At 39.6% G+C, this 71236-nt stretch overlaps 5 protein-coding genes across 10 annotated transcripts; 4 read left to right on the top strand and 1 right to left on the bottom strand.

Annotated features, from left to right (window-relative positions):
• Positions 1–11415: 11415 nt before the first annotated feature.
• LOC122768493 (dynein axonemal intermediate chain 1-like) lies at positions 11416–22624 on the bottom strand. 2 transcript variants are annotated; one of them, XM_044024545.1, is made up of 17 exons: positions 22311–22624; positions 21612–21719; positions 21418–21498; positions 20461–20584; positions 20090–20145; positions 19606–19761; positions 19435–19494; positions 19271–19324; positions 18161–18245; positions 17946–18063; positions 17780–17823; positions 16805–17052; positions 16453–16542; positions 16239–16326; positions 16024–16103; positions 13276–13424; positions 11416–11617 (listed from the first exon to the last, which is right to left on the bottom strand). In XM_044024545.1, the coding sequence occupies exons 1-17, from the start codon at positions 22350–22352 to the stop codon at positions 11440–11442; spliced, it is 1761 nt and encodes a 586-aa protein (XP_043880480.1). In that variant the 5' UTR covers positions 22353–22624; the 3' UTR covers positions 11416–11439. The 2 variants fall into 2 exon arrangements, with proteins under 2 accessions (XP_043880480.1, XP_043880481.1); XM_044024546.1 differs by lacking the exons at positions 21612–21719; positions 22311–22624 and adding an exon at positions 21256–21307 and having other exon boundaries at positions 21418–21481.
• Positions 22625–22727: 103 nt separating this feature from the next.
• Positions 22728–37988, top strand: fam219aa (family with sequence similarity 219 member Aa). 2 transcript variants are annotated; one of them, XM_044024351.1, is made up of 6 exons: positions 22728–22969; positions 29673–29769; positions 30346–30439; positions 31951–32031; positions 34060–34114; positions 34496–37988. In XM_044024351.1, the coding sequence occupies exons 1-6, from the start codon at positions 22910–22912 to the stop codon at positions 34652–34654; spliced, it is 546 nt and encodes a 181-aa protein (XP_043880286.1). In that variant the 5' UTR covers positions 22728–22909; the 3' UTR covers positions 34655–37988. The 2 variants fall into 2 exon arrangements, with proteins under 2 accessions (XP_043880286.1, XP_043880285.1); XM_044024350.1 differs by having other exon boundaries at positions 34060–34135.
• Positions 37989–39025: 1037 nt separating this feature from the next.
• On the top strand, positions 39026–46434 carry zgc:109965 (Nicalin-1-like). The gene is made up of 16 exons (XM_044023181.1): positions 39026–39126; positions 40427–40596; positions 41768–41958; positions 42070–42214; positions 42767–42864; positions 42944–43021; positions 43128–43231; positions 44158–44246; positions 44367–44506; positions 44585–44763; positions 44882–44969; positions 45070–45108; positions 45511–45683; positions 45771–45824; positions 45904–45982; positions 46098–46434. Exons 2-16 carry the CDS (start codon positions 40455–40457, stop codon positions 46152–46154), a joined length of 1656 nt encoding a protein of 551 aa, XP_043879116.1. The 5' UTR covers positions 39026–39126; positions 40427–40454; the 3' UTR covers positions 46155–46434.
• A 1177-nt stretch (positions 46435–47611) lies between these two features.
• On the top strand, positions 47612–50983 carry LOC122768566. 4 transcript variants are annotated; one of them, XM_044024651.1, is made up of 5 exons: positions 47612–48053; positions 49173–49474; positions 49561–49608; positions 50350–50469; positions 50595–50983. In XM_044024651.1, exons 1-5 carry the CDS (start codon positions 47934–47936, stop codon positions 50683–50685), a joined length of 681 nt encoding a protein of 226 aa, XP_043880586.1. In that variant the 5' UTR covers positions 47612–47933; the 3' UTR covers positions 50686–50983. The 4 variants fall into 4 exon arrangements, with proteins under 4 accessions (XP_043880586.1, XP_043880585.1, XP_043880588.1 ...); XM_044024650.1 differs by having other exon boundaries at positions 50592–50983; XM_044024653.1 differs by lacking the exon at positions 50350–50469.
• Positions 50984–51620: 637 nt separating this feature from the next.
• On the top strand, positions 51621–60237 carry myorg (myogenesis regulating glycosidase (putative)). Its single transcript, XM_044024648.1, has 3 exons — positions 51621–51740; positions 55357–55715; positions 56172–60237. Exons 2-3 carry the CDS (start codon positions 55453–55455, stop codon positions 57961–57963), a joined length of 2055 nt encoding a protein of 684 aa, XP_043880583.1. The 5' UTR covers positions 51621–51740; positions 55357–55452; the 3' UTR covers positions 57964–60237.
• Positions 60238–71236: the final 10999 nt, after the last annotated feature.

Below are 71236 nucleotides of genomic sequence, written 5' to 3'. Positions count from 1 at the left end.
GTATAGTCATTTTACATAGGCAAACATGGGTGCCTTCCGCGTCCATGCACAGTAAGTGAACTAACCTGTACTTTCCTTCTAGCATCAGTCAAGAGGAGCACCGACATCCCTGCATGTCCATCTTAATTAGATTGCGTTTTAGTTAAGTTTAGGTAAAATTTCAAATGTTAAGTGCAGTTTTTCTTTCTTGCCTGGCCGCTGTGCCATTAGTGTGTGTGTGTCTGCGAGTGTGAGTGTGTGTGTGAGTGTGACTGCTAGTGTGTGTGTGTGTGTGACTGCGAGTGTGCGCGACTGCAAGTGTGTGTGTATGACTGCGTGTGTGCGCGACTGCGAGAGAGACTGCGACTGTGCGCGACTGCGAGAGAGACTGCGACTGTGTGTGTGTGTGTGTGTGCGACTGACTTGGACTGACGTTAATCTGACCTTTCGACCACAACTAACACTCTAGTTGACTTTACTGCACCAGAAAGGTGAACAAAATTTATGTTAGAAGACTGACAAGATGTGCACCAATTAGACAACAAGCAAATTCAAATTCTTTCAAAAACAGGTAAATTTTTTACCTTTCAGGTAAGTATTAAAGGCCTTTGCTACATGATCTTTGTTGGTAAATCGTGTCCACTCAATTTATAAAGTTAATTTGCATCTAAACATTTACAATGCCTGACACAGTGGCGTTACAGTAATGGAATTTTTTTGTTTTGCGTTATTGAGTGCAAAGGCCTTTATTTACACACTGACACATGCCAAGACTGCTGTCATGGCATGTGTCACTGTCTCTCGTCTGTCTGTACTGTGTCTGTCTTGTGTGTCTGGTCTCTGTCTGTCTGTCCTGTGTGTCTGGTATCCGTCTGTCTGTCCTGTGTGTCGGATTTAGTCACTTTTTTAGTCTCAACTTAAATGGATGATTTTAAAGTTGATTAGTCTTGAGGCGTCTGATTTCTGCAGGAAATTCTGGTACCTTATTTTGAAATGGCTTTAATTTAAAAAATAAATTTTTGTCTTGAATCTAAGTTATAGTTGCAACTTGGAAGCTGATGAATCATGTAGTATATGCATCAAAGTTTACTGCAGCTTGTTTAAAGTGCTGTAAAAACGTAGTCATTGATTATGATGAGCTAGACCAGGTCTTCCTTTATTCTCAACTGGTAAGATAACTGGTTCCTGACTTGATTATGAAGCTAAACTTTTGATTTATATGCAGGTGTAGTCACATTAGATTGTAGGTGTTATTCAGCCCATGGATAATGTAATGATATACTTTAAATCTGGCATTTGTTGGCACACTTTTAATATCCATTTAAGTCTTAAACTTTACGCACTGCCATCAGCCTTTGTAGTCGCTAACTGAAATCAAATTCAATATCAATGCTGACTTGTCTCACTCGCCAAGTTTATTTCCCTCTAAAGGAGTTGAACCTTTCTGTGTTCATAGTCTTTTTGTGCGTCATGTTGGGAGGCCTCCCAGCAGGGGATTTTTATCTTCCCCTGCTAAACTATGCGTTACTCGCCTTAGGGATGCAGGGCTATCCTGCATAGTTTATTTCATAAATTAGATTGTAGGTTGCAGGATTAGAGCGCGTTTCTTTTCTTTAGGAGGACACAAACCTGGCAGAGAGACAACTCGGATTATTTAAATGAAAGTTGCGCCAAATGTTCAAACTTTATCTTTCATTACGACTTGAAATAAAACTTTTATTCTGTGGGTTGAATTCAGACAGAAATCAGACAGAATTTGTCTTCATTTTAAAGATTGTTGTGCCTCTTGTACCCTCTTGTGGCAGGAGTGAGCAGCTGCAGCTTTTTGATTTATTTTTCGTTATTTGATTTGTTTCTTGGATTGACTTGGTGTCTGGAGCTTTGTGGTTAACAGTGATCATGTAAACGTGTAAACACGAGTGGTCTTTTGCCTCTAATTTGTGAAGCTGGCAGCTGGTTGAAACGATAGGACTTTATGGCTTGCCCAAGGTGGGATTTCTTTCTAGAGCATAGCTGTAGTCCGTTATTACCCATGACTTTCTTTCAAATTTCACAATTTAGGCAGCTTGTAGAGTCTTTAGGAAGATGCTTAATCCCAATGTCTTGGTTGGTTGCATGAGAAACTGCTATCTCTTAGATGTGTAGGTGAAGTTTCTCCTCTGATTTTTGTAGACTTGCCCTAAAGTTTCTCTCTGCTTTAACTCTTGTTGAGCTATGCATTAAATGATTCCTCCAACTTGTCTCCATATCAATTTTTTTCTCCCTGCAGCCTTCCACCATCCACTGCTGCTGTTGCATCTGCTAAAGGTAGCTGTATCCTGATTCACTGCGTCTTCATGTGTTGGGTAAGAAGTGTCATTAGACTACTAACAATGTAAACAACTTTTAAATGCTTGATCTAATTTACCCAAATGCTTCATCAGTTTAGGACAGAAAAAAATCATTGCATTTGACATTGTTGGGGTCAGTAACCTGACCTCTAAATGTTTGGGAAACCATGCAACAGATCGTAAGCTCTCTGCATGACCCAAGAGCATCGATGTTTGAGTTATTTAATCGCTCATTTTTTTTAAATCAGTCAAGATTTTATGAGCTGGGTCTTCTTCACACAACAGAGAACAAGGTAAATTGAGTCGACTCGTAACATGGTAAGGCATTTCGTCCTTCCCCTTCTTCTCTGTGTGTGAGGAAATCTGGCCACGGATCCTGACTGAGTGGCATACCATGGCTGTGCAGTTTCCAAAATCAGACAAGGATCCATCTGATTTTGTGACCCGGCCTGTCGTGATATGCATTTATCTTCCTCCGAAACAAAGGATTGGAGTGGACAGGTCTGTAGTGTAAATCACATCACATCACTTGTAGATGGTGAAGCATTTGTTTAAATTGGAGTCAAGCATTTTCAGGTGTCTGCTTTGTTAATACTCTGGTGCCACGTCTTGCTAAATACACGAGAAGCTCTGAATTGTGAAACTGCTGCCTCTTGCAGATGTTACAACAGCAATGGCTGTTGAAAGGCTGCAGGGAGAGAAAATGAGATCTGAGGACAGGAAAGTGGAATTGATTTCATGCTTAGCAAAATGACGGTTTCAGCAGTGGACCTTTTTGTGGCGAGGCTACAGAATCAGAAGGAACGTTTGTCTGGGCAACTGGGAGATTTACAGTTTTTCATGCAGCCGACCAAGACATTGGGGTTAGCATCATCCCAAATGGCTGGCAAAGATTGCTTGTAACTGTCAGTGTAGGACAGGAAAGGCAGGTATAGGTTAGGGAGGGCATCCATCGGTGAGCGGATGTGAGGACCTGTCACCCTTGACCAGGTGAGCTACCTGAAGATTTGTCATTTTGTTTACTTCCTTTTTTTTATTTCTTGTGACTTATCAAATTCTTCCTTGTTTTGAAGAGATGAAGGCTGCAGCACATTCCTGGATCAGAGGACTCCATGTTGGACACCACGACCTGGAAGTCCCGTCCTGGATGGCTGCGGTGATGACCTAGCCCAAGATGAACCGACCCTTCTACGACGAGGACTTCGCCCAAGATGAACCGAGCTTTTCTGCCTCTTTTCCACGGGATGTCTTCAGGTACGTTCTTTCAGATGGTACTCCAATATGTTTAATCCATATTTACTTAATACTAAAGTGTGGTGATTCTTATTTATTTTTTATTTTTTTTGTTAGATGTTGGACCTTGCCAAACTGTACACATGCCTCAATGGCTGCTACGTCACTCTGCCCAACAGGACATGGTCACCGGGATTTTTAAATGGACTTTAACCCCACCCCCGACTCACAACCACACATGACTAAACACTTTACATGTGATGCATCACCAGACTAAAATACAGACTCTGATACTTTCAGCCTGTAATGTTTGATGTTGAAAACTTGTATTTATTGCCTTCTTGATATCAAGTAAAACTTTTGTTCTTAACTTTATTGTTGACTTGTACTTTTTTCTGTGATGAGTGTTATTTTCATAAGTTAGTGCTTTGAATTTAAGGAGGTGGAAATCTTTTAAAACAAATTGCACTGATCTGTAACTTTAGACTTGGCACCTTTTGACACTGCTCCAAGTGTTCGGTTGATCTTGACCAGAAAACTCAAACTCCTATATGGATTTTTACAAGGTTTTAAAGGGAATATAATAAATTGGACTCTAAAGCAGGGAATGCTACAGTGGATGGTGATGCTGCTACTTGCCCCCATCTCACAACTTCCTTACTTCTAGCCACTAACACTAAATATGGCTAATGCATAAAAATATGCCACTGAACATTGGACTACTTTGCTCTAAAATGGCTTATTTTAACTACAGATGTATTTTATTTCATCTGGCTTTTCATTTTATCTTTTAATTCTGTCTTTACCATTTTACGCTTAAAGGTTTTATTTTTCTACTATGGAAAGCACTAGAATATAATAGAATATAATTAAAGATCAGACAACCGAGCGTTAGATGGAAATGATCTCAAATGTCTTGTTTTGTCCTTAAAATGAATTGGTTTTAATGACTTGTTATGTGGAACAAAGAAATTATAAAAATATCAAATTTAAGAAGCTAAAATCTGAGAATATAAAACGTCTCACTACCAATTATCAAAATAGTTAATTATTTATTATTTGGTCATTCTTTTAGCCCTGATCAGAAAATAACTGACACATGACAAAGCTATGTTAAAATTAACAATTAAAAAATGTATAACAAATATTGTGCCTTTTCACCGGTTATTCTTCAGAATTAGGGTTGCAATTAACGATTATTCCAGAAAATGTTGATCAGTGTTTCCAAAACTTAGAAATGCTGATTCTCAAATGACTTTTGTCCACAAATGCATAAAAATATGCCACTGAACATTGGACTACTTTGCTTTAAAATGCCTTCTTTTAACTACAGATGTATTTTTACTATTTTATTTCATTTTATTTTTTAATTCTGTCTTTACCATTTTACGCTTTAAGGTTTTTTTTTTATATATATGGAAAGCACTTTGTAGAATATAATATAATAGAATATAATTAAAGATCAGACAACCGAGCGTTAGATGGAAATGATGTTCTCAAATGTCTTGTTTTGTCCACAAAATGAATTGGTTTTAATGATTTGTGTTATGTGGAACAAAGAAATTAAAAAAAATATCAAATTTCAGAAGCTAAAACGACTCGCTACCAATTATCGAAATAGTTAATTATTGATTATTTATTATAATAAATGTAATACAAATATTGTGCCTTTTCACCGGTTTATCATTCTTCAGAAATAGGGTTGCAATGAACTATTATTACCTAATCTATTCTTTCTTTTCTCCGTTCATTTAGTCCAGAAAATGTTGATCAGTGTTTCCAAAACTTAGAAATACTGATCTACAAATGTCTTTTGTCCACAAACCAAAATTCATTTTGTCATAATTTGCCATACGGAGCAAAGAAACCAGAAAATGTACACATTGGAAAAAAACTGATAATCAGAACTTGTTTTAATTATAAAACCAATTAGGTGGTAACCTTAACTGTTGTTTGTAAATAATATATTGCAGCACAATCTTGGCTACAACAATCTGATGTAGTATTATAATAATAATAATAATAATAATAATAATAATAATAATAATAAATACAATTGAATATTAATGCTATTCCTCACTCACTGTCTGCTTCTGACCAAACAAACATGTTTATATTTGTGTTTGACAGTTTATTTAAATGATCCAAAATGTCCAGATTATTGGTTAATTCCCATGGAACTTTCTGCAAATGTACCCCTTACTACCAATTAATTGATTATCAAAATAGTTTTTAAATTTAGTTATTGTTGCAGCCCTGATCAGAAAATAACTAACACACAAAGTTTTATTCGAGACAAATATAAGTAGATATTGAGCCTTTTCACAGGTGCTAATGTGTGCAACTGCATAAATTAGGAAGGGTGGCTGCAGTCCCTAAAAATCACAGAACGTTATTTTTTATGTCAATTTCAAATCTCTGAAAGTCGCCTAACTCAAACAAAAGTAAGCAAGTTGTCCTCTTGTAACTTTTGTTTGAGATGCAAGTTTTTAATCTCAGATCCCTGACTTTTTTCTCTGAACTCTGACTTTAATCGCAACATAAAATAACCAGGATAACCAATGATTATTTATTTATTAAGGTAAAGTATAAGTTTAATAAAATATGCAGGGACAAAAATAAAACAATGGTAACAAAATAGACTAACTCGGAGGTAAGGAGGCTTGATAAGCAGAGGGGGTGTAATTGAGTAGAGTCTTTTTTGGAAGTTACTGTACTTGTGCTATGTTTTAAGTCTGTTACGAAGAAAAAACAAATGTTGGCCTGACTTGAAAAAATATGAATAAAATAAAAATTCATACACAGTAAACGGCAACAGCTGAATTGGCATTAATTAAGGTCCCTGAGTGAGTGAGAAAGTTAAAGCATTTGTGCTCAGGGTACTAAAGTATAATCCGTTTTTTCTGTGGAAACCAAAATACGAAAAAACGGAAACAGTGCCCTCTTTTGCTTTTTCCGTTTTAAACCAAATACGGGAAAACGGATTTTGCTCTCGGCATCAAAAAACAAAAAAAACAAAACCAAATAATGGCCTAAATTTGGTTTCTGAGTTGTTTTTTTTTGTTTTTTTAGGTGCTGTGCTGTACAAGCAAATCATATTGTCTTTAAAGTCCTTTTGGTAACACTTTATAATACGGTCTGCGTCTTGGAGTGTACATGCCGTTCACTTATGTCCTACTTTGTCCTGGTCATTATTCACTGTAGTCTATATTCATAGACATACCCAGCCTCGCTTTCAACATAACACACACTCGTATTCTAAAATTGCCATTAAATAATATGAAAACAATATAAAACACCCTTCTAAAAGAAGAAAAAAAGAGGTTGTTGCTCTCGTTTATTTAGTTTAAATAGATAAAGGTTAATAAAGATGTGCAATGTTCAGCTGTAAGAAATGAAAGGCTAGCCTCATTCTCTGTGATCACTTTTTTTGTATTCCTCACAGCTCTCCATTAAAACAACCTGCTCCTCTTGGCTGAAATAAGCAGCTCGCGATCGCGAACGCGCACAGAGCACGAAGCTCAGAGCCGGACAATAACCGGAAAATAACACCAGTTAACTCTGACCGGGGCTATAGGTTTTGTTGAGCCGGATCATGAACACAGAGCCTGGCTATGTTGAGCCTCCTTCGTACTAAAGACCTCAGGTGTACTCTTCATGTAATAACTGCGCCACCCTGTGGCTAAACATCAGCACTGAAGTCATAACTCCACAAGTTCTCGTTTTCAATGATTATTAACACTATTATTGTGAACCTCTGTTGGGGACTTTATTTAGGCAGGGAATATAATTCGGGTAAAAGTTTTCCACAATGTGCATTCACACGCTCAGCTAAAATAATAATAATTATGTATCTCGTTCTCCCAAAACAACCAGCTGTTATAGTTTCACTTGACTAAAATAAATGTGAACCATACATGGCTGTAGAAAGAGAACAGTAGCCTATAATAGTGTATGATAATAAGTTGTTTTTTAACTTTATTATGCATGATAATAAGTTGGCACGCTAATTTTATTTTGAGGTTGTTACATGCCACTTCCGCTTCCGGTCTGTCCGCCGTCATATTAATAAATGAGAAACATTATTAATATTTTTGATGCTGAGAGCAAAATCCGTTTTTCCGTATTTGGTTTAAAACGAAAAAAGGGAAAGGGGGCGCTGTTTTCGTTTTTTGGTTTTGACAGAAAAACGGATTATACTTTAGTACCCTGATCGGTCGACAGTGCAACGTTAATATTAATCTAAAATTCAAAGTTAAATGTTAACACTAATATTTCAGTCGGGTCAAAATGTTTACCTTACAAACAAAATAGTGCTTCAACATCAACTAAATCTTACACACTGGATCTTTATTTACAGGGAACAGCATGTAAAATGTTACTAGTTAAGTTCAGGAGACTATAACAACACCATTTACACGTGTTGATTTAGATTTAGGGGTTTAAATGAGAAAATGTATTCAAACAAGGTTCTGTATCTGTCTGGTGTTCCATACATATTTAATTCTATTCCAACATACTGTCCTACCTGGAGCATGCACGGCCCCCTGTTCCCTTTGACCTATGACATTTTCCTTGAAATGCTCCTGCTATTAAAACCCGTACGTCTATAATTTGTCAGGGTTATATTATCTTACTTTTTTTAATAAAATAAAACAAACAGAGCCACACAGAGAGGAAGTGAATGAAGAGTAGAGTATTTCAGCGCGGCCAAAGCATGCTCTTGTCATCATTTCATCCTGACACTTTAATTTCCTCAGCAGTCGGCTCGGATGGAGACGCAAGGACAGAGAGTACAAAGAGATTGTTTGCACTGCAGGAGTCTGTCATTCGTACGCCATAGTCTGCCAGGCAAGTCATTACCCTTATGAACACACACACACACACACACACACACACCATTGTGTTTGCCAGGTTGTCGTCAACAGTATCAGTAAATACTCATCAAGGAGCACGCACCTCCTGCTGAGTCACTCTGACACTTGTTCCAGAAATCAACAAACGGGGAACACTGATTAACATCATGCAGAGTGACCACACCAGTGAATTTCTTGCAATATTTTTCTAATTCTCACACTAACCAAATGACAAGAATGATCTCTTTTGCCTTGAATGGAACAGTAACACAGTCATGATGGTGAGGCTCTCCCGGTGAGGGTGACGGGTGACATTCACTCTGTCTCACAATGTGACATTCCTGTTAACCACATGAATACTTGTAGATAATCACCAGCTCCATCCTGTCACAAAAATACGAGCAATTTTCATTTGAGCACATCCTTAAATGGGACTGGAATGACTTTTCACTTTTGAGCTCAGCAAACTGAGAATAAAATGGACCAGCTACATTGACCTTTATTGACTCCAATATGATATTATTCTGGATATTGGGCTTGGAAGAAAAATGCTCACTGATGATTCTTTTAATGAGTTTTTTTTAAGTGCTTTTGCTTTCCTTTCGTACTTACTAATGTTTTTTTGTAAGACGGTAAGAATTAAAGCAACATACACACACACACATGCACACAACAAAGGTCTGCTCAAATTTAATTTCCTCTCTGTCACCCTGAGGAAATGTGTTAGACACAACACACTGCAGCAATGGCCCAGACGGGTGTGAAGACAAACAGATGGCGAAGGTCTGCAGCCATACTAAGGAAATATGCGGACATAAGCAGCGTGGCGTGGCATCCGGTGAAATGACTTCAGAATGGAATGAATAACCGCCGACGGGGCAGGAAGAAACTGTGTTTGAGCAAACTCTCATTGCCTGAGGTTAATCTGAGGCTTTAGACAGCTGAGACTAAAACTACTGTACGGTATATTAACACTCTGATATAAATGAGGTGGATAATAGGTGACGAATGGTAAGTTGTTGTGATTCCCGATGTTCTGTCAGAGAAGCCTCTCATATAAAGCATCTTATGGACCAGTGGGCCATATTTATTTATTGATTTATTTATTCATTTATTCATAAGGACAAAGCCCTTTGTATGTAAAATACATAATAAAAGCTGAACATTTTTGAACATTTAACCTTCAAATTAAAATATGTTATGACTGAAATTGATTTGTTTTGATTTGGTAGTGAATTCCATAATTGACAGCGTGGAGCGTTTACCATTCAGTTACAGTTACCATTCACTCTGCTGCTCCTAGTTATTAGTTAAATATGTTTTTACTGTCAACTATACATTGCTCCATATCAAAACACTTTTATTTTGAAATCCTGTGAAATATCTGTTGCCATATGATGGAATACGGTGATGCAATGTTTCACTTGACTGGCGCCCTCCTTCCCAGACTAGATTCACTTGAGGTCATATGAGACCTCTGATGCTATAGACCATCATGTAAGTCACCTCTTACATGTAAGGAACAATAAAACTGTAAAGTATGAAGCAGATCCACACACTTTGAAGAACTGTCCTGATCTGCTTTTTGAATTAGTTTTTCATTTTTGATCAGAGCACTTCTTAGGTTAGTAATGTTGTAATGGTCTGACCATGTTCTGAGGTGCCAGTTCGGTCAGGGCCTAACAACACTACGTCAGAGTTAGGCTTAGTGGTATTTGAATTTTTATATTTTTGTATTTTTGCAAAGACGTTCAAGGTGAGTGATCTCAACCAGTGGTAAGCACACTTCCCCTGGTGGTACTTGCAGGGAAATTAGAAATACTCTTTTACTGTATACACCAGGGTATGTGATTAGAACTGAGGAGTTCTGACTGGAGTGTGTAGAAAATGAAACAAATAAAATAAAAACTAATAATGCAATGCATTATTTAGAATAAATCTGCCTATTTTTCCACCACTGTATTTTAACATTAGCGATAATGGTGTTTACTTGGTGTAAAAAGTTTGAGAACCAGTAATCTCTACTCATTATTCTCCCAGAACTCCCAGAACACATCAAAAGGTTGACTTTAAAGGACTTTAGTGTTGAAGAGGCCAAATGCATGATTTGTGAGGTGACCGTGATGCTGCCTCTTGACAACCCAAATCTAAATCGTTGAGTGCATGAGCTCAAGTGAACACTTGTGCCAATTTTGTGTGATTCCCTGGAGGCAGTGTTAAGATAACAAAGGAAATTGTGAGACCACCAACAACCTTGAACTTTGACCACCAAAATCATGCACTCAGATTTCTGCAGTGCGGTGGCCATCAGGAGCAAACGCACTGCAACGACCCAAAACACATGCAGGAGGAGAAACATGCTGCATATTCACAAACGCTGCAGATTCCAAAACACAAATGAAAACAAAAACACATGCAGAAGCGAAAACACTCACAATTCCCAAAACACAAGCAGAAACCAAGCGCTCGTTTTCGTGCAGCTCTACAACCAATCGTAATTCTGCAAAGACTTTTAATTTGAATTTTTTTCAAACATTAAACAGTACAACTAGTTTACTGTACACTATAAGATATCAATTTATACAGTACGTTGTACAGGCGCTTATATCTGATTAAGAGGTCTCTGAAACATAGCTGCGAGGAGATGTGCTTTCAAACATGTAGATTCGGTGATCTGAGTGTTTTATTTTGAAAACCAGACGTCGATGTCCTTAAAAATCAGCTTGACTGCAGGCTTTTAACCGTAAATCCCTTTTGTAATTCAGTAAAATTAAGAGAAAAATACAGAGAAATGAGTCTCGGATAGCTTGACCACAGTCGGATAACCTTTTAATAAAGGTCTTAAATAAAGTAAGAATTAATTAGTCCCCATGTATTGTAACAGCTGGTCGTAGAGCCGCATAAAAACGAGCGCTCCCACAGACCCACGTCCATTTTTGAATATGCTGGTGTTTTCTGTCCTGCGTGTCTTTTGGGACTTCTCGCTTCTGCATGTTTTTTTTTGTTTTCGTTTGAATCTGCAGCATTTGTGAACATGCAGCTCATTTGTCCTCCATGTGTCGGCCACCGTACGACGGTGAAATGACGTCGTTTAGCACAAAATGGAAAAGAACACTTACCCTTCCGTCTGTTGTGACAGCGGCAAATACAGTGGAGGAATATGGAGACCAGGAGACGTCTGCGACGGCGGCGCTCAGGTCAAAGGTGAACATCGGAGTGCTGAAAAATACACAGACACACCAAACAAATGTCAGATACTCAAACTAGTTAATTAGCTTTTATGGGCAGAAAACACGTGCTAATCTGAGGTAAAACATTTTAAGCAAGTATATGTGTTATATATCAAAGTCTGTTTACTACTGAAGTTTATATTGCGATGTTTTTGCTGAGAGATTAGGGATCACATTCTGTTTTAAAAGGTTTAGAGAGCAGTGTAGTACGTACAGAAATAACCCTAACAACCCTCATTCACACAGCTATAGTTGAATATATCAATAATAAAATACAAGCACATGGTTAACTTTCTTCACAGCTATATTTACAAGAATAGATTCACCAGTGAATTTTAAACGGGACGGAAAGGACTGCTTTTATTTATTATTTATTTGGAACTATTTTTGTACGGCCCATGTTTTTCACAGTATGGTGTTACCCTATTAAATACATACTCACACGTAATCTTAAAAAAAAAAAAAAGTATTTAAAAATTAAAATGAAATAAAATGAATGAATGAATTTATTTATGGAGTATTTTCAGGTCCAAACAGACACAAACCTCACTGAACAAACCAGAAAGTCCTATCAGCCACACTCATAGCAACTCTTCCCCTTTGGGTTTGTGAAGTCATTGCTGATGTGACAATTTAGGGAATACAAACAAACTGCAGATATAATATAAACACATATGACATAAATCTAGTTAAAACTATTTCATCAAGGTTTTTTCTGTAATGGCAGAATGACACTGCCAATTTGTCAAGTTAAACTCTGTATTTATAGACTTGATGAATCTCTCGGTATTATTACAAAGCCTTTGTGTCATCTGACGGTTTTATGGGATGTTTGTGCCTCATATATCAAATTGAAATTGACAGTTTTCAGTGTTTCTTTTTTGAGCAGTGTGATACAAAGTTGCCTGATCCAGTCAGAGCCTCCACTGGAAACAATATGGCTTTTTATCTACAGGAGGTTATGGATCATTCTTTAAAACTCTTCCTAACAATGGGTGAGTGATCGCTATCATTATTCACTCCAACTGCCTGCACTGCAGCACTATGGGTTATTCAAATGAACAATTTAGAAGACATAAAATGGATGACAAAAGGGAGGTGTGATTGGAGGAGTTACAATGTGCACTCTCAACTCCATAGCCATCAATCACAATTGACTCCGATCCTTTATGTTTAACTGTGTCTGCCAATGGAGTACACGCCCATGGATCAAATCAGACACACATAGTCTTCAGATCCTCACTTTAACTCAATGTTTCAAAGGAAGACTGTGACGCTGAGTATTTCTGTCTTTTCCCCTGAGATGTAAATCCTCTCCGGCAGATGTGCTCCAGCCAGAATACATCCATCCATCAAAAGCTTCCCACTCTCTGTTAGTGGCAGCTGCACTTGATGCAACATGATGGGCCCAGCTAAGCTAATTTAAGATGGCACTGGATTCACTGCAATGGTGGGAAAATGATGTAGAGCAACAATGTTTCTATCATGGGCACTGAGTTTAGACATTCCGATTCAAGAAATGGAAATAATGTCACATTAGACAAAGATACAAAACAAAAACCTGTGATGTAATATTCAGAGCTCAGAATGATGATCTTAAACCTACAGTACAGTAGAAGCAGTTATTCACCGTAACAGCTGACTTACTTGATGGTATGGTCCCAGATTTTGACCGTATAGTCTGAACTGCAGGAGATGAAGACCTTTGGGTGAAAGTGGTTCCACTTCACAGCATGCACTGCCATGTTGTGGGCGTCAAAGGTCTCCAGGAACTGGCTGGAATAAGTCTTGGAGCACTATGGAATAGTGGAACAGTATTCATTCGAGAAGGTGGAACACATTCATCACTTGATAGTGAAAGCTGTAACTTTTGCACACCTCTCGAGTTCTCTTGTACTTTAAAAAGTTAAGGGCTTTATAAAACATCCAAAACAGATAATTAACATTCTGAATGCTTCCTCGGGTGCACATTACAGGTCCTGTGGTTCTGGTAGTTGGAGTGCATATCAAATAACTGCAGCCTCCGAGGAGATGTAACACCCTCATTTTGCAATTTCCCTCCAAATGGTTTGCAAAAAATTGCAGTAACATGATATAAACGAGGCTGCGGTAAAAAGCAAAGAGAGATAAAATGTATTATTCCTGTTTCTCCAACTAACAGCTCAATTACTGGCACGGTTATGTTATTTTAGATTAGGTTGTAAAATGTGTCTTCCTGCTTTATTTAGTTAAGTGTCACCTGAACTCTTATTTTTACTGAGCAGGATGGTTTTGCATTGAATTAAGAATATTCCAGTGATCATCAAAACATGTCTATAATGTCCATGACATAACATTAACACAGTGTGAAATATAGATTTACACAATGCTTGTACAATCATGTTGCATTTACCTTAATTTTTCTATCGTTATTTTATATAAATCTCTCTTTTTAACCACTTTCTGAAGCCAAAAGCACATTTCCACTTTTGTGGACAATAACGGTTATTGTTATTGCATTTACTTTCTATATTTATGCTGTAGCATATTCATTACATTACATCATAAGAATACATTATAATATGGAATAATATTCCATAATATTCCAACAATTAATCATGTATATAGTAGGTTAAACCTAGTCCAATTATTTTAATTCATTGTTTTTATTTGTATTTCTATTGCTTATGATTCGTATTCTTCTCTCTAATACTCTTAGTATACTTCATTTCTATAGGTTGTGAATCTAAGTTGTTCACTATTTGTATTCTTGGTTGGAGAAGTTGTGATGAAAGCAATTTCCTGTGTGGGATTACTTCAGTATGTCTGATTCTGATAAATTAGCAGAGGTAAGCCATATTAAACATTATACAAATTGTTGATTGGGTAAAACTCACTCTTCATTAAAATGTACAAGATGAGTGATAAAAAAATAAATAAAATATTACTCTAAAATACATGGGCAGCCAGTGGAGTGAGGCCAAACTGGGGGTGATACATGTTCTTCTTCTCTGTTGCAGCAGCAGCAGCATAACAAACAAGAATGATCTTATTGACAAAATAAACACATTTCTGCCGGGGCACTGCTAACTGAAGGGAGGCTTAAATATGGTTGACAGTTTTAACCCAAAGAGGGAAATGCAATTGTGGTTGAGTTTGAATTACCATTTAAAATTTCCACTGTTTGTTTGCCGCTGACACAAAAGAGTTGACAACAGCAGTAAAGCAGCAGCAGAGCTATATTATCGCAGGGATAAATTAACTGGAAAGTCTAGTCGGCAGCTACAGGTGAAAGATTCTTAATCTGTCACTGAACCTTGAGATGTCACATCATATTCCATCACACATGCTGGGTTAGTGTCTGGTCATATATCTGCTGGGTACAGTAATTGCTCAGGAGTGTGTCAGTGGTGAGTTCACTTCCTCTAATGCTACTGAAGTGTTGTCTTTGATCACATCCATTACCTCCAACAACACGTTTCAAACGGTGAATCTCTTACTACTTTATAATACTCTATGTGTTGTTGTTCATTGTTTTACCTGACAGATTTACCTGTGTTTCCCAATTGTTCTTTGACTTTTTCATCCCTTATCTCTATATTTCATTACATTGTCTCGTTCTATGTAAACTTTTCTTTTTGAATTTTCATTTGTTTAGCAGCTCCACATGTGCCTGACACGTGTTTTCATCTGTTTGATGCAACTTTGTGTCAGTTTACAGTCTGACCCTGGCTTCATTGACAATGCAGAGTGTGTGATCCTTGACATTAAACATTACTATTGTGTCAAGTCACATTTCTAGATTAAGAAAAACCCCACACACAAACCAAAATGTTACAAAATGACACATTACAGCGAGTACATGTAACCGCAGTTTAGTTTTTAAATGTATTCATACTCACTCACACATGTGAAACCTGTTCAGATGTACACGAAGCTGACAAATTCTGCTGACTACTAAGCTCCCTACTGCCACCCACTGTCATGGAAGAGTATTACATTATAACAGTCACTGTATTGCTGCCACTGGAGCTGAACAATTACATTATTGTAGACTTTATTAAATAATAATTTTTTGGACCTATTAAGTGAAATTTCCCACGGTGGCACAGTAGTTGAAAATCACTGCTTTAATGTACCTAAATTAATTTAAACAGGGCTTTGCAATTCATTTTCCGTTCTTGATTACATTGTTCATCAAATTGATTACATTATACTTAAATATACTGCAAAATATTATTATAGGTGATTGCCATGTAATATACCTTGCATCATAGAATTACATATGTGTATGTACAAATATATAATCATAGATTTAACTGTTATCATACAGTATAATTTATTCTCTTGATTCTCTTCTCTGCCATTCATTAGACAGCCAAAGTAACTTTTAATATATACATTAAGCTGTCGTACCTTATGTATTTTTCCATCCTCAGTGCCAACTAGGAAGAGATAGTCGATCTGTTGGTGGAAATCAAACGCTGTACCACAAGCTGTGGACAAGAGGCATTGAACACTTTAATTACACCTGTTTGATGGAGTGGAAGTGATCACAACGCAGCTGAAACTGTGTAGCGACATATTACACACATGCAAATAATGATGTGCTGAGTGAACGGAAGTCTTACCGATGCTGGACTGTGGGGCATGTTCTAGCCCCTCAGATATAGTACCGTTCATTGACAGTCTGATAATGTCGGTAAAGACCAGCTCAGTCTGCAAATGTGTTCACGCAGAGATGCAGATGTCAATATAGTGTATACAGAGGCAATTACAAAAATCAACAAGTGTGAATTTGAGCATATGTACGTCCAACTCGACCTAAATCATTTCCTCACTAACCTTAACAAGCGTCCAAGACACAACCCGGCCATCAGCAGACACCGAATAGAAATTGTGGTTGTTGTCCATGTCATCCTTCTGCCAGCGTACCTGAATAAAATAAAGCAAACTGAATCTAATTGAAAGCTTTATTGTATTATAATTGCACCAAACTGCACAATGGAATGCAATTTCTCTTATATATTACTGATATTCTTTAAAGTATATTATGTGTAATGGATCTGAGTAAAGATAGAAGTTATTTATTTTTCATTCACAATATGTTATGCTGAGGGCTACTCGGGTGGTGTAGTGGTTAGCACTCTTGCCCTCACAAGTGATTGGAGGTAAAAGTATTTGTGTCTGTTCTCACCTGCCAGACAGGATCAGTGTGTTCCCCAGTTTTAGCTGTGCTCTTGAACACAGGCTCCGTTCCCTCCTGTTTCAAGTTGTAGACGGCCACGCAGCCGTTGTGGAATCCCACTGCCACCAGGTAGGAACACTCCTTATGGATGTCGAGGCACATGGCGCCCGACGTGGTGGGGTAGACGTGCTCAGGAAACCACGAGTTCTTCAATGTGTAAATGAGAAGCATGCCGTGCCCCTGTTTCCTGAAGTCATCTGGTCAGGAGAGGGGATACAGGGACATTAAAAATGTAAACAATGTCTGCCAAAGAATGAAAATTTAAATGAACGACTTACTCTCTCAAGAATAACGACATACCAGCTCAAAAATGACTTTCTATCTCAAAATAATGCTGTATTAAGTCAAACAATGATTTTCTATCTCAAAACAATGCCAACTCATGATGATTTATTGTCTCCAAATAGTAATAATCACTAAAAAATAACAACGTCATCCCTCAAAATAATGACATACTATGTGTAATTATCTCAAAAACAATGACTTTCTATCTCAAAACAATGACTTTCTATCTCATTAATTCAAAACAATCATCTTCTAATTCAACATAATGCTCTATCTACTCAAATCAATTACTTTCCACCTCAAATCAATGACTTAATAACTTAAAATAATGCTTATTAACTCAAAACAGTGACTTTCCCTTTCTCAAAACAACGACTCTGCCTTGATGAATGAATACTTCAATACTTACTATCTCAAAAATAATGAGAAAATATATCCAATAATTGCAATCTTCAAAATAATGACTCAGTGATTCAAAATAATGAACAAATATTGTTATATTGAGATAATAAGGCATTATTATAATAGTAAAGTCATTATAAGTTTTTTTTACCATCCTGCAGGATTAACAGCTGGTCTTCACAAACACAGCAACACTTGCAATTGTGATAGTTACGGCTCATTAACCTGTGTACTTACATGACCCCATACCCACAGCAAACAGGTCCTGATATTTGTTATTCCTATTAAAGACAAATGCATTAAAAAAAAGGTAATCCAGCAGAGTTGATACAAAATGATAGGAGTACAATCACTATTTGTCTTTCCACAGGACAATAATGAAGAGTGTAGTGAGCAAACATACCAGCAGAGGGCGGTGACAGACAGTCGTTTGGCTTTGTCATAGTGGAACTTCCACAGAGGGAGAAGGGTGCCCTCTGGATCCCTGAACTCATCCGACGGATCCTCAAAGTATTTGAAATCTGAGAGGAGAGAAAAGGAAACGTGAGACAACCTGATTATATGATTATGGGACTTTGGTTTATGAGTGTGTCACATGACAGGCTGAACAGAACATACCTTGTGCTATGTCATCAAATATGTTCTGATGGACCATTCTTTCAAGGATCTTGGCCGCTTTTTTGAGTTTGGTGGCGTCATCGCTCTACAACAAAGACATAAACTCAAAATATTTAAAAACACAGCGACCAGTGAACCACCAATTTAGCCAATTGTGCAGTGTATGTTTATTACCATGTTGCCCATTGGCACCACAGGTAACATGTAAAAAGCTACACTGACACAATGACTTTTACAAAAAGTCCAAATCTACCCTTAGTGACAACTGACTAGAAGTTAAAGAGCTGTCTTATATTTTAGCAGAAGTTGTAAGTCCATTAGATCATTCATATAATATACTGAAAACATAATCCAAATCACTAAATAGAAAGTACATGATGCGAAATGATGTAACACAGCACAGCAACACCGGATGCCAGACACAGGCCAGCACTCAGATGTTCATCTGCCACTAGATGCCCAGCTGCTGTGTGAGCTGTAGCCAACTCACTCATGTTTTCTTTGTCTCTCTGTGAATAATTATAATATGATATGAATGACTCAAAACAAGTAATGAATGAAAACTAACTGGCAAACTCACTGGCAGTTTGCCCTGGAGGTTAAAGCAGATTTGACAAATTGATCAGAAAAAACTGTGTAAATAACTGTGAAAATAAGTGGAAACATTTTGGATGTAATGCATGTGTGTGTATATATATATATATATATATATATATATATATATATATATATATATATATATATATATATATACATACATACATACATGCATACAGTGGAAACATTTTGGATGTAGTACATAGGTGTATATATATAAAATATATTTAATACCCATTTTTACTCAACCCAGTATAAGACGTTGGTTTTATCTTTTTTTATTATTATAATAATAATAATAATAATAATAATAATAATAATAATTGTTTTATTTTATGACTAATTTATTAGGGCTTATGTTTTATTTGTTTTATTCATCTCTGATGTACAGCACTCTGTTTCAGCGGCAGTTGTTTTTAAAGTGCTTTATAAATAAAGTTGGATTGGATTGGATATGTATGTGATGGATATGGAATTGTATTGAAAAGGGAGGTTGGTGAGTGGCCAGTTTACCTGAGACTTTTCTGGTTGCTGCAGCTCCTCCACATATGCATCATAGATCTCCCACTGCAATGAGGAGTCAAGTTATTACAATCTGTGAGAACAGATATTATTCACTGAGACACAACCCTGAATGAATATCATTTTTAAAATGATATTCATTTAAAACCCATTACCTGACTGGCAGTGGCAGAGAAGGTGCAGCGTGGAGGTGGTTCAGTCTGACAGCTTCTGTCCTACAGAAACAAAGAAATGACTCCACTGAAACTCTGCAGACAACAAGCTAAGACGTGTATGAGTATAAGATTATAATGTTTAGATATCTTGTCTGCACTGCTCAGTCATACCCTTTGTGGGTTATTAAGGGTCTGGGAAGCCCTCTCACTAAAGTTGAACTGGTTAGTCTGTTTCGGCTCCTTCCTGTCGATTTTGGAGGCGACACTATCTGGTCTGTCCTCTTCTCCAACTTCTTCCACTTCTCCTCCATCTTCTGCAGGTGTAGCCTGGGGGAAAACGACAAAGGGAGGTTTTGGAGCTCCTGTCACACTCTCGACATCTGGACTTTAGGAAATCAACAATAAATAAATAAACTGAAATATTACCCCAAAGCAAAAGCTGTGATTTGATTTAAAACAATATCACCAATTGTCAATATAACAACATGTTGCTTCACAGAGCCTATTTTAAGATGAAGGACTCAGTATATATATAATGGTACATCATTTCTGTTCTAGTAGACCAAACAAAATATGAACAATAACATCATCAACAATAGAAATCACCAAAAGTTACAAATTGCAGCATTAAGTACAGCAACAGCTTTCTACTTACCGGAGTTTCCGTTTTTTCTTCATCTGGTTCTGTCTCTGTGTCGACTGTTGCTGCCTCTGAAAAATGTTAAAACCATAATTTGACTGTTCAGAAAGACAAAAAAATTACTTCTCACGTGTTGACTCACAACATTTCTTTCATTTTCTGACATATGCTGAAAGCGCAGCTCCCCCATGACCCTCATGTGGAGGGGAAATGGGATAAAAGATGGATGGATGCTGAAAGCGGCACCTTGTGGATGCAAGCATGGACTGCACTTGAATTTAAAAGATGCATTCACTACACTCAACAAAATCACATGTTCTTAAATGTCTGACAACAGTGTTCTTGGGTGATCTACAGACACAGAAAACCACACAGCATGTTATTACCTTCACAGAGACCCCCCCTGGCCCTCAGTCTCCGACCCTCATCGGAATCTTCATGCACGAGGCTGCCTTCCATCTCAAAGAGAACAGCCATCTGATCAACAATACAGGTCTTGTAGGAACGGTCCTGAGGAACACAAGAAACAAGTGTACTGTCATCTTTAAAATGTAAATAGTTGACAGGAAGGCAAAAACTGCCTCTCTAACTGAACAATGTGATAGTGACATCTACTGACTTAGATTAGATTAGACTTCCTACACTGGTGAAATGTACCTTTTATACTTACAGCACAGCAGTGTTGGGATCAGACAAGTACTTCATGTTTTTATTCGTTTTTAGGTTTCACCACAGCTGAGGAGTCGCATATTTGATTTTTTTGTTACAGATGATTCTCCTCACCATTCGTCCAGGTTTGGGACTGACACTAGGAGTCCACTGGATGTGGGGTCAAGTGGGGTCAATTTACAGTATTTAAGAGTGAGCAATGGGAATTGGGTACCTTGATCAGGGGTACCCAGCCCTTGACCTGGCAGGATTCGAACTGACAACCGTCTAGTTACAAGCCCAATGTATTACAATATAATGTAAAAAAAAAAAGAAAAAAAAGGGCAATATACAAATGCAAAAATATTTATAGAATGGCAATACTGAAACAGGTATACAGATAGTGGTTTATTAAATATAAATAAATACTAATATACATATTAAAATGTTTTGTTCCTTGTTTTGTTTTGACATGTTTTACAAGTGTGTGTTAAGTTATTGTTTGGTCTTTTGTTGATGCTTGTTTACCTTACCTAATAAAATCGTCATCATCATCATCATGTTTACATATATTACACTGTAAGCCTAGGAAAAAGAAAAGTGCAGTGACTCCAAATTATTGCACATGATTATTGAAGTAGATGTGATATTTGTGCTCCACAATATTATGACTGGCGTTATTATAACTTCCTTACCTTGAAGCTGTAGCGTACAATATTTTGGGGAGCATGTGGGTTGTTTGTGGTAAGGATCCTTGTGATTTCTTCTTGTAGTGCCTGGTGATAGATGACATAATAATTTGACAAAAGGTAATAATCACAAAACAACAGCAAATCATTAATTAGATCTCTCCACACAGCCCCAATACAGATCCCTGTTGTTCTCTCACAGTCTCAGACAGTTCCACTTGACCAGCGGGTTTAATGAGTCCTTTCCCATGAGACTCAATCAATCCATCACCAGGCTTCATGCCTGATAGCTTCTGAACGGTTGACATCTGTATGAAAATAAAAGTCACCAACTATATGGTTAAATGTGGCAAATGGATCATGAGTAAACAAGTATATTAACATTTAGCATGTTAAATTGTCTCTCTCTTGGCTGTAGAGAGAGACATTCAATATATTCACATTCAATTCAATTCAAACACACCTGAGGCAGTGGGAATGTGCTTTATTTGACTGTTTGCTTTGTGTTTGTATGAACTGCGTCTTTTTTGTTTGTATGTGTTGTGACTGTATGTGGTTATATGTAACAATTATACTTTTTCTGTGACTAAATACTGTTTTATATGTAATTAATGTGTTATATGTAATGACAGCACAGTATGTTAATGTGTATTGACGATATGTTTTTGTGAAATGATTCAACACATATGGTTTTACATAACTAAAGGCCTTTATGTTTAATTGACTGTACTGTATGGACTTAAATATAGTAACTAAATGTCTTTACGTGTAACAACTATATATTTGTATGTGTAATAACTATACTCTAGGGTTTTATATGTAATAACTTAATGTCTTTGTGCAATGACTCTATGTTTTTATATTGTACTGTATGACCAGTTTAGCAAACGTCCTCTTACCTTTCTTATGTGGGCTGCAGCGTTGTTGTTGTGCAAAGACATGGCGGCAAGAGTCTGGTTTAAAGTCCAAGTGTTAAAGTTTGGCGAAGAATCCAAGTTTAAAACTAAGTTTTTAAATCGTTAGACTCGCTCCCTGTCGCAGCTGACCGCCGTGTATTGTGCATTGGTTTTGTGTATTGTGTATTGGTTGCCAAGACAACTAGCCATTTCGATAGCTCTGGATCCAAGTGGGGTCAAGATAGTTCACTAAATTTCCATTTTAAAGGAAAACCAAATATGAATCGTGTAAATGAAAGCGGGTGAGAAAAATAACATTAATCTCTCGAATTAAAAACATCACTTTGCCCCACTACGCATTCTAATATTATCTCCTCTGTGATTGGTCGAACTCGACATGAATATTCCACAGACCCGGAAGTGGGGCGGTTTCTGCTGTTTTGCTGTCGAGTCACCTCTGTGTCAGGATGGGGGAGAAGGAACCGCTATAATGCTGAAAAACCAAGGTTCCCGACGAGCGAGCGTCGTCAAGCAGGATAATTAGACACAAAGTCGCCGTTTATCTTCAACCACTGCGTCGTTTCTCTAACACTTTTGCCAAAATGATGGAAGAAATCGACAGGTTCCAAGTGCCTCCAGTCAACGGGGAGACACAGCCACTGGTAAGAGACGAAAAACAGATAACATACATGTTCAAAGCAAGTCATTCTCTGTTGAATGCAAACGGCACCGTCATTTATTTGATGTTTTGCTTGTGTGACATATACGGCGACCGCTGTACCGCCGAGCCTGCGTGTGATAGCAGGATAACGGAGAGCCGCAGGACTAGCTCTATCTGTGGGATGGGTGTAACGTTGATAATCCACAAGAAAGGATAGGGCGGCTCGGGATGGAGCATCGCGATAAAATAAAGCACTCACATTAAGTTAATCGTGGAGGAACTGGTCAGATAGGGAACAATTATTAATATTTAATGTGATTGACTTGAAAGTGCTTCCTAGCTCGTCAACATACAGTCCTGGTGATTTATTTTGAAGTGCCACAAAGCGTGGGGGTTACTCCACAAAGTCACAATTTAATACCATTTTATTAAAGATTCTTGTTTTTCACTTCACTATAATGTCCAGTTAAAAATATATCCTTGGTAACATGTTTTTATAATTAATATTTATAAACATTTTGTATTTTTTTATAATATCATAATATTTAGTAATATGTAGTTTTTGTTACCAAAGAAATGTTTTTGCAACGTTAATAACATTAGTTTTGCACACCTTTTTGGTAACATAAGAAATGTTTCTGTAACGTTAATGTGTTACAACATTGTACAATTTTGTTGCATGTTTTTGTAACATAGCAACATTTAAAACTTTATTTTGATAAGATAAGAAATGTTTTTGTAACATTAGTCAATTTTTCCTCTGTATTTGTAAACTTCCAGTAAATGGACAGACTGAAAGCTCATGTATGTAAGCAATATGGACAAAAGCCCCTCCCCCATTTAGGTAGACACATCTCGAAATGATGACACTAATGGTGTGAAACGCAATTACATACACAAGCTTTACCTCTCCTTACAGACTGAGCAACCAAACAACACTTATAATAGTTAAATAATACACCAGCAATAACTTATAATAATATTGTAGTAACGAAGGTAAATGCATCTGACTACAATCATATTCTTGAAAAACAAAAACAAAATTAGCTTGTTAGCATCAGTGTCTCACTGTTTTTATCCGTCATGTGGTGACGTGTGATTTTGGATCAGGGTCTGTGAGACCAAGTGGTCGCATTAATGGGAGCTTTGTGTCCAGATGATGCTGCACAGTGCAGCCCTGGTGATGATGATGATGATAGTCAGGTCGAGGAGGCCCCTTGTAAGAGAGAGAGAGAAGCCTCATCATGCCACGATTTATCACATGTCAATTCCCAAATTAGAATTCATTTAATTTCAAACATAAATGCATGTATTTCCGTGTTTGAATGCATTTATGTTGTAAGCTGTAAGCCCAACCATGCACAGGGTCTGGGTTGATATGGCCACCTATAAATAACTCAGGGCTGAGCTGAGCTTTTATTTCAGCAATCCAGCCCAATACACCATCCTTGTTCTCCACACTTCAAACAAGGCACTCTCCATTTCTCCACCAGCTGCCCCTTTTTAAATGTTTGCCTCAGGGGTTTAGGCAGAGGCAGAACTGACCCTGAGGGTAAGTCTCCAGCCCCCAAACTCCAGCAGAAATCACACTACACACTTTCTCAATCTCCAGCGCAGACAGTCTCCTTTTTAATGCAGCAGTAATAGCTCTTTCCCCCTGAAGATTTAAATGGTCTGCTCTCACATTTCAGCTAGGAATTGAATCCTGTTGCAGAGATACTTGGATCGTGCCTACATCTTGGACAGCTTGTTCACTAAAACACAGGCCCTCACTTCTACTTATCTTCACCATATCTGATTGTGTTACAATCGCAGTCGCCGTGGCACACATGACTGAGCATTCTAATGCTAATAACCTCATTGTGATTTCTAATCCACGTGAACGCACTTGGCACCTGGCTCCTTGTTGAAAATGTCACGCCCCGTGTCACACAAATTAAACAGCTATATATCAAATTTTTGAATAATTGTCTGTTAGCAGTGAAATGTGTTTGTCAGCTGTAAACATGTGAATTATTTATAATTATCCTATAATTAATAATTCACCCCAGGTTTTGAGGGTGATCACCCTGGTTAAATCAGTCTGACAGTTTGCCTTGCAACACATTGAGATTCCAGTTCAGTCCTTTTGACATTATCATTCATAAGGACAGCAGGCAACTGTTTTAGTGATCATCTGATGTACCAGTCTTCACTGCCATTGGTCAGTCGGAGGCCATGATGTATAATCCCCCCCCAGTGGCTCAGTGTTTGTGCTGTGTCAGCAACCTTGTGGTTCTTTATCACCAGAGGCAGCGAAGGAGTCTCTGGTCAAGCTGATGGAAATGATACACAGTTGTGTTGTGTACACATTATGTATTTGTGTGTGTGGGTGGGGTGACCTTGAGTGAGAGCAGATATAGTGTATGTGAATGTACTGTATCTTGAAGGTCAAGGCTACAGGTTTAACCTTAAATACACATACAAACGTTTGTCACTTCAGTTGTCACAGATAATGTTTATTATTATTTATTTGTAAGTGACCGTTATGGATTGTATATAGAAATGGATGTAGTCTTCCGGGTTGGAAAATGAACTCCCATTTTATAGCCCAAAGATTAGCAAATGACGGACGCCATGTCAAATTTTGTAGGATCACCTGCTATCAGGCACTATTGGGCGGTATACGGTGTGCCAGTGACACTGGCATCTTAAATGGTAACATAAATGACAACATTGACATTATGGTCTTTTGAAGAAGTCTTTGTATTAAGCACAATTTGGTTTTACAAACTCAGGAAGAATCTGCCATTTCCAACTTCTTCAACAGTAGTGATACATTTCAGGTTTGAAAAAAACCAAAACGAGACTTTTCTGTATTTCCTATCACTACAGTTGTGTCAGTGTAACTATTATTTAAAATGCATCTTCATTGGTCTCATGATTCTTTTTCGTTTCAATAATATAAATTATTTGATTTCATTCCATGATGAGTAACGGTGCATTATTATTATTGTTATTATTAATAATGCACATGACTACTTTTCCTCAATCATTATAAACGGCTAGGGATGCATGATATTGGAGTTGTTTCCGATATGGCTATGGCCAATAACTGATATGTATAATTCTTTCCCTGTGCCCCAACTGCAGAAGTCATTTAGTCTCTTCTGCAGTGAAAGTAACATAATATATGCATACTTTACATAAATAAAGCATAGAAATGAAGGAGGTAGCAGCCCATTCTATATTACTCATTAGTCATCTTAGCATGTTTGCTGGTGTGTGATAATACATTTTATAGCCAATGTTGGCCGATATCTATACATCATGCAGAAAATATCATGCATCCCTATAAAAAGTTAGATAAATATGAACTTCAATATAAATTAAAACATTTCTTTATGAAGTACCACCCCCAAAAACAAAACCAATGCCTCTCAGCAACCGGAAAAACAACAAGCAGTGTTACATGATTAGAATTGATTATGTGCTGCCAGGGAATCAATGCAGGACTGTCCATGTCCACAATGTCATGCATCTATTATTTTCACCATAATGTAAGTCAAGCTGCAGTGAGGGTCACTGACTAATCTCATTCGCTATGCTGCTGTCGTTATCAGCGTAAGCACTAGCAGCGGACATTTGTCTGTATGACATAGGCCAGCAATGATGTATTTCTGACTTAATTCACATTTTTAGCATTTATTTAGACAAAACATTTGACCACAGACTCCAAATGTAAGCTATTACACCTCAATTGGAGGTTTGCCTGGTTTATTGCAGGCTAGCTGCTTCTTGCAATCAGGAATTGTTCTCGATGTGGCAGGTAGTCCTGTGACACACAGCTCACTACGAAATCTCTTTAATTATTCACCGTATTAAGCTCGGCTGATAACATATCAAAGGGTTTTACTCTGACAGACAGTATGACCCTCCCTCGTTACTGTCCTCTGATCGGAGGGAAAACCTGTCGCAGAACAGAGAGAGAGAGAGAGCTCACGTTTGTGCTGGTTGAGTGGGAATACTCTGTGTGCTGTTCTTCCACAGCTTCTCTAACACTGCTCATCATAGCAGCTCTCATTAATTCATCTCAGTCAAGTGAACAATGCTTCATCACCAGATGAGGATGAGCGCCATTCAAGGTATATATGGCTACTGTGGAGTGCAGTGAAAATCCCGCCTGTCATTTATCACTCTTTCTTGTTGAAGGGAGGCCAATTAGAAGGTAACACTTAAGTAAAAGAAATTGCAATGATTGGCAGCTGATCGTGAATATTTGAAAATTGCCAACCCTTCGCTCTAATAACACTAAATGTTAAATAAGATATGTAAATGTGTTATGATAAGCAGCTTGTCTGTCAACATGCAACATGAAAACAATGTGGAGCACAAGCTTGTCATCGTCCATGTTAAACACTCATGAATTTTTCATTAGGAACCGTCATAGTGGATCCAGTGGTCTCATTAAATTGTCTGGAATATTTGTAATATTTCACAATAATATCACAAATGTGAGGACAGCTGTGCCTGGACAGCTATTTATCTCAGCCTTTTATCCAGCACATTGATTACAGTATTTTAGCTCAGTATTGGTATTGGTCTAATACTTCATATCAAAATGACTGCATCAGATATTGGTGAAATTTAAAACCTGCAAAAAGTCTGATATGATCCAAAAACCCTACACAACGGCTTCACTATGCACATACTGTAAAAGAAAGCCTGTAATTTGTTTAATTTGTTTAACTCTAGGAGCAGAATACTTATTATACTGGTGGCATATTATATTTTTAACATGGCTGGTTATGAATATGTGGTAAATGATGTGGTACAAATGTGTTGTTAACAGATTAAACTGTTCAGGGCTGATATCAATACCGATTATTGCTACTTAGTGACGCTGATGTATGATATTTCGAACTGATATACAGTTACGGTATAAATTTAAATCTGCCTAAATTTTTAATTATACAAATGCCAACACTAAACATTAGTTAAGCATTTTTTACTTTGAATTTGAATACACAATAATAATATAATTACTTATTATGATCATTGGTGCACTGATACCGATCTTTGGCAAAGTGCCTAATTTCAGCCCCCAATAATCGGCCAATAATAATTGGTAATTGGTCGACCCCTAGTCTATATGAATTTTCAATGGTACTTAATTCGTTTTGGCTCCAGCCATTACATTTTCTGAAATAATCCTTCTAGATGTGGCAGCTATTCCTATAGAGAGAGTTTTTGAAACAGAATTCCTGGTAGTCTGTGTCTGTGTGACCTGTGGAGTTTGTCAGAGTGCAACAAGGGAAGGCCTGTATAGGAACAGCATAATGCGGAGCTCTGTCAACATAACAGGCCGAGCACGGCCCAGCTCCCCTCTCTCACTCAGGGGAAACCACGTCTCCAACAGCAACCCCCTCTGTTCTCCCACGCCGGCTCCCTATGCCATCACTGCTCACACATAAAAGGGACAGAGCCAGAGACATAAGCAGAACACTTGAGGCTATTGATGCTGCAAACCAGGCAGCTATACTAGCCCATAGTCCTTGGGATATCTCGCCAGGGTATTTGACTCAAGCAGGTTCTTAAAAAAACAGGTTTTCCTGGCAATGTAAGCCAGTGGTGGCCCAGTGATAAAGTGAGGGTCTGTGCTAAGAACTGAGTTCACTGTGCCCTCAGGACTACATTCTATCCCACATGCCCAAATGAAGTATAGCACAAGTTAATTGCAAGTGTGTTAAACAATAAAGCAGCCCGAGTCCAGGTTTAATGTATGTCAGTGACTGAATTAGCAAACGGTGCAACGGTGACAAAGCCTGAAGACACAGATAATGGATTAGACATGAGATTGGACCAAAGTGAAGTATTGTAATGACAGTTTGATGTTAGCTGACCATAAAGTTAACTGTTTAAGGGACATAAACGCACAGGTTGTATTAACATTAACTGTTTGATTGACTTATTGATCGCAATGACTTAGTCATCAGTTTACAGCAAAGATACCAGTCGTCGTCCCCCCAACACAATTTGAGCAAAACAAAAATAACAGGATCTGTAAGTTTAAAACTTGTTTCTGCTGGTCTCCTTTTAGAGTGCCAAATAATTCCTCAGGGGACCTGGGAAGCTAATATTAGTTTTGGGAGGGTTTCACCAGCTGGGGAAGTGGGAAAGGGGGAGTTTAAATAATGATTTTATCTGCATAAAATGTTTTAGGGTAGTTATTTTTATAAGCTGCAGTGCATCCTTCATCGTACAAGCAAAACTATCAGACCTGACAGAGGGAGTGTGTGTGTGTACAGAGCAGAATTCACTTATAAAACTAAGTTTTGTTTGCACTTACTAGTGCATTGTTGCGGTTGTCTCCTGTCTTAATATAAAGAGAGCGTTGTGTGGTGCTGATAGCTTTAATCAGCTTTGTGTGAACTGTGTGGGAATTACTCTTGTGTTAATATTGTGTTTAATGAAAAAAATGAAATGACTGCTAATTGCAGTTACAATTATTAAACAGAAAGTATATACCGTATTCTATTAGCCAGTCTGTTTGTCAATGGTGTGGGATGTGTATCTTTAGCATGGTGCTAAATAAAAGAGAGTTTGTTTTTTGCTCGATCAAGAAAGGCCATGGGATAATAACATGTTAGCATTCGTTAATGGCATCATCATTTTCATCAGAATCAAATACTAACATGCTCTGATCTTTGTGTTTCTCGCCCCAGGACCCAGAAGCTTCTTCCACCTCAGAGACAAACCCAGACACCAAGGGAGAGACTGTGGCCATGAACTACAAACCCTCCCCACTGCAAGTCCAAATAGGTATCACAACCAACAGTTCAGCTACACACACAGTACAAACAAGGTTATCATGGTAACACATTTGAAATCAGTTGATAATAATTAGCATGTTAGATTATATCGCCTTTTTAATGACATTTCCTAGGGATATACTAGGTTAAGGGCCAAGGAAGAAATGCTTAATGTTTGGTATTATTATTAGATTAGATTTTCTGCATCAATATAAAACAATTGTTCATTTTTGTTGAAGTGAAAAAGTTGAAGAAACCGTACATTTTTTAATATTTCGTAAATAAAACCGTAAATTGTGCTTTTAAACTTTTCACACTTTTGCTGTATTGTGATCATTATTTTCACTGAAACCATTTAATTGTCTGAAACTTGTATCGTGAAAGTCATTGTGTTAAAAATATATATTTTTGAAAATGTAATTTTAATTGTAGACATTTTTAAATTCAGGTGAATTGTGCTATAAAATGAATAGACCAACACACTCTCATATTCAAGCATCAAACCCATACAAATCTGTGTTTTGTGGTCACTAAGTGAGTGTCATTGATGTTTTTATTAATGAACTCACATCCTGTGGTTGCTCAGAGAAACAGAGGGACCTTGCCAGGAAGGGATCAGTGAAGAATGGCACCGTGGGAAGTCCTGTCAATCAGCAACCAAAGAAGAATGCCAGGACAAGGTAACAGCTTCTTTTTCCCTCTTAAAAAATGTTTAAAGGGACATAGAATGCTTGTATCACACATATATGTTAGTTATGGAGGTCTACTTACATATATTAATTTGTTTTCATGATTAAAAACCTCCTAATCGCTGCAAACGAGCCGATCAAAATATCTCCTCACTGACGCTCTGGTCAGCCGCGCTGTTTCAGACCAAAACCACACCCCCAGAACGTGGACTGTGTTGTGATTGGCCAGCCAACGAGAGCTTTCCTACTGTCCTGTGATTGGCCAGGTACCTGGAAGTGACGTAATAGATAGGCCAGCTCTCAGATACACAGCTCCCCCTCTGGCACGGTGGATGCTCTGCATCTCAGCAGCTACAACGAGAGTAGTTCTTCTTCTTCTGCGGTTGAATGTACGCAACCGGATGTGCCCGGACTAGTGCCCCCACCAGGAGGCGCTACGGTGGTGAGAGGAGTGGTGAGGATTTCTGATGACGACATCAAATTAAGGAAGTGCCGATCCGCTTTGCAGAGCCCAGGAAAACAATACAACACTATTTTCTCAGCAGTGGCTGAACTGTTTATTCTGAAACTTTAGGGTTTCATAAACGAGGTAATGACGCAGATACACACACAAACGCAGCGTTAATTGGAGCTTCCGGTCTATGTCGCCTTTAACTCAAACACATTAATCACCATCTTAAATAATATGTTTTCATATTTGCTGTTCAAAATGTACGTCGACTGCACAGCTCTGGTAACCATCACTGCAACAACCAATCAACGCTTCTTCTTTTTTTAAATGACCAAATGAAAAGACTCTCAATTAAGTTTTAATTTTAGATAGAGCTGCAACTATCGGTTATTTTCATAATCGATTAATCCGTCCACAACCCAAAATGATTAACTATTAATGATTTCTTTGTTATCCAGAGCAAAGAAATGAAGAAAATACTCACATTTAAGAAGCTTAAACAATTGGAAATCTCATTTTAAACCGATGAATCCATTATCAAAATAGTTGTCGATTAATTTAGTAATCGATTAATAATCGGTTCATCGATTAGCTGTTCTGTCCATACAGAAATGGCATTTTATGGGATTGAAACTGGGAAAATCTTAAAGAAAAAAAAATGAAAGAGTGGAAGCACCATTGCCTAAACCATCCTAACTCCACTGTATTGACAACTGACTCATCTGTCTAATCCCACTTCTTAATGGATTAGTGGAAATATAAGGAAAGCTACCAACTGGTCTGAACCCTGAGCCCATGAAGCAGAAGGATAATCTTGGGATGTCTGTAGCTTGAAGGCTACGCATGAGCCCCAAGTGCTGGCTTTCTGTGGCCTTCAAAGACAGCAGTGTTAAACTCAGTGCAGGTATCCTGTTTTGGCTAAAACTGCTGCTGTGTTTCGCTCTTTTTTTGACATGAAGTGTTTGTGCTTTGTTGGTGTTTTAAGTAAAGAAGGTATTCTGTCTGTTTTACTGTGTTGAATATTTCATGAATGCATCTTTTTTTTTCTTAGGTTGGTGGTGCCAAACAAAGGATACTCTTCTCTCGACCAGAGCCCAGATGAGAAACCCCTGGTGGCACTGGACACCGACAGGTACTTCATATTTGTAAATCACTCAATCGATCCATCAAACTTTATTTGTATTACACTTTTCTTGCACATTAAATGTAATACACCCATGGTTCTCAAACTGTGGTATGTGTACTACCTGTGGTACGCAAGCTTCCTCTGGTGGAAAATCAGAAATACTGTTCTACAGTATATACCAGGGTATGTGAGCAGAGGAAGTGCATAGAAAATAAAATAAATAACTAAATTAATAACTATTATGAAATAATAATGATAATAATAATTATAATAAATGAAATATTAATAATTAGAGTGACCTTAACTCTCGCTCCATCTCTATTTTCCCAGGTGTTACGTGGTATAAACCTTTGAGAACCACTGTAAATACACAATGCTTCACAGATGCATGTAGATCAAATTATACAACAAACATTCAGTACACTCACACACACAAGGGCCAGAACTGATCATTAAAAAAAGGCAAAAAAACACACACAAAAAGAAGTGGAGGAAGCCCTGTCTCACCAGTTTGCAAATGAGGAAACACCAAAGGCAGATCCATATAAAAGTACATGGATAAAACATTTAAAACTAACAAAATCCTAGTTATAATAATAAATAAGTAAGATAATAAGAGGCAGACTCAAAGTAATATACAATAACTAAAGGGACGCATAAGTAGATAAAGATTCCATTAAAAGTACAAGAACAACATCTTTTGGGGATGACCTAAAATAAGAGAAAAGAAAACTTGCTTGATTGTTTAGTTGGACTGACTCTGTCATGATGGTACATTAATTCATAAAGCAACATGGGGAATAGGGATCCTTAAAAAGGGGCAAAGCCTCTCCCAGGGCTCAGGATTAGAGGGTAGCATGGTGAGGATTTTAACTGGGGAAAAGCGGCTCAGAGGGAAAACTCGCAGGTCTGCATTTGACAAGATAAGTCCCACCCTTTGTGTCCTCCGTGTGCAGCTACACGAGGGAAACGCTGTCATGTGAAATGCGCACTCTGGTCTGGAAGCAAACCAAGCTTACATCATGTGTTGCATCATACAGCGTACACCCACTGACGAGTGTTGTGGCCCAGAGTGAAGCAGAAAAACCCATTTGTCTATTGTCCACAGTTTCCATTCACATGCACAGTGTCCCTGTGTTCTGTTTGTTTATACTCATGTGACAGAAAAGCACCATTAGCTGCACTAACATGCTGTTATTTATTTTGTGTAAAAGAGCCACTTAGTGTGTGTGTGTGTGTGTGTTCACTTAAAGTTGTGTGTACTGCAGTATGTCTGTTCATTCATTTCCATGGAAATCGAAACACTGCAGCATATTGTCTCCACGGGTTATAATGTAAAATCAATAGCACTGAAATCAGTGAACATGGTGTGTTTTCTATTGGCCCTATCTACAATTAGCTAAAGCAGTGGTGGCCTATATGGCAAAAATATCATCACAGTTTTTCCAGAATAAAATCACCATCACTTTTTTTTAAGTTAACCCTAACCCTAACGCAAGCTACGTAAATACATAGCTCTAACAGAAAAACAACATATAACAGAGCATTTAGGCCAAAGAACATTGACAAAGAAGAACAATCGGTCTCAGAATGTTTATAAAATATTATTTTCATTTCCCGTGTCGTGAGAGTGTCACCCCGAAGCAGCTACAGCTTCTGCCCTGGAGGAAATATCTCCCCTGTGCTTTGTGGTCTATAAGCTAAGCAGGAACGCTAACACAAGTCCTGTTGCACTTCAGCATGCATGCTATTTCAAACATATACACATACATCTTAACTAAAAGGTTAGGAAAATCACCCACAGTCAGTGATTTATGATGTAGGATTAGAATTAGAATTATAGAAAATATCGAAATCACAATTTCAGTCAAAATAATCTCAGTTAGATATTCAAAACCGTTCAGCCCTAAACTATAAGGACCACATAATCACCACAGTCAGTTTCCACTAGATCCCGGTCCTTTCAAGGTGGTATTATTGATCAGAGCCTGATTGTTTGAGTCCAAACGACGCTAACGTCTCTTGTTTTTCCAGTGACGATGACTTTGACATGTCCAGATACTCCTCATCAGGATACTCCTCAGCCGAGGTGAGATGTCTGAGGGACCAGGTATCTATGCACACGTTATATTGTAGTTTATACACTTTCACCCCCACCAAGTGTCACCACCTGATCACCCACTCCCATCTTCACTGCAGGTACATGTACAGTATGTGCACCCATTGTTAGAACACTCTTGACGGATGTTTGTAACGATATGTCCCCATTTCTCATTCAAACAGGTTGATTCCTGTTCATGTCTTCCACTTGGATTTTCTTGTGTGTGTTTCAGCCTCTTGGCTTTTTCCATTACTACCTGAGACCTGTTTGTTTCCTGTGTTACTGCGTTCACTTTCTGCACAGATCATTTGAGTCATTCCGAGCGTCAAGTTATTTGCTGCTAATATCGTCTTTCTTTGGCATCTATAGCAGATCAACCAGGACCTGAACATCCAGCTCCTCAAGGACGGTTACCGGCTCGATGAGATCCCCGATGATGAGGACCTGGATCTGATCCCACCTAAAGCAGTTAACTCCACCTGCATGTGCTGCCAGGCTGCTCCCTCCACAGCCTGTCAGATCCAGTAGCGCCACCATCATGTCCCGCAAAAACTCTTCTGCCTGCCGCCATCACTGAGGCTGACTACTGACCGGAGCGGCCGCAAGGAGGAAAAACTATCAGCTCACAACGGCACAAAGGAAAAAAAAAAACTTTATAAATGCTATAAAAAGTTTGAAAAAAAGAGTCAATGTGTACAGTACCTGTGCACGTTCCTCCTATGGTAGGATCTGTGCATCTTACTTCTGCGATGTTGGTTCAGCGGGGACTTGACTGATGGCAGAAACTTTACCTCTAATGACAACGTGTCGCTCTTGTTTCTCCTCCGTTTGGCTTCCATCTCATGCGTGTGGATATTTCGGTTTGCAAGGACCATAAAGGATTTGGAAGGAACAGGAACAGCTCAAATGGCAGCGGATGACAGGAACTCTACCAAATGCATGTTATGGTGACAAGGTCCCATCATTGGTAGTGAGCCTCCGATGGGAAGAACTCTTCCTGCTCGATGGTAAACTTTAACGGATAAGAAGAGATCGCAAAGTACATTACTTTAATTTACTCTCTATTTTTTCCCCTGCACCTGCTTTCTGCCTGTACATGTGTGTCTGACATGACGACACGTATGTGTGTCTGATTATGTCCTGGGCAGTCGTGCTAAACCATAATGTTACAAATGCTCACAATCACATGCGCTCAGCTGCCATACCGCATATTATTTGAGGGTTAGGGTTTGCCAATTCTAACAGAAGACAGGTTCGAACGACCCTTCCTTCACACCTACAGGTCATTTGTGATCACCTTTTAACCCAAACTGCATGTTTTAGAAAAATCTGGAAACCCCATGACAGACTAGAGCTGTGCAGCTTCACTCTCTCATCACTTGTCATTCATCTATAATCATTTAAATATGAATTAGAACCTTTCCTTATTGACATAATGGGAAATTAACAAGCAATGTTACGTTGCCAAAAATGTATCCGTGCTGTTACTGAATTGCAAATGTCATTGACATTGCGATTGTTATGTCAACACCCCATAGCACAGGGAGGGAGAACATGCAAACTCTTCACTGCAAGGTCCTGAGTGAAGTGAGGTTAAAAACCCAGAACCTTCTCACCAGGTGGTGTCATTCCTAACCACTGCACCACCGTGCTCCCCCACTCAAGGGTTGCAGTGCTTAATCGTTTCACATTCAGTTAAAAGAAACGGACAACAAATAATTTAGCATGATGCCTGTGAACACTAATGTCTGTTGACCAACCTGTTTTTATTTTTTGTTATTGACCCCAAACACATCATTGTATTAATGAGATACTGTGTGAGGTGCACTTTTAGAACATTAAATACGAGTCACATTTAGGCTGACCCACTGCAGCGTCAGTAGATGTAGTGCTTTAGGAACAATAATGGCAGGAACAGCTCATGAGTTAGTGTGTGTGTTCTTGTGTTTACGTTAGCCCACACGTGAGAGGACGTTTTAAATGATCACAAACGCAAATGCCACTGGTGAATGTGGTCAGAAAATAAGTCAGTGGACAAAACTCTTTGAATATGTGCAGATTAGGGACGCGCGATATTATCGGCAAATATGATATGACTAGTGACTAAAAGAGGAGGCCTAATAGGCGGGAGAACATCAAAAAGCCCAATATTGTGCTTCCCTAATGCAGATACATTGAAAACTTCGGAGAATGTTTACAAAGTGGTTCCATTTTGCCAGGATGGAAATGAAAAAGGATGTTTTATTTTTTCAAGAAATATCAGTGGACTTCAGTGGTTTAAACCTTAAATGTTCTGTTGGCAGTGTATTTGTTTTGTATGTTTGTACAGTCACGCTCACTCCACCATCAAAATTGGTCGGATCCACACGTGGACATGTAGCACCATGATGTTTAAAAGGGAGTAGTCTTTTGTTTAGCTACTGAATGCATTTTTTAATGTTTACATGATTCAAAAGACATATCCACAGCTCTGCAGACATCAGCAGACGTGAGTCATGTGAGTCTGCTTGGTGAAAGATTAGGCTGGGTTTCCCAAAAACACCGAAATAATTGCCGATTTTACACATTGTGGCTTCCATCTCTTTAAAATGACTTCAACTTGGATCGGGTTGAATTCATCTTATGGGAAGGAAAGATAGCTTTTCATGTAACGACACTTCTAAGCATGTGTGCACTTTACTTCATGGTTGTTTTTGTCACACTAATGCTGTAACGTACACTGGGAGACAGAGACAGAGACAGAGTGTGGACAAATGCTTTAACCCGACGGGCAGGCAGAGTCATGCACAGCAAAGCACAGCAGTCCCGATCAGGCAAGGGCAAGGCAAAAATCCAAAACAAGGAAACAGAGCAATGCACACAGGGAATTTAAACCAGGGACAGGAACTTGGAACTGTGAGAGTCGTTACCCCATGACAACGCTCTACATGGTGTATTTGTGCACACAAAGCGCGGTTAAAAATGAAGTAATACTATGTGTACGACTGATTTACTGTGAAACAAATACGACGGAAGTGCTTAACGGTAAATGTCGCCGTGTTTGTTTGGCGACGGCCATCTTGGAATCCCAGTCGAAAGTCTGTTCTGGCTACAAATGTCGTGCGCCAAAAGGTCTGTAGCCAAAAGAAAACGGGAACAAAAACAGCGTCTTGACAAATGTAGTGTTTATAAGGGATATGAAATACTGTGCGCGTCTACAATGCAAACAAAGTCCTTGTGATTCTTCTTTTCTTAGCGAGTGTTTTTGGGAAACCTGACTGTGTGTCACGTCCGATCTGTAAGAAAATGCGCGACACAACCGCCGCTTCGTCAGTGACGCTACATCGGATTTACAAAAGTACACATTTGTTGCAAATAAGGTGCCATAATGTGTAGATAGTGTATTACGTAGAAATGCAACAAATGGCACAGTAGGTCATGTTTAATGTCAACAATGCATCTGTTGAAATGTGTGTTAGCCCAGACGCTGTGTACACTACAGCACCATATTAACAATGAAAGACTGTATATCAAGACTGTGCTGCTTCTTTTTAGTTCTTTTTTTTTGAACATGAACCTCACCCTGTCACATTCACACAGATAGGTTGTGCACTACTCCTGCCCAGTGTTGTGTCACGTGGGCCGTAGCTTCGCCAGAGTTTAGGAAACTAAAGTAACACTTTGTAACAAGCTATTTATTTCCAGTCGCGTGTGTTTTAATTTATTTTTCATGTATGGGAAATACTTCATAAAAAAACAGATGCTTTTTATTTGTCAGATGTTTATTACCATGGATTGTGTACTGGCTCCATTTAGATTTTAACTGTCGAAGTTCTGTGTATAGTGCAACATATGGAAAAAAAATAAATATTAGATATCTGAATTATGACGTTGCCACATGCTTCTGTAATTTGCAATTGTACGTTTTTAGTCTTTTTCATCATCGTCATTTTCAGACGTTGTGTTGAGTGAGTGAGTGAGTGAGGTTTCCCACTAGCCAAGCAGCAGGCTTCCATCCGTCTGTATAGGAATAGCACTTCTGCCCTGCCTTTAATCTGTCTCATCATATTTTGTCATTGCACCACCTAGTGGCGTTAAGAAGTACGCCTTCACTAACAAACATTGTTTCATTTCCATGAAGGGTGTGGTCTACATTTGCTATACTCTGACACAATGAATTGTCGGGGGCCGCTTACTCGTAGGGATGCAACAATTATTCCATGAATCGATTATTAATTGATTACTAAATCAACTATTTTTAATCAGTAAAACAAGCTTTCCGATTTTGAATATGTTTGGTTTGTGGACAAAACAAGACATTTTTTGATCAACATTTTTACAACATTTTGTGACATTTTACAGACCAAACAAGTAGTCGAGTAGCCCTAGTTTTTAAAAAACAGCAACTTATGGGCTGGTGACGTAGGCAACAATACTCATTACTAAAATTCTTCTCCTGATGCACCTGCTAATGCAGCTACATGCTTCGTTGGCTCTAACGGTCTCAGTTTGCACTTCCAGACTAAAATGCAGTCCTGGAGTTGTCAAATTAAAAAGCAGCGTTTTCTAACTAATCTGTTCTCAGAGCTTGTGGACGGGCGGGCGTATCTGTAGCATCATCTCTGCATCGTGATACTAACAATGAGTAATGTGATTGTAGCCTCAGTCAGTCCAACACTTCTAACACTTCTAACACAAACTGCTGCTGTGTGAAACAGTGAGGCTGCCATCCACACACACACACACACACACATTACATTAACACAGTATCTGGTGGTGATGTGTTGTTAGTCACTGAAGTGAGGTGAATGAGTGTGTACTCAGACAGAGTGAGTAGTTGGGGTGGGGGGTATTTGTGATTAGCTTGAGCTGATCCTTTGGGAGCAGATGGTGAGTGGTGGCTTACCTAGATGTCTTGGATCTGGAGCTGCAGGGAGCGTGAGTCCACGCTGCAGGGCATTGCTACGAGGAGCGCGTCGAGGGAAAGGCTCATGAGACGGGTCATCGGGCCAGGGTGACAGGTGAGCATTCAAACACCCCAAAATCCTGCTATTTCATCCACGTTGACTTCCATGTCATGGATAAAAAAAATACTGTGGGATCATAAAATGGTCATTACTAGTGTGTACTTGTTAAGGGCAATGTAGTCACATTTGGTCAATTTACCTATAACATAATACACTCAAAGCCACTTTATTAGGTACACAGGACACCTGATAAAGTTGGTGTGGTGTGTATGTTGTTGTGTTGTGTGTTGTGTTGTGTTCAGATATGGTCTTCTTGGTTATAACGGCTGGTCATCTGAGCTGCTGTCGAGCCGTTCTTCTCTGACCTTGGACATTTTTGATCATTCTCTGTAAACCATAGAGATTAGGTTATGTCACTTGTGAAGTATATGAACTTAGAGCTCATGTTTAATCCTTAAATGCATTAATGATGGATATTAATAAGTAAACATGAGACAAGAGGGCATTCTGGACACATGACAGTCAGACCATACGCTTTACAATATGCATCCTGTATAGGACAGGAAGCTTGAGGGTCTGTCCTGGATATGGTGTGTTAAGGAACTATAGATGTCTCTAAATAGTGATATTGTCCAAACTTGTTGCATCCAATTTATAGATCATGAGACAGTACGGTACATCCAGACCCGACTTGTTTTTCAAGTTTCACATTGCACCATGGAAACAGGAGAGAGGAACATGTGATGCCTACAATGATAATGCTAGATAATCTAAGGTTAGTTTTGCTATTCTGGGGCAGAATTGTTCCCGAGCTGCTGCAGCGGCTTGGTCTGATGCCTGACCTGTAACCAAATAAAATCCCTTTGTTCGGTACGCGTCCTGTGTCAGAGGGGTTCCTTTCGACACCATCAACTCAAACGACACTTAAATCACCTTTCCTCCCTTTTCTGCTACTCAAAAAAACGATGTCAACATGCTTCAATGTGTTGTGTTGCTGCTGATTGGCTGATAAGGTGTTGGCATTAAGAAGCAATAGAACAGGTGTACGTACGTGTCACACACCACGGGGTAGTTGCCTTACAGCAAAAAGGCAGAACCGAGTTTGTACATTCTCCACATGTTTGCATGGATTTTCTCCAGGTAGTCCCACAGTCCAAAAACATGCAGAGGTTAATTGGACACTCTAAATTAACCATGGGTGTGAATGTGAGAGAGAATAGATTTTGTCTGGCACTATGTCAGCGGGGATTGGCTCAAGTGGAGTCTAAGGCAGTGGACAGTGAATGAATGAGACAGAAGGACAGATGTGCCTAATAAAGTGGCAGGTGAGTGTTTGACTTTGTTTGACTCCCAGACTTGCAAAAACAACTGGACGTGTCATCATGTCGCTGAAGGCGGTGGGTGTGGCTGTGGTGCTGCTGCTCTGCGCCCAGTGTCTGCATGGCTCTGCTCTTCCTGCTGTATCCTCCTATGAGTTCACTGCCTACAGGATGCAACAGTACAACCTGGCACAACGGAAGCATGGTATGTTCAGACCCGCAGTGGTAGAAAAAGTAATTACATACAGCGACAAGCTATATTTGTGCAATGATGTGTCAGCATTAAATACACAGAATAATTGCCAAATAAATCATCTCTGACAGGAGCAGTTTTACAGCAGACCTGGGACTATTTGCACGTGAAACTCTCCCGCAGTGTTTCCCCAAACATTTGTTTATACGGGGACCCACTTTTTTTAAAAAATGGCAAACCTTCGTGACCCAATTTACAATATAAATTGTGACGAGAGCAAATTTGTGCATACTGCAACGCCTCTGGCTATTTTTTACTGCCATTTCTGTAAAACACAATATTATTTTGAATAGGTCAACCTGGTTTTTCTAAGAGAAATTGTGTGGGAAACAATGCACAGTCTTACGAAAGGTTGAATTTGATGCACACCAAATGTAATTGCTTTTAAACACTTTTAACTCCACCCTCATATGTGAACTTAACAATCAAAAACTGTAATTATTCATACTAATTTAAAATATTTATACAAATGTTATTTTTTAATGTTTTTTTTTTTAACTTTGCATATCATTTAATAAACATCTTGTATAAACTGGTGGCCCACATGTGGCCCTCCAGTTGATTACATGCGGCCCGCCCACCACTGTGCGAGGTGATGGAATAGAGACAGAATATAAGACTAAATGTATTTGCCGGCAATATTTTTATAATAGTAATAAGACATTTGGTTATAATCATTGCTTTATTAAATGTATTACACTCCACGTGAAATTCCATATATTTAAGCTGTTTTAATTACAGTGATCTTCGTCATTATTTGCTAAATTTTCAATTTAATTCTCTGTTTTTGTGCATCATAAATATGTTTTTATTGTGAAACATTTTATATCAAAACAAGCACTTTTACTTTGTAATGCTGCCTAATATCATAATGAATATCTTATATTGCCCACCGGCTACTAAATAGTTGTTTTTTTTCCACTTTTTTTCCTCTATGTCGGCCCCCGCTTGACCAGACTAAATGCTCATTGGCCCCCAGGTCATTTGAGTTTGACACCCCTGCCCTAGAGCATTTACTTTAAAATTTAAAACTAGTACACTGAGTGCTAAAATCAAAGTTTTCTCTTTTTGGTGGAATAGTTGATATTCATTTTAATTTTCTCCTCACTTTTTGTGCACTCAGGTTGCCATGGAGCCATCGTGGTGGCGGAGGCACGGTCGGCCGATGAACCAGTGCTGACCCGCCGTTGTGTCATCATGAAGGTGCCGGACTTCACTACCGAAAAATATCTGGAGGCCCAGAAGCAAAATGCAGCGGCCATCCTGATTCTGGTGCCTAAAAATACTTCCAGTATCCCCCCGGTCTCTGTGCAGGTAACATGGTCCTAACAGTATTTGTGCTGCAACAAATGCAGAAAATAAGAGGTTATAACTTGTGAATATGATCATATGATACACCTTTTGTCTTTTTTTTCTCTCTCTCAGTCCTTCATGGTGAGTGAGAGGGAGACTCTGCAGACGGAGACGCTCATGCCTGTGTATGTCGTACCTGAAGACGAGCAGCTGCTTTACATGTATGAGGAGGTCAAGCAGGCCGCAGCCTCCCGAACCTCATCTATATTCATCCGAGGTACAGCGGTGCAAGACGGTATATAGATGTACTGAGATTCACAAACACTGGGTCGGGACAAAGTTCTCCGGTTCCCCCCACAGTCCAGAAACATGCAGATTTGGGATCACCCTCTAAATCGACTGTAGGTGTGAGTGTGATGGTTGTTTGTGTTGGACTGTTGTGATGTCTCGCCTTTCACCCTGTGTCAACTGGGACCCTCATGTGGAGGAGAAAGCAGTAGAGGACGAGTGAGTGAGTGTGTAAGTGGGTGAGTGGGTGAAACACAACACTCGGAAACATTTTCACTATTTAAAACTGATCCAAAAAAAAATAAAAAATACATGCAGCATTTATATTCTTGTGTGCATAGATGTGATACATTCATCACATGTATGTTTGGGCTTCATGGGGCCATGTTACATATTCCTTCCTTCTTTAAATACAGAGCGTTTACGTGAGCTTCAAGGTTTCAGAAATGCGTGCATAGTCGCAATCTGAGTCATTGTTTTTTCAAATCAAAATAGTTTTGATTTGATTTTTTATTTGTTGTTTTTTACCGTTCTTCGGCAGTTCTTCGAAGTATGATCACAGCGACAGCTTTTCAGATCTTAGTGAGCAACAACGCCCCAATCAAGGCCACGACTGACATCTCTATAGTCACACTGGAGGTGAGTATGTAACCTGGTGAATGCAGTTTGTGATTGGTCCTCAGTTCTCCACTGTGTAAAGAGGTGATGTGTATTACAGGGAGTGCTTCCAGGAGCAGGAGAAGATGTGCCCACTATTCTCATCACTGCCCACTATGATTCCTATGGGCTGACACCAGTGAGTTTTATACTCGTGATAAAACACTTCATTATGAAGAGTCATGTAGTTACAGTGTAGTAATGTGTTCATGACGATGAACACATGACGGCTCTTCTCATCGCAGTGGTTATCGTACGGAGCGGACTCTAATGGCAGTGGAGTTACCATCCTGCTGGAGTTGATGCGCCTCTTCCAGAAGCTTTACAGTAGTCCCAGGACCAGACCACGGTAAGTTACCATGGTAACGCCACAAAACCATGATGCCGTTTGGTCAATACATGCAGTAGTACACTGTAACGATGTACATTTACATTAGTATTGCAACTTTATGAACATCACAAAACAATAATAATACGTTTACAACTACATAATGAGCACTTTTACTTTTTTGTGAGTCATTTCTTTATAGGTATTTAAGTATAATTACATAACAAATAATGCATTGATCTGTTATTAATATATATCTTTTTAATTTTTATACTTTAAGCTAACTTACCTTCCTCCTTCCTACCTCGAAGTGTACTAGAGACTACAACTTGAGTGAAAGTAAAAGTACTCAAAAAGTCAAAATGTGACTTCAGTAGCTGTTGATGTGTTCTTTAAGCACCACATTTTTTGTACTTAAGTATTGCAAGTAGTTTATTTTAAAATGTACTACTCTAGAACTGAAAGTAAAAAAGTAGAAGTGTTGCGTTATAGCCAGCTAGTTAACGTTAGCTAGCTGCTATAAGTAAACACAATAGCATGTTAGGAACTGCGGGTAGCTAGCTACTTAGCTAGCACTTTCTGGTAGCTCAAGCTGGTGTTGTCATTTGTGTATTATATTTGTAACTTACCTTGATATGTTTCTTCAAATTCAAAGGTGGATTTTTGAAGGCCATTATTTCACAATCTTTAGGGAGGCAGAGTAGACATTTCATTCGATATGAATGGTGTTTTATGCCCACAAATTCTCAAATCAAACACAGACTCTAAATAGGGCCAGGGGTGGTCTCCTTCGTAAACAACAGGAAAAGTATCAAACTACAAAAAAAAAATACTCCACTAAAGTAAAGATACAGCATTTTTAGTACTTAAGTACAGTAGTGAAGTAGTTCTACTTTGTTACTATACATCTCTGGCTTGTATTGTCATATTTGTTTCTGGTGTTTTAGGTATAATTTAATGTTCTCCTTGACTGGAAGTGGAAAATACAACTTTCTTGGCACAAAGAGATGGATTGAGGAGAATCTGGACCATGCAGGTGAGTTTGTGGCTTTGTGACCACGTGGACCGTGTCATGTCACTATAAAGCTACTATATAGCTTATTTTATTCTATATTTACACTATTTTATTCATTCCGTCCAATCATGTTCCCTGCAGAGTCCAGTCTGCTTCATGACAATGTGGCGTTTGTTGTGTGTTTGGATACACTGGCCAACGCTGATGAGTTGTATATGCATGTGTCCCGGCCTCCTAAAAATGCAACCCCCATGCATTCTTTCATCCAACATTTGGAGGAGGTAACACATTTTGCTGCTGGCTGCAAAATACAGACACGTGTCAGCAACCTTAATGAGCATCTCTGGTTTCTCCTCCAGGTAGTTTCTTCCAGATTTCCCTGGGTGAAGGTGGGTTTGGTCCATAAAAAGATCAATCTTGTGGAGTCCACGGTAGCGTGGGAGCATGAGCGTTACAGTCTGCGCAGGATCCCGGGTTTCACTCTCTCTCACCTGGAGGACCCCAAATCTGAGCTGCGAGGGTCGATACTCGACACGGTGTAGGTTCTGTGTTCTGTTTCTGATCAATTTGAGTTCAGAGGCCTCGTTTCACTCTCGATGTCATTGAGACACATGTGATGTTAGCTCTTAACTGAGCACGTGAATATCGTCTCACAGGTCACAAGTGGATTTCAGGAAAATGAAGCGCAATGGCATCATCATAGCAGAAGCACTGGCACAGTTTATCTACAATCTCTCTGACAAAGTGGGCAGAATCATGAGTACTTGAATACATTATTGAGTATTTATAGTATTTCTTTAATAACTGATTTATGTGTGGATGATATCTACTACTTTTCCAACAGGGTTCACCAAAAGATGTGCAGGTTTTTAAGGGACAGATGGTAAGTTCCTGAATACTGTACTTCTCATTATTACGCAAAGGGATCTGCTGACCTCTGGTGTTTGTTTTTAGGCATAACAAGTGTAAGTGTTTGTGCCTTCACAGGCCCAGACTCATGCAACAGCTTGAGTCCTTTGATTTTAAAACATTAGGAACTTGAAATAAAACCACTGAATGGTCTCAAGAGGACTGGGGCTACCACGAAAACCGCAGAAAAACGGCCTGGGACCCATATTGTCAGCCCAGATATTTCCCTTATGGGGCTGGGATTGGGTTGGGAATGGACATTTTCTCTTTCTCTGACCATTCTCCGTTTGTGAAAAGCAGTTTCTGAAAGACAATAACCATGCAAATCGTTTAAATCCCATTTCCTAATAACTATACATCCGAATCATCAATGCAGGACTTTCAGGACAGTCGTATGTCGAGCCTGATGTCCTTCCTAATGTCGGTCCCCCGGGCAACCCAGCTGTTGGATAGGGAGCCCGGTCACATCCTGCTGGTCAGTTCACTGGAGCACGAATTTAAACGATACCTACAGCAAGTCCACAGACACGATTTCCGCCAGGACAGACGGTATTACGTAACCGCTTAAGTATTCATTTATTGCAATTTGCACTAATTGCAATAAATGGTTAACTATATTTAATCATTGTCATGCAGGGACCCTGATATTACCTTTTTTGACCAAATGGAGCAACCGGTAGTGATGTACAGGTAAAATATGCACGCTATTACTGTTTATTTGCATGTGCTACTTTATGACTTGAGTAATGACTTTCTTGTTTTCTCTCAGAGTGAAACCTGCAGCCTTTGATCTCTTCCTCGGTGGCTGCATTGCCGCTTATTTGGGGATTGTTTACTATGCGATCCAGGTTTGTTTATGATGTCGATTCTTATTATAACACAGCATTTACTTTCTTGTAAACAGCTCAGGCGTGCATCACTTTGTTAGACACCGCTCGATGATCTGTCTCCTCTGGCTTACAGAATTTTGGATGTGTCTACACAAAACTGAAGGCTGCAGTGAAAACCAAGCACCAGTGAATCCGCTGAGAATAAGAATCCTGGGAATGTGACAACTGCTTTCTGACGTCCGCACTGCACATGTTGGAATTTCTTCCAGTCAGAAAAACAATGCAAGACAAGCCTCGGAGTGATCACATGCATATGTATGCAGCACAAGTGTGAAATGTACATTTGCTTTAAAATATTTATTGTTTTAAAGATGTTTGTTTATACCCTTTGTTGCACATAAATCCACAACAACGAGCATCATTTTTTATAGGAATGTGAAGAGAATAAAATAAAATAAATGAAAAACAAAGGAATGTTTTCGTGCCTTAAATTTTACTGAGGAAGGTATCACACAGCACAGCTCGGGTCTGATTCAACTTCCTCTGCAGGACATTCATACTCCAGGTTCTCCGGTTTCCTTCCACAGTCCCAAAACATGCAGAGGTTAGTTGGACTCTGCAATGAATGAATGAATCATGTCCCTGCCACATAATTAACATGATTGTTCATGTCCTCTGCTCTGCATCTGTTTGCATAGATTTGAGTGAGCCTAACATGGCTGTCAAACAAGGCCCAGCCACTGTGGCGAGATGGACAGGCAGTTCCTGTCACAGATAACTCTGTGAGACCAATGGACTCACAAAGGCCCCCCTTCAGCACTTGGTGAATTATTGATGCTCATGTGACATGCTGGCAGTAAGTGGAGGGGGACCCTGGATGTTGGTTGGAGAATCTTCAAAAAAACCCACTCCTGCTCCTCCTCCTCCACTAGTTTGTCCCCTTTCTATAAAATGGAGTGGGTTCTAACAACCTGCAGTTAAACCGCCGGAGGCTGAGCTGAGATCAGTGGTGGCAGGTTTGTGATCGACCCTGGGAGGGAAGTAGGTCATGGACAGTGACCCCAGGTATGTATGTCTCAGCAGGGGGCCTGGGGCTTAGAGGGATTAGTGGCTCAGGTAGCACAAAAGAGTTGTTGTGGTTCAGCAAGGAGGCTCTTAACCTGCCTCACCTTCCAATATTTATCGCAGGAGCTGCACAATGCCGTTACAAAACTCATCAACTATTGAGTAAAGACTTTGCTCTGAATGGAAATGTGGTTAAATACTTTAGCATCAGGTTACAAGAAACACAATTACAATCTCAAGCCACTTGTCTGCTTTGACCAGCACTCTGCTGAAGAGAAAGGGGAAGGGGAAACTCTACCCAACTGGACAACGTTTAGGCAAATTTCTTTTCACCATGTGTTTGGTCAGAGATTCAGATCCATGTAAGATTTACAGCCACAGATGCTTGACACAAACAGTGGGGTGACCCCTTCTTTGCTGTTGCTGGCTCAAAGCTTTGGAACAGGTTACCCCCTTATTTGCACACCATCATTTATCTGACAATTTCCACAGCCAAACTTAAAATGTATTCATTTAAATTGACTTTTAAAACCTAGTAGCACAGTAACACTTTACTTTTATTGTTTTTAATATATTGTTATATTGAATATTGTGTGTTATTTCTGCATTGTATTATACTTTTATGTAAAGCACTCTGGGTGTTGTAAAGACCTATGCAATGACTGATTGGTTGAAACACAAAAAGCAGCAAAATGGGATGCACACACAGCTCAGCAGCAACTATTAAAAAAAAGAGAAAAATCCTGCAGACATTATCAGAAGAAATACTGCAGAAGGAGAGGAACACAGGTATGAAGGGGAAAGGGAGGAGCCAGCAGGTGACAGGGGAGGAGAAGATGTTCATGACTTTCAGGCAGACTATAGGGGGTAAAGCTGGGGGGAATCAGTAAGACAGTGAGTGACTATGGCTCCTCAGCTCTACCTCAGTGTGTACAAAGAGCAGTTCGGCTCCCCACATGGAGCGAAGAGAGCACCACTGCGACCCACCTCTGCCCACCGTAGGAACAACCCCCAGCCTCGGCCGGTAAGATGCCACACATGTGGTGGACGTGTGAGGTTTAAAGTAAATATTAAAAACCTGTGCAGAGAAATGATTGAAAAATAATTCAACTTTTGAATAAATCGACCTTTTCTAGTAATGCATTTATGGTTCTTAATGAATTACTTATCAGTGACACTCTATAGTTTTTCATTTGACCGTGCATATTACAGTGCTTTACAGTAATTGGTCGATGCTTGTTTACATTTCCCTGTGCTTGGTAAAAGCTGTGGCTCATCTATTATTCAGTACTTCCTCCATGTCTATTTATTTATCCAGACATGGAGTAAACAGAACTTAGAGGAGGGTGCAGTCACTTTACTCTAAATAGAAACCGACTGCACAAGCAAATATATTCAATAATACTAATCACAAACTTTATTCGTAGAGCACTTTTCAAAACAAAGTTACAAAGCGCTCTACACGGCAATTAAAATACAAATCATATGTAAAAGAGTACAATGAAATAATAATAACAATTAAATCACGCTTTGCAATAAGACCGTGTGCTTATGTTAATACGAGGCTTTTCTAAAAAGATGTGTTCAGCAAGTCTCAGTGGATTAAAGAAAACTAGAATTCAATTGAAAATCAATAAAGAAAAAGGAAAAGAGACATCATAACACAGGATCAACAAAAATATCATCACAATAATATGTTTAAAAAAACGACAACTAGCCTTTCCTTTTGGAGTATGTTCAGTTCATTAGGAGAAAAGGGAAGACAGAACATCCAGTAATTATCTGTATTAGTTGTATGAAGACTCATCTTTTTAACATATTCCGTGTGATTATTCTGTTTTGAGTTGTGATTTGTTGTATTTATTTGTTGAATTGTTAATGATTCAAACTCTTCTTACTTGTTTGTATTGTGCCTTTAGGGTTTTTAATGTTCCTCTGTGGTTGTCAGAAAGTCAATTTGTGCTCCACTGTGACAATAAAGTGCTTGACTTAACTACCTGCTGATGTTAGTAGCTACATGTGGAGATGAATGAGGTTGATTCCAGATACTGTGTCACGGACAAATACAAATACATTCCTTTTCTTCTGACGTTTCTCCCCACAAAAATCTGTTCTTTTAATTTCCTCTCTGTTTCCCCTGAAGGACTTTCTGTTTCCCCGGAGCCTACAGCCCAGCTACAAGTCAACACGCTCGCTTCCACACCCCTCGCCTCCTGTGGACTTTGACCGTCCTCTCTTCCCTCCTGTCACACATTTCTCATTTCACAGTCCAGTTACAGCTGGCCCTGGCAACTATCTGAGAAGTGCAGAGGCAGGAAAACCCCAGCACATGCCTCCTGTCAACGCAGCTCTGCCCTCTGCTGACAAACTGCAGAAACTGCAGCTCACCGAGCCTCCTGCCGCCACTGGAGTTCACTTCCATTCAGCTCTGAAGGAGCCACAAAGGTTACAATGGACCTGTTCCATCTGCAGTATAAGGCAAAAGCACCACTGACCACAAATACTGACTAAGATACTGATTTTCTTTACAGGAGAACAGACTATCTGAGAAATGTGCAACCAATCTCAGAGCGACTCAGGTAAGAAGACTTTGAACCCTGAAAACACTGCAGCGTGAGAACAGAGTGAGGATTGTATCGCGTCAGTGTGATTTCATGCTGTCGAGTGTGACTTTGTTTCTCAGTTTGGTGGTGTTTTGAATGAGCGCAACATTAGCCTGCTGTGCACAGGAAGTGATTAGTTTTATGTGAGGACTGAAAGAGGTGAGGCACAACAGCAATCGAGCACAGGTGAAGCCAGGCGGCTGCAAACAGTTGGAGTTTGGCTGACAATGTGAAGAAGCTTCCATGAAGAGATTCACAAGTGAAAGTGGATTCTTCTGCTACAAATAGCCCTGGACTTTCAGCACTTTCATGAGATGAATGCTTTGTGAACCTGGGAAGCAGAGTAGTTTCCAGTGGTTGGAGCAGTGTGGTACATGTTTTTTTACATTTCCATTAGGAATAGTAACAAAACCCTTTCATTTTTTGGCACCATTCCCATGGGTTACCAGAGTAAAATATTAATTTTAGTTTGACTAGTGAATATGACCTGATTCTGTAACATGTTACTTAGTCATCGTACCTCTGTAACAATATTTGTGCTGCATCTAGTAGTGTAGTCTTTGTGAAACGCAAGTATACGCCATGTACCCACTACAAAAGGGCCAGGATTTCCATATAACCACTTACCAACAAAATGTTTTGACAGAACTTAAATAAAATGCGAAGACTTTAGTAATTTTCGTTCGAAAATCTAAGGCTAGCTTATTTGTCTGGCAGGCAACGTGCAGGTGCTCAGCATCGGACAAGACCTCAAACCAGCAATCCTTCAGGAACTCAGCACCAATTTCCACGAGCACAATATGACACGACTCACTCTAATAGCCCTCTGGATCATAGGTGCATATTCACTTGCATTTAATAACACAAAGCGTCATTCACTGAACAGGACTATGCCTGTCTCTACAGTCAGTGAACTCATAACCATTGAGGTCTGATCCATGCTCCTGTTCTTCTTTTAGTAGCAGGTGCTACAGCTGCTTCCATGTGGTGAAGCCCTTTCAAGCCGGACACTTCATCATCCACCCGGAGTTTGTGTCTGAATGCCTTCCTTAGGACTACTACACCACCGGCTTACAAAGTGGGACACTTACGGTGGGGGTGGAGAGGTCCTTGAGATGGCTTCCACACCTAAATGAAGAATCATTAACTTCATAATTGTTTAATTCCTCGCTAATTAACCCAGTGAGACGACGAGTAAGAATGAATAATGTAACTGTAGAATGCACCCCTTCTGCTATTATCCCTTTGTGGACGTGTTTGCAGTAGTGTACTTAATCAGCAGAGAACTTGGCATAAGGGGCTTTGGCTCTAATGTGTATCTGCATATGATATTAAAGTTGTACTCTGCTAATAGTGAGATGACTTTCTTTATATGCAGGCTCAAAAGAGAAAGAGTGCAACAAACAAACACTTTACCAAGGGCAGTTTCATATATACAAAATTAAACTCGGGGTGGGGGTCTGGGGATAAGATTGCAGTGAGTTTAACAGCATTTACCAAGTTTCAGTCATTGCCAAGACAACAACTTGCATGAAACTAAGTGAGTTTTTTTTATTTTATCTAATTTTATCTTATTTTATTCTATTTTCCTTATTTAACCCCTTATGTGCTACTTAAAGCCAAAAAAAAAAGATGTTTGAACAGCTTCAAATTCTTCAAAGGACAATGGACAATGGAAGTACCCGCAACACTTTTATTTCCTTTTTTTTAAAACAATTTAAACATACAAACGTCAAGTCAAGTACTTCATTATTGCACAGAGTTATGAAGGCAACAAATAAATAAATACATAATGTTGGGCAGTGAAAATATTAAACAAAACAAATGTTGCACTTGCGTTAACAACACAATAAACGTCACACAACACAAGATTTTTCTTTGCAAATGTCCTCAATGACGTCATAAAAGAACGGTCGCAAGCCTGAGTCGCGCTTCTCTGCTCAGACTGGATCCTTGAGTCTAACCCGAACTACATTTCCCATGATGCAGCGGGCGCGGACGAGGCGGATACGCAACAACATGCCTGGTTCTCTCTCTCGGTCCTTTTCTGGGAACTGTAGCAAACAAGTTGTGCGCGGAGCAGCTACGTGCGCCGCTGCTGCCGAACGGTACGTAAACTAACTCTTATTAATAAACAGCTGAAAAGAAAACGCAGTTAAAGTAACAGATAGTTGGATGTCAGGTTATATCCCGTGCTATTTTCCCCCTGTTAACTTTCTTGCACCAACCCTCCGAGGCGCACAACAACGGCTTTCTATACATTGGACTTTGTGTTCTTACTGTACACGAAGCTGAGGAAAAAGAAGAAAAACAAACCAACCAACTGAAAAAGGCCTTAACGTCTGTTCATGTATCGTCTTGGAAATATATTCAATCCCGTTGTGTGTGTGTGTGTTGCATGTATTTGATTCACGACAAAAAAAACAAAACAACTAAAAGTAGAAAGTTTAACTGTAAAACTGGCTGTTAAAGCTAGTCGAGCTAGTTGGTGTTGCGTTCAAAGTGGTCTGCAATATTTAATGCACAACACACACATACACGGGCTTCAACGATTATTAGATTCACTAAATGAACCACCAGTAATATTCTTTTTATAATTAATTAAATGGTTTGAGTGTGTTTTTGATAAAATAATAAAGTAAACTCTGATTTTAGCATCTTAAATTACACTTGTTATCTTTGTTCTTTGTTCCTGTTTGACAGCAAACGTAATATCTTTGGTTTGTGGACAAACAAACACACATTTAAGGACATTGTTATTTTGAGATTTGAGAAACACCAAATTAGAGCTGACTGTTATTATTGTCCACATTTTATCGATCGAACAAATTAATTCTTCAAGAAGAAAACCTTAACTATAAATTGATGTAAACAAATAATGTAGTTCAGCCCCAACACACACGCACACATGCATGGACACATGAGATAGTGAGACCTTCTCAAATGCTTGCTCCAGCTTTATCAGCACTTCTGTGTTTATTCTCCTCCATGGCAGAATAGATAACAAATTGCCTGAAAGAGCAGATATGAAACCTCCCTGATCTCACACACACACAAACACCATAAACAAAGAAATGTCCGACTCTGGGGAAAAAATATCTGCCCCTTCATCTTTTTTCAGTGATAAGAACATGACGAGATGATAAGACATCACACGTGTGAAGAGGAAACTTAAGTCTGTTTTTAAAAACTCTACATACTGATGTGTTGACTATATGACAGACAATTAACAAATAACACTCAAATTATCCTTGTTATTATTGTCATTACTGATTAATCTGTCGACTATTTTCTCGATTGAGTAATGGCCTGCCAAATCTCAGTTGTCTACAAACAAAGTAAAGCAGTTGTCATGTGTTTGCTGCCGTTTGTCAGTTTGTCCATCTGTCTGTTTTGAACTCAAAAGTTAAAGACTGATTTGGTCTGAGATTTTTCTGGGGATGTAGGTTATAGCACAAAGACAAAGTGATGAGATGCTGGTGGTTATAGTTTTACCTATTCTGCTCTTGCACTCACCGTTATCGAGAATTTCAGCTACAGTTTTTATACAACAGGCCTGATACACAGTTAATCCTCTGCTGACACGTCTGGTCAGTTTCCAGTTACCAGAGTCCAGCAGCCTCAGTGGATCTCTGCAGCACCAACAGTTAGTTCTCTGTTAATTAATGATGGGCTTATGTTATCGCTCCTGTTGTTGGGGGAAATCCATACAAGGGCTGGTTGAACACAGAATTAGTCAATTAGATTGCTAATTAATAGCAAACATTTTTTATTATCGACCCTTGCTGCCAGAGAGGAGCATGAAGGTCAATTGCAGTTAGGACTAGAACCAAGCTGCAGAGGACGGGAATCCCCTCGGTCTGCTTTGCATTCTGATTTAATCTATTCTGATTAGTTCAAGCCACGATAACAAACATCAACAAGTTAATTACCCGTAAGAATTACCCTTGCAATGTTGAGGGAAATTCAATAGTTTTTTTCCTTCAATTTAAAAATTATTTTGTTTTTCACTTGTTCTGTCTGCTTTTCTTTCAAAATGTTTAGTTTTGGGTTACAATGGATGGGCATGGCACGGTTAAGTTGTGTTTCCACAAGCATAGTACCTCGTACCTGCTACTTTTTTTAGTACCTGCTCTGGCGAGATTCCATTTGCGTGGAATAGATGCACTGCGTGACGTTGTCAGACTGCCGGCCACTGATTGGTCAGAGTGCCGTCACAGGAAGAGATATCGCACAAGAATCAAGCTGAACAATGCCGAATTGTACATCAGTTAAAAGACTTAACAATCCTAAAAACTTGTGTTAATCTCCAACAACTACAATGTCTTAAATCTCAATATTTAACACAGGAGTATTTAGTGACAGCACTGCTGATCGTGAGCAGCATCACAAACCCTGCTGCTGTATTTCAGTCCAGTGACTGTGTCATGGAGGAAGTACTGAACAAATAGTTTCAATTAACCGATTCTAATGATTCAGTTACACTGAAAACAACTGCTTTACAAGTCACTAGTCACTCGTTTGTGTGTGTCGCGTTGTCAAACAAAGTCACCGCAGTTTAATGCAGCCGTGCAGTGATGACTCCGCCCACGTCACGAGTAGGTACTTTTTTGTAGTGGAGATGCAACCTAAACCGTGCCGAGGCGAGCCGGGACCGTAGTGGAACAGGGCCATTAGTATGCTTTCCTCTTCTCCTCACAGTTGGCAGAACTTTTAGTCCAAATCCCCTTTTCTGCCTCCTCACTTCCTTACATACAAATGAGTCTCTTTTCAGGGCTCATATGTTAGAATTACTGCTGAGGACGCACACTTTATCTTCTCATGGGTAACTGGCAGTAGATTTGTTTTGTTAAATCTCAAACACAACTTTAAAGTTCATATTCTGACAGGTTAATACCTCTAAGTGCTATACAGCAACACAGGATGTGTAAGACAACGCCAGAAATGTCATGGGGGCTTTGAACTGACAGGGAAACAAGACAGACTGAGAAACAGGTTGACATGTTGGATGGTTGTGGATCGAGCTGGGTCTGTCTTTCTGGACGTGTCTTGTTGTTAATTCAATATATTCAGAGTTTTCACAACTGGTAAGAACACAAGGCAGGACACTCTCCATTCACAAATGCAGAAGGTGCTGTACAGAAATCGACAAAAACAACAACACATTTTTAATACAAGACAGACGGTGTACTGTCACTGGGCGATAAATCCATTTTATGGATTCATTTGCATTTGTAGTTAAAAAGGATTTTTGGTGATGAAATTTGTTTGTTTTTTTAACTTCCACTTCCATTGCTCCCATTGGGCTCCTGTGGTTAGGCTACCTGGAAGTTGTTTATATGCTCGTTTCGAGGTTTTTATTATATTTCACTTCTGTTAAATCTTTTAAAATCCTACAAGGATAAATAAAAACTAAAGAAGTTGTATCGGGACATCCCTAAGAATTGTGTTTCCCAATGCTCAGTTTCAGAAATCTCTTCATTCTTTTCTTTGTTACGTGCCCACCAGTGACACTTGGTCCTGTTAGTGTTATTATTGTTTTATTATTGTAAGTGTTATTATTGTTTAGTGTTACCACAGGCCACAGGAACATGCTGCCTATTTGTAATCACTATATATTCAACGCATTTTCCAACATAAACACGATATTTGATGCGCGAGGAGATAATAATAGATTACACCTCAGCACTGGCTTCTTATAATCTTTTTATCTCTCTCTTACAGACATAACAGCGGGGCCAGAGTGCAACCGACGAGGCTCCCTGGAAAACATTTACATGAAAATTAGCTCTCGAATTTGCCCGCTGAACATCTCAAGTCATGTACCAAGTGGTACCAGGAGGAGCTGGGGGCACAATTACAGATGTTATCCCCAAGCAGAAACTCAGTAAGGACACTCGACCCTTAGTCGGAGCTGGCGTAATCGGCCTGGTGCTGGTAATTGCAGCAGTGACAGCGTGGTGTTATTACATAGCTTCTCTGCGCAAAGCTGAGCTGCTCAAGACTCAGCTGCTGGATTTGAATAAAGATGGCTACATTATCCGCAACCAGGGAGGCGCCATTGTTTTCAGAATGGATTTCAGGTTGGTGTATTGAAGCAGTGTCATAATGTACATAATTCAAATATATCAGTATATTGTTTAAAAATGTGGCTGCACGATACCATGAAATGTGATATGTGATCACTTTGCTATATATTGCAATAGCAAAATTGCAGTCAGTAACCTGCGCAGACACTGGACACGTTATTTCCATCCTAACATGATTTTATTGATAAACAATATGAATATTTTCACACACTCTACTACTCTAAAAAACATTCTGTACTACTACTACTAGTTTAAATACAACTAAGTATCTACCAGCAGGAGGATTACAGTGTATGCATTTTTTGTGTGTGTATATCTTCTGCGATATGTATACTGTGCATGTCGATGGTACATTTTTTAATGTATGAATAAAATGTATAGACATTTTCTTACTAACATGTCAAGTCGTGACTATACATGTGAATGTAACACTTATTTAAACCTTGGCAGGTCAGGGACTCTGGATTTGGATTCTTGCTCCAAGGTGGGGGAGTTTCTTAGCTGTGGACGAACCACTGATCGTAAACTTAACTTCTTCATCGAGACAGTGCGGCCTAAGGACACAGTGCAGTGCTACCGTGTGCGCTGGGAGGAACTGGTTCCTGACATTCCTGTTGAACATGCCATGACGTACAAGTTTGCACACTGGTATGGTGGTGCAGTGTCAGCTATTCAGCACTGGCCTATTTCTATTTCTGGCCAACAAGCTCCCAAACCCTTTGTCACTGGTGATATCTACTCAAACCGTAATGAATTTGGTGGAATATTGGAGAGTTATTGGCTTTCGTCTAATGCCACAGCGATCAAGATCAATAATTCAGTGCCCTTCCACCTGGGCTGGAATGACACAGAGAAGACCATGTATTTCCAGGCCAGATACAATGACAGTCCCTTCAAACCAAACCCAGGGGAAGCTCCATGTGCCGAACTAAGCTACAGAGTCTGTGTGGCCTTAGATGTGACATCCATACACAAGTACATGGTTCGTAGATACTTTAACAAACCAAACAAAGTGCCGGCAAAAGCCATGTTTCGCCATCCAATTTGGTCGACCTGGGCGTTACATAAGACTAAGATTGATCAGGAGAAACTCTTGGCATATGCTGACAACATTCGCAAGTATAACTTCAACTGCAGCCACCTGGAACTAGACGACCGCTACACCAGTCGCTATGGCGATTTTGAGTTTGACACGAAAAAGTTCCCCAATGCGTCAGCCATGTTTCAAAAACTGAAATCAGATGGGTTTCTGGTTTCACTCTGGATTCACCCTTTTGTTAACTATGATTCGGAAAACTTCCACACTTGTGTAGAGAGGGGTCTGTTTGTCAGGGAGCCCACAGGACGGCTACCGGCCATGGTGCGCTGGTGGAACGGCATTGGCGGCATTTTGGATTTTACAAATCCAGAGGCACGCGATTGGTTTTCCTCGCAGCTACGTTCACTACGCTCAAGGTACGGGGTGGCATCTTTTAAATTCGATGCAGGGGAGACAAACTACTTGCCATGGAAATTCAGCACAAGAACTCCCATTCGCGATCCAAGTTTCTTCACGAGACGGTACACGGAAATGGCGATTCCCTACAATGACAGAGCTGAGTTGCGAAGTGGCTACCAGTCCCAGAACATATCCTGCTTCTTCAGACCAATTGATAGAGACTCGGTGTGGGGCTATGAGTTGGGCCTCAAATCTCTTATCCCCACTGTGCTCACCATTAGCATTCTTGGCTACCAGTTCATCCTCCCAGACATGATCGGAGGGAATGCCTACCTGAACCGCACAGATGGTGATCGTGCATTACCCAATCGTGAACTCTATATCCGTTGGCTGGAGCTGTCAGCCTTCATGCCCTCCATGCAGTTTTCTGTTCCACCGTGGGAATATGACAACGAGGTGGTTGAAATTGCCCGGAAATACGCAGCTCTCCATGAGAGCATTGTGGCACCGCGGGTCCTGGAGCTGGCCGGCGAGGTGCTGGACACCGGGGACCCAATCATACGGCCACTGTGGTGGATTGCCACAGGTGATGAGACGGCCTATAAAATCGACTCCCAGTTCCTGATTGGTGATGACCTCATGGTTGCTCCGGTTTTGGAGCCTGGAAAGCAAGAGCGGGACATTTATCTCCCAGCTGGCCGTTGGAAAAGTTACAAGGGGGAAAGATTTGATATCAAGGAGCCACTGCACCTCACAGATTATCCTGTGGACCTGGATGAAATTGCTTACTTTGTTTGGGTGTAGGAAAATGAGGGAATGTAAAACGGAATGATTTGTCCATGCTCCCATTTGCTTGTGAAACAAGCTTGTTGAATTTAGCTTTTATGTTTGAGTACTAGTTCTTTTTTTATGTTTTTATGCTTTCATGTGGAAATATAAAGACTTTTTAGAATAAATTAAATGTTTAACATCACATGGACATTTTAATGCGCGCACTCAAATTATGCAAACCCTCCTTAGCTTAATTTTTTTTTATCTTTCCCGCAAAACTGAATGAATGCAATATGTTTTTCTTTTATGTCTTTTTTCTTTTACGTCCATTTTGTTTAATAGAAAGATAAAATGAGATTATATGATTTTTTTTTTATGTACAGGCTCAATGATATACATTCAATATCTCTTCAGCCACAATAAGCTAGTGGGCATGTCAAAATAAATGATCCAAGTAAAAGTGATAAACCACATCATACGTCAGGTCAAATTTAAAGGCGGATGTGTAAATGATCTTTCAGAAGTTGCATAGTCTCATTTTTAAGGCTTTATGAGTCATGTATAGGAAATATTTGTGAAAACTGCAACTGTGACTTGAGGAAGTTGCAATTGCTGTGATTGACACTAAAACTGTTTTTTTTTGTTTTGTTTTTTTTAGCACTGGAGACAATCAAAATAGAGGTTCATTTTAAACTTCAGTCTATTCTGCACTTGCTTGTGTCTTTAGCACCACATTTACAGACAGACAGATGGAGACTTTTTAGGAAATGTAAGCCAAACAGAACATTTGACATAGGAGAAGCCATTATTGCAATAAGGCAGTCGACTAAACATTTAACCAGTGTTTTGTCCACTCTCGTAGCACGATACGATACCGCTCACAAAGTTAGCGCTCATGCTTCACTTGTGGAGATGAATGCTCGAACGTTAATCATTACAAATTGCATGTGCAAGACGGAGTCATGTAACTTCTCCTTGCCCAGAAGAAGACATAGCAGTTTATTAGGCACTAAATATTTTATGCTCTTCCTCAGGTAACGGATTTCTCAGGCTGTTGTTTGTTTGAAGTGTCTGCCAACCGTCTTCACTGTGCTTTGTTTACACTGCGTGCAGATTAGTAATGCTAATACTAATAGTGATACTTTGGCTTAAGATAACAAGCAAGTGTTTTTGTCATGAAACCCAACGACGTGTAAATGGTTTGATTTCTTTAGACTTGGCGTCCAACTTTGTAATGAATTTAAGCAACATTGTGTTATCAAATTGAAAGGTACAGTGTGTTAAGTGTGAATATTTTGTAATTGCAGCGAGCAGTGAGGTCTTTAATGTCATGTGTTTAAAAATGACTGCCTTAACCTGTGTGATTTTTGTTTGCTTAAACATTTATTATTGCATTGTAAAATGTTGTACTTTTTGTGTAACGTTCTCTTAGTTATTAGTATATTGGTTAGTTCAGTGATTCCCGGAGACTGGGTTTGGACGGCCAGATGAGTCGTGGGAGGAGACCATTTGAGACATTTTTTGGGGGCCCCCCTCAAAGAACTGTTTTAAATAACCTGCATAAAAAGATGTTTCAGTTCATTTACTAAACATCTCTTGGAAATGATGGTTTTTGTCATGATTAATATTGGCATTTGGATCGTGATAATTAGCTTTAAAAAGTGGGCCCCCATATGAAAATCAACAGTAAACAGTACTGCCTAAACTTTTCTTTTGTTGTTTTCTTTTGAAGACAGCTACATGAAGATACAAAACTGATGATCCTCTCATTAAATGCTCTTTAAAACTGTGATTATTAATCTCAGAACGAAATGGAAAGTATTGTGCTGTATATAATGTCTAATTGTCACGTTTGTTGAGATTAATTCTGATGAGTTTTTAAGCTAAAAAATGTGCAAAAGGAAATGTCCTCATTCCCTCATATGGTGCAATTTTCACGTTTTTGACATTTGTATTGTTCTAATGCTCCTTGCCTTTCAACCTTTATGTAGAGTCATGCTCCCTCAGTGCTTGGACATGGGGCAACCATGCCTTTGTTGGATGTTGTTTGTGCTATTTGACGTAGTGTCATCATAACAACACCAACTATTTATAGCAGTTCTCACTCAGCATCTGGGTCAAGCCACTCGCTGTAGCTATATCTGTCTGTGACTTAACAACAAGACTGAGAGCCTGGTTCGGACTGAACATTTTTTGCTGGTGGCTGTTTTGACCCAGTGTGTCCTGCCTGTGACAGAAGGGCAGCATTAATATTTAAAGAGTGTTTTTTGGATGTCCCATGAATGTATTAAAATCATTCAAGTGTGACTTTGGTGTTGTATTTTGTCCTGCTTGTTGTTTGTTTACAGTTTGATGTCATTTTCCAAAACTCAAATATACAAAAAATAAACACAGACTGTGTTACAAACATTACAATTTGCATTCATATAAGAATTTAAAGAAATCTTATCCTCACAGAAACATGGGTACATTACTTTAAATCTTTCACACATAAGATACCAATTTTCCCCACTATTTAGTTAATACTATTAGATGTTGTAGTGCAGAGTATGTGATACATGTTTCATTTTGTACTACAGGGAATCAACGTGTAGAAATACAATCCTGTAAATGAACTGGAATCATATATAATCAGCTAGAATTAAAAGCCAGGTGTCAGTTGTGGTTAAGGTGAAACTATTTAAGGCAACTTTGGAAATTCAAATGTCCAATATCGATCAAAAATGTTCAGTGGGGGCTAAATACTAATACTCTTGGTTACTTCTGCAGACACCGAAAATTGTCTAGGAACTAGGAAGGGACTCTGCATGAAGTCAATTAAACACTGTAAGAACGAAAAACATACACAACAAATGTGCAGTTTCTCACCTCTCAGATAGCAAAACAAAGAGTGACAGTTCTCACTAATTTATATCAACCCTGTCATGCACATTTTGGCCACAGAAACTCCATCTATCCATTTTCTGCTGCTTTATCCTCCACCAGAGGGGTCGCTGTGCCAATCTTAGCTGACGTAGGGCGATAGGCGGGGTCACACCCTGGATGGTTCGCCAGTACGTCACAGGGCCACATATGATTCACCATTCACTCTCACAGACCTGGGCATTTTACGGCCCGCGGGCCACATACGGCATCCCTGTCCGGTATGTCAGTCATAAACACAGATGAACAAGTGTTTATGCTGCGCATGCAATACAACTGTGTTGCTTTTATTTTGAAAAGCCTGACGTATGGACGCACGCATCTGCGTCTGTCTGCACAGCTGCGGCAGGTGAGGTGACGCTAGACAGTTACCTCTGTCCCCCTAAAAATGTCGGCTCACGTTAAAAAAAATGACATAGATTACAAGATTACAATGTGAATCGCTACTACGTGACCAAACAGGAAGAGAAATACAAGAAGTTATCTGATGAAGAGCGCGCTAACGAGTCCGAGGCAGACTATGTCGAAGACAACGTTAAGAACGAAGGTACTTTTCTTCTACAAGTGTCTCGGTTCATTATCTCCCTCCATGTTTATTATCTTATTATCTCACCTGCGAAGCACCGTCACTCGTATGTAAACTCATCCGGTGTGATTGCAGCATTAGTGTGTGTGTGTAAGCGTGCAGGTGCGCTCTGTGCGGGGTGTGTGTGTGTTAGACAGTATATTCACTGCACTACACCAAAGTAGTATAGTGTAATAGTATTCATTATGTATATATATATATATGTATATATATATACATATATGTATATATATATATATATATATATATATATATATATATATATATATATATATGTGTGTATATATATATATATATATATATATATATATATATATATATATATAGCACACAGGGAGAATATGCAAACTCCATGCAGATAGGTCCTTGCTGTAAAGGCAAGAGTGCTAACCGCTACACCAACCGACTACAGAGTCTTGTCCGGAACATTAATTCAGACATGGAGAATATAAGCCTCTCAGTGGTGAACTGGTGTCAGTGGATCTTGTTATCCTGAAACGTTCATGATGTGAAAATGGGATATGGGAACATGTGGTTTGAGAGGAACGTGAATGAACAGTGTAATGTGTGAACTGCATTTTGAAATGGCAAAACTTTGATGTAAAGTTGATCAATATGTGGCCAACTATTTCATTTTTTTTTTTGCACTGTCAAACAAATAAAACCCAATCAAAAATCTGGACATGAATTCAGGTCAGTGCGATGACCATGCAATCAGTGTAGCCAATAGCAACCTGTAACCTCATATGAGTCTGCAATACATGAAAACTAATGTGGCCATCAATGCCATTTTGAAAGAAGCGCCCTTGGAGGACTTTTCTAACTTTGTGATGCCTGGCTCATCATGGGCCAATAATGACAAGCTGATGAAACGATGATGCAGGTTATTTGGAGGCTGTGTACGGATCAATAAATCATCTGGTGGTTCATGATGTGAGGCCAGAGAGCAAGTGATATAAAACGTGTATGACCAGGCACAGAGATTAAGAAAGACAAACCTACAATAATAGCAACAACACAGCAGCATTAAACATGACTTCTCTCATTTCATACAACCGTCGCCGGACCATTTCTCACAGCTGCAGTCCATCTTTTATATGTTTGTGGAATTAATTTGCTTTCAAAATAACGGCATATGCTTCAGAACTAGTTTGATTTAGCGGCCAATACCTCATCTTTCTTCAGAATTGATCTGGACTTGCAGCCTGTGTGGGGTGGACATACATTTGTTGATTAGCTGTCTCTGTGTTGCTCGGGTCAATATTATTTGTTGGTTTGCCTTTCTGCAATCATATTGTTTGGTTCTGCACATCTTTTCATAGACTGGGCCAATAATTTATGTCGTAGCTCTTGGGGGGAATTATTCGGGCCGATTTCTAGGACGAGGGTTAAAACGTTTTATATCAAAATAATATGTAATTCATTATATCCCGGTGAGTGAAAGAAAACTCTGTACTGTTATTTATTTTATTATTTAAATAATACAATTCCTATTTACTCATCGGTAAAAGCAGCAAGAACTGAGATGACAATGATACTGTGAGACATGTTTTTATTAAAACATGCAAGAGTAAAAGACTCACAAATGCATTTGTCAAACAGCTGACACTAAAACGGTCACAGATATTGACCAATAAATAATGAGATATTTAAAATCTATAGGCGCTTGGGCCGTGTTGTTCTGCCGGCGTCCAGGAGGGTGCAGTGTAGCTTCATTGATGAATCTCTCCAGTGACATGTCAGTGGACCACGTTCCAGATGTTACACATACACACACACACACCGAGCAGGATAAAAACTGGCAGAGACACTCCTCCTCCCCCCCTTCCTTCCCCACCTGTGAGCCCACCTGTGTGTCCATCTGCAGAAAAAGAGACACCAGTTGTTCTGGTTAGGAGCCAGTGTGTCTCAAGTACCTTCTCATATCCTCCTTCCACGAGTCTGTCTGCTCTCTGTCCTTCCCAGAAAGGCACGTTCAGTATATACGACGGAGAGAAGAGCACCCATAAAATACACTGTGGATTAAAGAGGAAAAGAAAATGATGGAAAACAATACATCCTAGATAGGGAAGGAGACATAGAAAGATAGAAGGAGATATAGAAAGAGATAAAGAAAGACAGAGAGGAAATATAGAAAGATAGAGAGGAGATATAGAAAGAGATAAAGAAAGACAGAGAGGAAATATAGAAAGATAGAAAGAGATATAGAAAGATAGAGAGGAGATATAGAAAGAGATAAAGAAAGATAGAGAGGAAATATAGAAAGATAGAAGGAGATATAGAAAGATAGAGAGGAGATATAGAAAGAGATAAAGAAAGATAGAGAGGAAATATAGAAAGATAGAAGGAGATATAGAAAGAGATAAAGAAAGATAGAGAGGAAATATAGAAAGATAGAAAGAGATAAAGAAAGAGAGGAGATATAGAAAGAGATAAGAAAGCTAGAGGAAATATAGAAAGATAGAAAGAGATAAAGAGAGGAGATATAGAAAGAGATATAGATAGATAGAGAGAAGGAGATACAGAAAGATAGAAGGAAATATAGAGATAGAAAGAAAGATGAGAGAAGAAGATATAGATACTGTATATAGAGAGATGGAGATATCGAAAGATGGAAAGAGAAAGATAGATAGATAGATAGATAGATAGATGGTATCATCCAGAATGACCGTGAGTCTGAGATAATTATAGATAAACATTAAAATAAATGAATTCATCAGCAGTGACCTGTTTGCTCACACAGCAGGAGATAAACAACGATGACTAAGCTTCTGCTTTAGTGAAAAAACCCAAAACAAAACTAAACCCAAAACAACATTTTCAGCCTTTTGCCACTAAATATGAAACGACCATTTTTCGGGAAGATGACCACAGGGGAAATTAAACCCCATGGTCGTCTCCTGTGTGAAGCGAGACTCTTTGTCCTTAACCCAAGATTTTCACTCCGTAACTAGAATGACCTCACATCTGGTGCTGCCGCGGCTTGTCTGACAGGAATATGTCTGTCCTCGCTGGGTAACAAATGAACCCAACACCCCAGAGACTGGTCTCACATCTGTTTATCTTTTTCACCTGTCTGCTGGCTGCACTGCATCAGGCTGACACTCCTCTGCAGCCTTTGTGGATTTCCGAGGATGCCTCTGGCATTACAGGGACAGACATGGTCGCTGTTCACTGGGAGCAGCGTTTGGTAACTTTGAAACTGTGCGTCACAGAATAGGACAGTGACTACGTGCTCATAAATATGTGCTTCTATAACAATATATATATTTTATGACACTTAAAATAATTGTTCGGTTTTATCTATTATTTTTTTTTATGTACGCATACACTGACCTCCAGTGTTTCTGTAATTAGTATTTTATGGGCTATTGAAAAGGTTACACAGTTAATGAAGTTATTATTGTTTTGGTAATCTGTTAATAGTTTAAGTAATTTTAAATCAGCTGTGATAAAATGTTGTGACTGTGTTTGGACGGGAAATTGAAATGGGTAATATTTACTATCTGACACTGAACAAATGGTTGACATTAATGGTTGATATACATCCTAATTACTTTTTTTGAGGACCATTTATTACTCTGTTTAACACTGTAACAGATGAAGAACAGTGAATACTTAGTGAAAATGATATGTGACTGGATTACTGTATCCCATATGTTAGCTTATGTGACGATGTGAGGTTTATGATGTGTACTGATGCTTTTACACGACAGATTGATGAAGTTATTTGAACTGAAATAGTCTTGAGCGTTTAGGATTTGGGTTATTTAGTTACACATATTTCAGGTTTTATAAAGTTCAGCAAAATGGCAACAGATATGCAAAAAATAAATAAGTAGTCAAATTAAGGTGACAATAACACACAGGGCTCTTCCTCTGGGCCTCAGCGAGGCTACGCAGTTGAACCAAATGTCAGGCTCCGAGGAACAGATGCATAATTGAAACATTGCGTCGCTGCTACAGCCGTGCACCGGCTTGTTTGATTGATACCATTTTAGAGCACTCCTGTCCCCTCGTGCTCATGGGGTTTACCTGGGAAAAAAAATCAGGGGAGGGGGGCGTTAAAGGTGCTTAGGTGGCTCATCTGGGTTTTAGAGGAAAATTGGTGCCATCCATCAAACACTGCATTTAACAAACGCTAAGGCAGGCCTGGCCAACAAAGGATTCGTATATGAGGCAGTGAACCGGGAAACATGTGAGGTGCAGGGACTGCTGAGGGTCTATCAATCAGCCAGTCAGCGCCTTTATTTAACAAGCGAGGGCCACGGACCCTGAGGGCCACACTCCATATTCTGGCTGGTTGGGTTTGTAGTCTTCCCCCTGTTAAGGGGAGGGGGGAAAAAGGGGGAAGGAAAGGGATGAAGGGAGGAAGGAAAGAGGGGCATGAAGGGATTGGGGTTGGGGAATGATGGAGGTGCAGAAGGGTTTGGCCCGTGTCCCCTGGCGTGCCGGTGCGCTTCATCTTCTCAGTGCAAGGGCCTGGAACTGCTGCTTGATGGGATTTTCAGCCCCGTGGCCTCCGTTGTCCCAGCATCCATCTGGAGGGCTGCCGTGTGCACAGCGGAGAGCCAGCCACTCAGCGACACAGCCATAAAGAACAACCCGTGGGCCAGCCAATGCCACTGATCTGAGGCTTGCAGCTCTGTTCAGTGGACAGGCCAATGCTCGGTGGCACACATTCCTGTCAGGGACAGAGGCTGATCCCTAAGCTACTGTGTGCTCAGTGGAACAGAGGACACGCTCTGTGAGGCAGCTCACATCCAACCACTGACTTCTTCAAAGCTTAGAAAATTGGAATGGAACGCGGACTTCACTATTCAGCATCCTTAATGGTGTGGAGAGAGCTCTTTCTCTGTCACTCGCTTTTCTGTACCCTACGCCACTGCAGTGAGATATATGCACTGATCCTTATATTACGGACTTTGTGACTTTAGAGTTCATCGAGATATTACGGCGATGTTCAGTATCAGATCAAGGAGAGCAGCTGAAGAAGAGGTGCCTTGTAAACAATGCAAATGTGTGTGTGCTGCACTTACACGGACTCCTGATTTGAATAAGCCTAGCGGATGGCTGGCCATAATAAAACAATGCCTCTATGGCTTGTTCGATGAGACACAGAGTCCATTTCTTTGGAGACGTTCAATTTAATACCACGGCGCACAGCATCTACAACAATAATATCAGCGATATATAATTGAAAATCAAGACTGAATATGCAAAGACAATCATTACTGCCTCTCATTATTGGATCCAATTTAGGTTTGCCCCGAGGGACAGAGTACAGCAAATAATGGATTGGTACTGTGGTAAGCTCATATACTGAATTCACCAAATTGGTGTTGAACAAGCACAGGATGCAGCCATATATAACTAATATGACTGTGGGAAAGTTTGAATTTAAAGTATTTCTCCTGATAGCTACGTGCCATCAGTGGTATGTTTATTTCTCTCCCGACTGTAAATGCAGTGTACCATTACCACAGCAGCCCTGTGGTGAGTATGGTGGGCAGACGGCAGACTCTGTAAATAAACAAAGTCTGTCTGAGGGCAGCATCGTTGCCCCCACCTGCCCGCCATCCATCAATATTACAGCGGCCACTGGCAGCCCAATCGCCCTTTTATAGACCTGTGAAATGATCAAACATCTGCTCATAACCATGCTTCGTCCATAGATAGATCACATGTGCAATATCAAATCCTGCATCGGCCACCACACAGGACACACCGCCCCAACGGTCTGCTGTCAGGCAGTCAATGACCGTCCACGGCTCAGCAGCTCCGTCACATGTCGCCAGCGTCAACAGGAGCTCTGTCGATGGCTTTACGGCTGATTCAGCGTGTTAACTTTGCGCCGGCTTCAGTCAAAGCGTGAGTTTACCGTCACAGAGGATGAGACGAGACGAGACGTAGAAAAGACTCCACGAGAACGTGGATCGTGATATGAGAGGTGCCAGAGGCCGTGGTCACAGGGGGCGTGATGCACCATACGACCAGGAGCAAACAGCAGTGGTACCCATGGAAATGCCATCGACACATGAGAGTGCCAAAAAAACAGCACCCTCGGTGATAGTGGGATGCTATTGCCCAGGAAAGGTGTGAGTCTCCTGTGCTGTGAGTGCTGTGAGGCACGGTGAGGGCATCACATGGTGCTTTTTCGTTATACAGTTCTCGCGCTACTCGACTCGACTCGACACAATTTTGTTTTGCTTTTCCATTGGAGATAACTTGGTACCTGCTGCTCTTTGAGTACCTGCTCTAGCGAGGTTCCAAGTGAGCCGAGCCGATGCTAAAATATGATGTCTGCAGTAGATCAGAACAATACTGGAGATCATTTAAAATAACTTAAAAATCCTGAAACATGCGTTAATCTCCAGAAATTTCTAAAATCTCAACATTTAACAGGAGAGGCTACAACTGAGCCACGGCCCTGTGATCACACAAGCTGATGGGGGCTTTTAGAAGGTTACATTTTAAGTCTTTAATCCTTTATTTTTTTGGAGACCTTGGCTCTTCTAGGCTTTATTATTATGTTTTTTAAAATCTGATTTTAATTTAGACTTTTAACTACACAGCAACCACGCATTACAATGCAATGGATCATTCATTTCTTATCCATTGCACTACCACCACTTCCTTTATCCTCCATTATCTCCCACATGAGCAGTGTGGAGGGTGGGCTGGAGCCAATCATAGGGCCAGAGGTGTGGTTGACCCTGGACACGTCACCAGTCCATCACAGGGCAAAACCACATCAATCAAGCCTAAAATGGTTTAAGATATCACTTGCTAATCGCGTGTGTCTTACTATTTCCAGTTTAAAACTTGAAGACCATGTTGATGGACAGACACTCAGTGATCATGAAAAAAGTTGAGGGCCACAACTAGCTTGGCAGCTGGTGTAGACAGAGGTTGCGGGGGCCTGGTCCATGGAGAGGGGGGGGAATATATCCAAGTGGTCCAAGGTTAATGGTGGCTTGAAACAAAATGGATTCAGTGCCAGGGGCGCGCTGACAGGTGATTTGACATGAGTGAGGGTGGGCCATCAATCTCCCCGTCGGCCCCCTCTGACCCTCCTCCGCCCAGCCATAAGCATCGAGGGGGCACCGGGTGTCATGGTGCCCTGACCTGTACAGGTCTGCAGAAAGCCCACCTGCTGTCTGCCTAAAGCTCGCCCTCCGATAAGAAGAGACTCCCATCACTTCTCGCTTGGCTGGCATAATGAAACTGTGATTGGAAGATGTGAAGAAGTGGACTGTGACAGGCAGTAGTCGACTCAAAATCTTCTTGCCAAATTCCAACCTCTCACTCTAGGTTTCCTTTTACAGCCCACTCTTCTCTTGATGTGGCCTGACAATTTAATGGTGCAAAAAAGGATAATCTGCCAGCTCACCTTTAATATGCTTTCATTTTCTGGGTGGCTATTGTCTCGTGTCCTGGAGAATGAAGAGCTTTTGTAACTCATTCAACCTCAGAAGAAATATAAGGTAAAGCTTGATATGGTAAGGCAAAAAAAACAAACAACTACTTTCTGTAATACGAGTGTCATTATATGCATGTGTGTGCATGCTCTCCCTCCCCAGTGAGGCACGGCTTCACATTTAAACCCGACATAAATTCCCTGTCACAAATCCCCCGGGGTGGCCAGGCTTGTAGGCACAAAAGCAAATATTTCCGTTCCTGATCATGGCCAATCCCTTTTAACATCCCCACCCACTGACCGCCCTCCTCCCCACCCGCCTCTGAACCTACCCTAGCACTGCAAGCCAGCCATTTGTCACAAAGTAATTATAGAATTATCGATTGGCAAGCAATTAACACCTTTCTTCTCTTTTTCCACCCACCTCCTTGCCCCCATCCTTTAATTTGAACTTGGAGAGAGAAAGAATAAGAAGGGAGGAAAAAACCCGTGGGAGTAACACATTTAATCCTGCTGGCATTTCCTAGTTCTCCTCAAATTAATAGGGCGACAGGGACAAAATGGCTTTTCTCTTTCTCCCCACTTTTTCCACCGTTATTTCTCTCCTTGTGTTGGCTGCTGAATTACCTTTAACAGACAGGGAAGCTGCTTAGAGTACAGCCAAACACTCTATTCCAACGGAGATAAATGAATACCACATTAAACCTCATTGCAGGAAGAACACTGTGGATGAACAACCACGTAGCAACTCATATGATAGCATTATCACAGCGTTTGAGCTCTCAAAGGGAAAATTACCTAGCCAGCACAGGCTATTCTTTTCATATTTGGCAGCCTTTATTATTATTATTTTTTAGCTCATCTTTCTGTCCTGTTTTCCAGCTGTGGTGCTACAGCTGGTCCAGATGGATGTGCAGGGGAACAGTGCTAGAACCTCCGGCTGGCAGGCGTCTGAGTCAGGATGGATGTCATGGAACATCACCTTAGTAACATATGGGAAGAGACTGCAGAGTTGATTCCCCTTCTGGCAAGTTTGATAAAACCTCTTCCATCATCAGACTCTGCTTCTCTGATATCCATATTTTGCTTTCTGTGTCCACTACAAGGGATTTTATCACCACTTCCTACAGTTTTATTGCTTAATTGCTTTTATTGCTTATAAAATAAGTTTTGTTCCTACTGGAATGCATTCTTAAACTATGAATCAGAGCCAAACTGGGTCATGGTGCTACTTTTAACGTTTTCCCACAAAGTAAAAGTACCAATAAATATTAATGAGGAAAGGATGATAGACCAAATTTCTAATTTAGGGGCTGTGCACTGAAAAAGAATCCGACTTACAGGATCTAATTTCCCTCTGTCTGCTTTCTCCTGTGTGTGTGTGAGTGTGTGTGTGTGTGTCAGGCTGAAGCTACTTCTGAACTTCAATTTGAGTGATCACAGCCGTGTTTTACTTTGTTATTTTTTTTCTTGCAGGGAGCAGATGAGATCGAGCCGCTGTTGACACCTTTCATTGTAATGATGACTATTAAAAAAAAGAAGCAAATTTTCTGGCTAACAAGACAATAATGGACTATTTCATTTTTGTCAGGAGCTATAATCTTAACTGTGATTAAACACCAGTATTTGGTAGCAGTTCTCCGTGGATTTACATTGAATTGTAGAAAGTAGTTAAAAGAAAAACATTTGATTTAATATTTAATAGTTTGAAACTTGCCTGCACTCTGAAAATTGGAAAACATTTTTTTTTTTGCAGAGGTTTATGCAAGCCCCAACCTTTCTCCGTGAAAATGCCTCTAACCCAGTGTGAGTTGCATTCATTTGACAGCAATTTAGGAACAATTTGAAGCCATTGAGGGACCTTTCTCTCCCATGCTGCATTGTTGATCAATAATTCCCCTCAGGATGTTACTCAAACACACATACAACAATATTCTTTCCTGAAAAAAACACTGTGATATTGACCTGTTTTTCCTGCCCTGCGGCCCTTCTGATTTCCTCAAAGAAGGGTTAACCCAGGAGACATGCACTGTTGTGGCCCACTGCTCAATGCAGCTTTTCTACCTTTTATGGTTCCTTTTATGGTTTGTGGCTCTCTGTCACAGTTCCTGCGAAGCCTTTTCACACTCGTGCAATCAAAATGCAGGGCAAGGATTTTCCGAATGTGTTTGGAAATCTGAATTTTTAATGATTTTTAGACCATAAAACACAGAAAATGATATATTTAAAAGGACATTTTGTTATATGACACTATTTCACTGATAACATGGCCGCCAGCAGAGAAAAAAGTGATAGAAGTAACACCAAGTCTACAATATCTTAAGAATACTCTTCCCTGATTTACTTCATTATTAGACATTAGGTCTTTTTCTTGCAGG

This window comes from Solea senegalensis, linkage group LG4 (assembly GCF_019176455.1).
Source record: "Solea senegalensis isolate Sse05_10M linkage group LG4, IFAPA_SoseM_1, whole genome shotgun sequence".
Lineage (NCBI taxonomy): Eukaryota > Metazoa > Chordata > Actinopteri > Pleuronectiformes > Soleidae > Solea > Solea senegalensis.
The sequence above is the reverse complement of the archived record's forward strand: the minus strand, read 5'-3'. Positions and strand labels throughout refer to the sequence as shown.

Bases quoted from the DNA above. Each gene is read 5' to 3' on its own strand.
- LOC122768493 (XM_044024545.1), bottom strand. From the start codon at position 22,352: ATGTCTTTGCACAACAACAACGCTGCAGCCCACATAAGAAAG. The intron at 21,720-22,310 runs GTAAGAGGACGT...ATTTTCATACAG, and splicing joins CTGCAGCCCACATAAGAAAG to ATGTCAACCGTTCAGAAGCT. The intron at 20,146-20,460 runs GTAATAACATGC...AACATTTTTCAG, and splicing joins CAGGGGGGGTCTCTGTGAAG to AGGCAGCAACAGTCGACACA.
- fam219aa (XM_044024350.1), top strand. From the start codon at position 22,910: ATGATGGAAGAAATCGACAGGTTCCAAGTGCCTCCAGTCAACGGGGAG. The intron at 32,032-34,059 runs GTACTTCATATT...TTGTTTTTCCAG, and splicing joins GTGGCACTGGACACCGACAG to TGACGATGACTTTGACATGT. The intron at 34,136-34,495 runs GTATCTATGCAC...TGGCATCTATAG, and splicing joins TGAGATGTCTGAGGGACCAG to CAGATCAACCAGGACCTGAA.
- zgc:109965 (XM_044023181.1), top strand. From the start codon at position 40,455: ATGTCGCTGAAGGCGGTGGGTGTGGCTGTGGTGCTGCTGCTCTGCGCC. The intron at 45,684-45,770 runs GTATTACGTAAC...ATTGTCATGCAG, and splicing joins GATTTCCGCCAGGACAGACG to GGACCCTGATATTACCTTTT. The intron at 45,825-45,903 runs GTAAAATATGCA...GTTTTCTCTCAG, and splicing joins CAACCGGTAGTGATGTACAG to AGTGAAACCTGCAGCCTTTG.
- LOC122768566 (XM_044024650.1), top strand. From the start codon at position 47,934: ATGGCTCCTCAGCTCTACCTCAGTGTGTACAAAGAGCAGTTCGGCTCC. The intron at 49,475-49,560 runs GTTACAATGGAC...TTTTCTTTACAG, and splicing joins GCTCTGAAGGAGCCACAAAG to GAGAACAGACTATCTGAGAA. The intron at 49,609-50,349 runs GTAAGAAGACTT...TTTGTCTGGCAG, and splicing joins CCAATCTCAGAGCGACTCAG to GCAACGTGCAGGTGCTCAGC.
- myorg (XM_044024648.1), top strand. From the start codon at position 55,453: ATGTACCAAGTGGTACCAGGAGGAGCTGGGGGCACAATTACAGATGTT. The intron at 55,716-56,171 runs GTTGGTGTATTG...AAACCTTGGCAG, and splicing joins GTTTTCAGAATGGATTTCAG to GTCAGGGACTCTGGATTTGG.